The 72,089-nt window shown below is 40.1% G+C and overlaps 1 protein-coding gene, 1 long non-coding RNA gene and 1 other non-coding gene across 7 annotated transcripts; all 3 read right to left on the minus strand.

Annotated features, from left to right (window-relative positions):
• Positions 1 to 15,310: 15,310 nt before the first annotated feature.
• Positions 15,311 to 16,855, minus strand: LOC133822532 (uncharacterized). The gene is made up of 3 exons (XR_009887919.1): positions 16,718 to 16,855; positions 16,291 to 16,584; positions 15,311 to 15,559 (listed from the first exon to the last, which is right to left on the minus strand). It is a non-coding gene; the product is annotated as an uncharacterized LOC133822532 (long non-coding RNA).
• A 2,124-nt stretch (positions 16,856 to 18,979) lies between these two features.
• LOC133822531 (uncharacterized) lies at positions 18,980 to 23,357 on the minus strand. Of its 5 annotated transcripts, XR_009887916.1 has the most exons (9): positions 22,840 to 23,357; positions 22,383 to 22,601; positions 22,220 to 22,283; positions 21,282 to 21,821; positions 20,543 to 20,719; positions 20,321 to 20,463; positions 20,099 to 20,225; positions 19,218 to 19,434; positions 18,980 to 19,132 (listed from the first exon to the last, which is right to left on the minus strand). XR_009887916.1 is itself a non-coding variant. In XM_062254905.1 (7 exons), the coding sequence occupies exons 3-5, from the start codon at positions 21,803 to 21,805 to the stop codon at positions 20,326 to 20,328; spliced, it is 768 nt and encodes a 255-aa protein (XP_062110889.1). In that variant the 5' UTR covers positions 21,806 to 21,821; positions 22,383 to 22,601; positions 22,840 to 23,352; the 3' UTR covers positions 19,217 to 19,434; positions 20,099 to 20,225; positions 20,321 to 20,325. The 5 variants fall into 5 exon arrangements, 1 of the variants encoding a protein (XP_062110889.1); XR_009887915.1 differs by lacking the exon at positions 22,220 to 22,283 and having other exon boundaries at positions 22,840 to 23,356; XR_009887917.1 differs by lacking the exon at positions 22,220 to 22,283 and having other exon boundaries at positions 20,543 to 20,658; positions 22,840 to 23,355.
• Positions 23,358 to 27,025: 3,668 nt separating this feature from the next.
• Positions 27,026 to 27,132, minus strand: LOC133828163 (small nucleolar RNA R71). Its single transcript, XR_009890800.1, has one exon. It is a non-coding gene; the product is annotated as a small nucleolar RNA R71 (small nucleolar RNA).
• Positions 27,133 to 72,089: the final 44,957 nt, after the last annotated feature.

The following is a 72,089-nucleotide window of genomic DNA, read 5'->3' on the forward strand; positions in this document are numbered from 1 at the left end:
TCAAATAGGGCATAAGCCCAAGCCTACAAACATACACATTCATAACATATTCATAACATATCATAACATAACACATAAGATAACATAAACATAAACATATAGATTCTAGCCTATTTTCCTTACCAAAGTTACCGGGATATAATGGACTGAGTTGGGACTTTTGGAACACTCCTAAAACCATAATGAACAAGAGTGAGTTGAAAGAAGGAAAAAGATGAAAAGGAAATGAGAAGACTAAACCATTTGAGAGACATGCTTACCGAAACTTATGTGCTCAAGAACTTAGATTCCCTAACCAAAATAGAGATTAAGGTTGGAGATTAAGTAGAAGACTATGAGAAAAAGAAAATAACATAACACAGAAATGAACTAGAGTTTTGGTTACCTCAAAGACTTGCAAGATCAATCTAACCACAACTGAAATACTAACGAACCTCACTTCCCAAAGTGTTTGATAAGCTTATGATGTTTAAGCTTATGATTTTCCCAAACCAGGTGTATAAACTCTCACACTCACTTAACACTAGCAGCTTCTGAACTTAGAGTAAAAGGTGAAGAAATGGCTGGGTACTAGGTCCTATTTATAGAGTTTGGGAATGAAAGTATCTTGATTTTACTTGAATAAAAATAATGGATTTTTAGGTGAAAATCATTTGAATAATCGTTCAGCAGAGGCTGAAGACTCGTTCAAAAGATGCTGGACTGTTGAAGGAGTTTGAATGGCTGAAAGGAAATGAATTCAAAAGAGTTTGAATTTATGCTGGAGGAGGCGATATATCGCCTGGGCCAGTATGCCCGAGGCGACCGTGCATCGTTTCGTGTTTTCCGTATCTACGTGCTGCGACATATCACCCCCTATAGCTGCGATATATCGGCACACGCTGAATATTTAAACACGAAATTACAAATTTTTAGCTAAGTTTGAATGGAGTAAACAGCCTTGACTAAGCCCTCAACGTATTCAAAGCTGCTGGCTGACCCTATAACATTCAAACTTTACTCCTTATTAAATTTAATCCTAAAAAATACTTAATCCTTAATCACCATTCATAACATGTGCTTAAAATCCTATTAGTTGATGTCTAAACCTTATAATATAATAAATATAATCCTTAATATCAGTCACATTAATCAAACCTTAGGTTATACTTAATATTCTTAAACTATAGATTAAACTTAGAAAATCTATAAGTACTACTATGAGTGTCCAAATAATTCCCGGTCTGAACCAAAAATCCACAGTTACAAAGATAATACTAAACATAAAATAATACTACTAAATAACTAGCTAAGTAAAGTTCTTGGACTCTACAATTCTCCCCTACTAAAAAGAATTTCGTCCTTGAAATTTACTTACCAAATAACTCCGGATACCGGCCTTGCATGTCCTCCTCCAACTCCCACGTTGCCTCGCGTTCAGAACTATTACTCCATAGGACTTTGACTATAGGAAAGCTCTTGGACCGTAACTGCTTCATCCCTCTATCTAGGATGCTAACCGGTCGTTCCTCGTAACTTAAGTCTTTCTGGAGCGCTATGGTATCATACTTGAGGACGTGAAATGGGTCTGACACATACTTGCGTAGCATCGAGATATGGAACACGTTGTGACTATCGACTAGTGCTGGCGGTAGGGCTAGTCTATACGCAACTGGTCCCACTTTGTCCAATATCTTCAAAGGACCTAAGAATCGGGGACTAAGCCTGCCTTTCTTTCCCAACCGCTTGACACCTTTCATAAGAGATATTTTTAGGAAGACTTGATCTCCAACTTGGAATTTCACATTGCGTCGCTAGGCATCCGCATAGCTTTTCTGACGGCTTCGAGCAGCAAGCATACACTGTCTAATAAGCGCTACTGCTTCTTGAGCTTGTCTAACAGCTTCGGGGCCTAGAAGCTGCCTTTCTCCTACCTCGCCCCAGTGCAACGATGATCGGTACCTTCTTCCATATAACAACTCATAAGGTTACATCCCAATCGTTGACTGGTAGCTATTGTTGTAGGAGAACTCTATCAACGACAAGTACTTATTCCATGATCCTCCGAAATCAAGTACACACGCGCGTAGCATATCCTCTAAAATCTGAATCGTACGCTCGGACTGCCCATCTGTCTGAGGATGGAAAGCTGTACTAAGGCTTAACTTACTACCCATAGATTGCTGTAAGCTTCTCCAAAATCTTGACGTAAATACCGATCCTCTATCTGACACTATCGTCTTGGGGATTCCATGCAATCGTACAATCTCTTGGACGTAGATGTCTGCATATTGGTCTGCCGTGTATGAAGTCTTGACCGGCAGGAAATGAGCCGACTTGGTTAGTCTATCTATTACTATCCAAGCGGAATCATGCTGCTTATTCGTCTTTGGCAGACCCGTCACGAAGTCCATGGCTATATCGTCCCACTTCCATTCCGGTATGCTAAGCGGTTGCAATAATCCTGCAGGCCGCTGATGCTCCGCTTTCACTTGCTGGCATATGAGACACTTAGATACATACTCCGCTATCTCCTTCTTCATCCCTGGCCACCAATAGACTGCCTTGATGTCATGAGTCATCTTGGTAGACCCTGGATGAACTGAGTACGGGGTATTGTGCACTTCTTCTAGGATCTTCTTCTTAATACTTTGATCGTCTGGCACGCATACCCGATCCTTATATCTCAATAAACCTTGACTGGATATTGAGAAATCTGTAGTCTTGCCTTCTCTGACTGCATCCATGTGTGCTGCTAGCGATTCATCACGTCTCTGACAATTCTGTATGTCCTCTAGCAGATTCGATTGGATAGACAAGTTAGCCAGCTTGCCTACAATCACTTCTATTCCGGCACTGATAAGCTCCTGCTGTAGCGGCTTTTCAATTCCGGATAAGGCTGCTAAGTTCCCATAACTTTTTCGGCTAAGTGCATCGGCAACTACGTTTGCCTTCCTCGGGTGGTATAGGATTTCGCAGTCGTAATCCTTTACTAACTCCAACCACCGGCGCTGCCTCATGTTAAGCTCCTTCTGTGTAAAGAAGTATTTTAAACTCTTGTGGTCCGTATAAATCTCGCACCGTTCTCCGTAAAGATAATGGCGCCAGATTTTTAACGCAAAGACCACCGCTGCCAACTCCATATCGTGAGTTGGATAGCGTTGCTCATACTCCTTTAACTGACATGAGGCATAGGCTATCACTTTGTCGTTTTGCATCAGCACGCATCCCAATCCTAGCTTTGATGCATCACAGTAGACAACGAACTTGTCGTTGGGTGTTGGGACACTAAGTACTGGTGTTGAGCAAAGCTTATCCTTAAGCAACTGGAAGCTTTCCTCACACTTATCATTCCAGTTAAACTTTTGTTGCTTCCGGGTCAGGTTGGTGAGTGGAGTGGCTATCTTAGAAAAGCCCTCTACAAACTTTCTATAATAACCTGCTAGCCCTAAGAAGCTTCTTACTTCTGACGTGTTCTTTGGTCTAGGCCAATCCTTCACGGCCTCTACCTTCGATGGATCTACTGCAACTCCGTCTTTCGATATGATGTGCCCGAGGAACGCCACTTGCGAAAGCCAAAATTCGCATTTCTTGAACTTGGCGTAGAGTTGGTGCTCCTTTAATCGCGTCAAAATCATCCTCAAGTGTTCATCGTGCTCCACTTCATCCTTGGAGTAAATTAAAATGTCGTCGATGAACACAACGACGAATTTATCCAAGTAGTCTTTGAAGACCCTATTCATTAAATCCATAAACGCGGCTGGTGCGTTAGTAAGACCAAAAGACATAACCAAGAACTCGTAGTGTCCATAACGAGTCCTAAAGGCTGTCTTAGGAATATCTTCTCCCTTTACCTTGAGCTGATGATACCCGGACCGTAAATCGATCTTAGAAAATACAGTCGCGCCTCGGAGTTGATCAAACAAATCATCAATCCAAGGTAGCGGGTATTTGTTCTTAATTGTTACTTTATTCAGCTCACGGTAGTCTATGCACATGCGCATACTTCCGTCCTTCTTCTTCACGAATAGTACCGGAGCTCCCCATGGTGAATGGCTTAGCCTAATGAAACCCAAGTCTAGGAGTTCTTGTAGCTATGTCTTTAACTCCTTGAGTTCCGTAGGTGCCATCCGGTATGGTGCCTTAGAGATAGGCTTGGTGCTGGGTACTAATTCTATCGTGAAGTCTATTTCTCTAGTTGGCGGCAATCCTGGCAAGTCATCGGGAAATACTTCTGGAAATTCTTGTATAACCCGAACATCTCCAACTTTAAGTGATGTCTCCTTCTCCATATTCGTGATGCTGGCTAAGAACGCTTGGCATCCTTTCTCCATCATTCTCTGAGCTTTGAGAGATGACACTAACGGTGTGCGTAGTCCTGAAGCTTGTCCCGTGAAGCAAAGTTTTCTGGCCGTCAGGAGTCTCGAACACCACCTTCTTGCGTTTGCAGTCAATCGTTGCGCCATGCCGTGCTAGCCAATCCATGCCTAGTATGACGTCGAAGTCTTTGATCACCAGTTCTATCAGGTCTCCATCTAGTTCCTTGTCCTCAATCTTGATTGGTACGCCTCGTACAATTCGTGATGATAGAACTACTTTGCCCGAAGGCAACTCGGTTGCAAACCTAGTTCTAAATCTTTCACTAGGTTTGTCTAGTTTATCTATCATTCCTAACGAAATATACGAATGAGTGGCTCCCGAATCAAATAATACATGACATAATTTATTGAGGATGGAAATTGGACCTGTGACCACCTTGTTGCTAGCATCCGCCTCTCCTTGGGTTAAAGCAAAAACCCGAGCAGGAACCATCTTTTCGTCCTTCTTTCCTTCCGGCTTTTGCTGAGGACAATCTTTCTTGCGATGCCCCTCTTGACCACAATTGAAACACTCCTTGGTGTTGGCACGGCATTCTCTGGGGTGCTTCTTCTGACATTTGGCACATGGCGGGTATTCCACGTAGCCCGACTTATTTCCCCCATTATTTGGTCGTGCCCTTTTATTATTGTCAGATTGCTTGTTGTCAGGATGCCTTCTCTTCTGTCCGTTACCATTGTTGTTGGACTGATTGTTTCCGCTATTGCTAGACTGATTGTTGTTCCGACTGGCCTGAGGTTGGCTCTGCTGTCTGGGTTCAGGCTTGCTGGCTTCTTCTTTGCTCACGTTTTCCTGCAACCTTTCTACTTCAATTGCCGTCTCAAGAACGTCGGCATATGAAGTGTTTTCCGGGTTTGCTAGCTTCACCACCATCTCGATCTTTGGTCGGAGTCCTCTCACGAATTTGTTCACCCTCAGATAATCGGTTGGAACTAACTCTGCCGCGAACTTGGCTAAGCGGTCAAACTGACGAGCATATTCCGCCACTGTTAAATTCCCTTGCTTCAGATTGGTGAACTCCTCAACTCTCGTAGCAAGTACCGCTGAATTGTAGTACTTCTTGTGGAAGAGCTCCACAAATTGGGTCCATGTCATGGTGGCAGCATCGTGTGATTACTAGATCAAATCCCACCATATCCTGGCCTCTTTCTTGAGTAAAGACGAGACGCAGGATATGCGGTCCGCATTATTGAGGTTCATGTGGGCTAGGATCGGCTCCACATTCCTTAGCCATTCTTCTGCTTCAAAGGGGTCCGTAGTCCCTTCGAAGTTCGGAGCGTGCTGCTTGCGGAACCTCTCATACACTGGCTCCATGTGCTGCACAGGATATGGAGCGTAGTTCGTCATAGGCCATCCCCCATACGGACCAACTTGTTGGGGTGCTGGGGCCATTTGCTGTGGCTGCTGTTGTGGCTGTGGCGGAGGCTGAGGCTGAGATTGAGCCTGTTGGCGTTGTTGCTGCAGAAGTTCCTCGACTTGCTGTCGCAGTCTGGCAATCTCTGCAGTGTTGTCAGCTGGTTGTGCCGGCGCGTTGCGGCGAGCAGTAGTACGCACTCCCCTTCGGCGAACTGTTGGAACCGCATTGGTCGCTGGAACATCGTTAGCGGCGTTTCCGTTGGTGCGTGCGGATCTTCGGAGAGACATCGTAGCAGAGTTCTAACAGTTGAAAGAAACATGTTAGAACTTTTCCAAATAGGCTCTAAGGCAAAAACTTATTCTAAAACAAACATATCTCGGACCTATTTATTATGACTTCTTATGAAAAATTATATAAGTCTTTATTTATATTCAGAGTGGGTTTCTATACTTAGAAAAACAAGTCATCTTTATTTTCTAAGTGTGTTTCTAATTATCCTATATGACTAAATTCTCAGGCTCGAAACTTATCTTTGTTCCAAAGTTAACCATATTGAGGGAGGGTTGGGATCAGTAAAATCGTTCCCACTACTATGGCCCCCTAACTCTCAATAAGAAAACTAGGTTCATTGATTTGTATCCACCCTCACCGAACTTAGTCATTATTCATTTTATTTAGTATTTATTATGATTGCGAAAATAAAATCAAACTCACACATGATATTCAAATAGCATGTTTATTCATTTGGAAAACAATTTCACTTATTACAATCAAAAATAAATAAAACAAACACTAAAAACTTCTAATCTAAAAATCGAGATCTTCTACATCCGATCCGTCATCTAACATATCATCATCTATTGCCTCATAGTCATCATTATCATGAGCATCAAAATGCCCTCTAGGAAGGTTGGTGAGAATCCTATTCTTTTGCTCATTGGTGAACTAAAACTCAAATTTTGCGGTGAACCTAACTAAGAGGAAATAGTATCTCATTGCTAATGGTAGTTCATTCTCATCATTCATCTCTTCCCATATCTCTTCTAAGGCTGCTATTACATAATGAAAATCCTTAAACAACCTAATTACTAATACATATTGTTCCGTTGATCTTAACATTATTTGCTTAGCCTCTTGGAGGCCACCTATCTCTTGGTGAAACAAAAGCAACCTTCGAGTGATCCTTTCTAGGGCTCCTACGGTGTTTCTTGGCTCCCTTATTCTTTTTAAGGCCTTAATGGCTCGGATATCTTGGTAGGTTAAAGCTCCGTTCATTCTTAACTGAAACATAAACACTAAAGTTGTTAGCTATACACATAGGCAAAGTAACTTGTAACTTAAACACTTACTTAGCGGTCCAATTCGGAGCTTTGAGTGTGTGTATCGAGGAGAACTTCATGCGAAGGAACAGTTTCTCTGATACCAACTGTAATGACCCACTAATCTAGACTATTTGGACCATTAACGAAACTATACATAAAACTTACATTTTTACGAAAATACCATAATTTTATTGAGTAACTTGTAAAAATAAGAGTTACTTACAAATAAATAGAATACTAAGAAGGATTTGGGATCCCATTGTCTTTAAAAACAAAACATGATTTAAATGAAAAGAATTACATAAGAAAATGCGGAAAATACATATAAAACCATAAAAATTAAAATGAGACTACATCCTCGAATCAAATAACGCTCGGCCCCTTGACTCCATTCACCATCGATACACATCCTCTAAGCGTCACGAATCTTTCCGCCTCTAAAGCTTATTTCCTACACATAAACAGAAAGGAATGAGCCTAATGCCCAGCAAGGAAAAATCTAACACATAGTCATACAAATCAATTTCATAATAACGTAAAGACATATCATAACACATAATACACTTATTATAATGGCCATTATTACTTGGGGTCCCATAGACTAAACAAGCTTATGCCCATGAGATTAGTGGGGTCCTACCAGCTAAATAGGCATATGCCCACAATCTTTTTGGGGTCCTGTTAGCCAAATAGGGCATAAGCCCAAGCCTACAAACATACACATTCATAACATATTCATAACATATCATAACATAACACATAAGATAACATAAACATAAACATATAGATTCTAGCCTATTTTCCTTACCAAAGTTACCGGGATATAATGGACTGAGTTGGGACTTTTGGAACACTCCTAAAACCATAATGAACAAGAGTGAGTTGAAAGAAGGAAAGAGATGAAAAGGAAATGAGAAGACTAAACCATTTGAGAGACATGCTTACCGAAACTTATGTGCTCAGGAACTTAGATTCCCTAACCAAAATAGAGATTAAGGTTAGAGATTGAGTAGAAGACTATGAGAAAGAAAATAACATAATACAGAAATGAACTAGAGTTTTGGTTACCTCAAAGACATGCAAGATCAATCTAACCACAACCGAAATACTAACGAACCTCACTTCCCAAAGTGTTTGATAAGCTTATGATGTTTAAGCTTATGATTTTCCCAAACCAAGTGTTTAAACTCTCACACTCACTTAACACTAGCAGCTTCTGAACTTAGAGTAAAAGGTGAAGAAATGGTTGGGTACTAGGTCCTATTTATAGAGTTTGGGAATGAAAGTATCTTGATTTTACTTGAATAAAAATAATGGCTTTTTAGGTGAAAATCATTTGAATAATCGTTCAGCAGAGGCTGAAGACTCGTTCAAAAGATGTTGGACTGTTGAAGGAGTTTGAATGGCTGAAAGGAAATGAATTCAAAAGAGTTTGAATTTATGCTGGAGGAGGCGATATATCGCCTGGGCCAGTATGCCCGAGGCGACCGTGCATCGTTTCGTGTTTTCCGTATCTACGTGCTGCGACATATCACCCCCTATAGCTGCGATATATCGGCACACGCTGAATATTTAAACACACGAAATTACACATTTTTAGCTAAGTTTGAATGGAGTAAACAACCTTGACTAAGCCCTCAACGTATTCAAAGCTGCTGACTAACCCTATAACATTCAAACTTTACTCCTTATTAAATTTAATCCTCAAAAATACTTAATCCTTAATCACCATTCATAACATGTGCTTAAAATCCTATTGGTTGATGTCTAAACCTTATAATATAATAAATATAATCCTTAATATCAGTCACATTAATCAAACCTTAGGTTATACTTAATATTCTTAAACTATAGATTAAACTTAGAATATCTATAAGTACTACTATGAGTGTCCAAATAATTCCCGGTTTGAACCAAAAATCCACAGTTACAAAGATAATACTAAACATACTATAATACTACTAAATAACTAGCTAAGTAAAGTTCTTGGACTCTAAAACAACCTCTTGTGCACGCACCACCATAGCAAGTGCCTATTGGACAACCGATGGGGAAGGGATGACACCTAGGGTGATGCTTCATACTAGAATTGGAGCCAATATTCGAACGATTCAGGATGTAGCATCTGCCAAGTTTCGAATGGAATACCGATCGTACTTAAGTAAAGGAGTGGCTCAGGATGGTAGAGTCTATTTTGGACCACATGAACTTGAATGACAAGGACATGGTGTCCTATACACCAAATTTTTTGAAGAAAGATAGTCCACAAAGAATGCATGAGGTACAACTTTAGGCTTGGACATGTATAGAAGCGGAAATAAGTAACGAGAGGATGTAAGGTCAATATTTTTACAAGGGATATACTTACAATTTAGAATGAAGTTCTGTCTATAGATAAATAGATAGATATAATCCATACCTTGCAGGGTACTTATGGAGAGTTGCTCCACGAAATCTAACTTTTAGGGGGTCATATTGTTAATTAGGGGTGATATAGTAATTTCACAATGTTTAGTGGGGGAGTGATGTGTTACAAGGACATGATATGTGTGCCCAATTACAAGAAGATTAAGAACAATATCATGAAAGAGGCGCACATCACACCATATTCCCTACATCTTGGGTCAACAAAGATGTATAATGAGTTGAAGACACTATATGGTGGCAAGGAATGAATAAGAACATAGATGAATATGTTGCTAAATGGCTGACTTTTCAACAAGTTAAGGTCGAGAATCAGAGACCAGTTGGGTTGCTACAACCTATTAGTATCCAAGAATGAAAATGGGAAAACATAGCCATGGACTTTGTGGTGGGATTTCCAAGTACCACAAAGCAGCATGATCCAACTTGGGTGATTAATTATCGACTCACACAGTCGACACATTTTCTTCCAGCTAAGATGACTTATACTGCAGATTAGTATGCAGAGCTGTATGTAAAGGAAATCGTGCAACATCACGGAGTACTAAAAGTCCAGTATGTCAGATAGAGGTTCAGTGTTTACCTCAAATTTATGAAAGAGTCTACAAAGGGCCATGGGTACAAGGCTAAAATAAAGTACGACATTTCATCGTCAAATTGATGGGCAATCTAAGAGGACGATTCAAATCTTAGAAGACATGCTAAGATCATGTGCACTTAACTTTTCAGAGTCCTGGTGTCCCTATTTACCGCTAATGGAATTTTCTTACAACAATAGTTAACAGTCAACTATTGGGATGGCGCCCTATGAGATGCTTTATGGACGGAAGTGCAGGTCACCTCTTCATTGGGATGAGGTAGGTGAGAAGCAGATACTAGGTCCTAAAGTTGTTAGGGAAGCTAGTGAGGCAGTAGAATAAAAATCAGAAAAAGGATGTTGACTGCCCATAGTAGAAAAAAGAGTTATGCAGATCCGAAACGCCATGAAGTTGAGTTTGCAGTAGGTGACCTTGTGTTTCTAAAGGTATCACCTATGAAAGGTGTGATGCGTTTTGGGAATAAGGGTAAGCTAAGGCCAAGATACATAGGTCCATTTGAGATGCTGGACATAGTTGAGAAGGTTGCCTATCACTTAGCTATACCACCAGCCCTGCAGAGCTATGACGAGCAACTGGTATGAATCATAAAAAAGGGAATCAAGGAATTGAGATTCAAGAAGAATCCACTAGTTAAGGTCCTGTGGAAGAACTTTCAGCAAGTGAAGCAACCTGGGAATTGGAGGCTGACATGAGAAAACAGTATCCCAAGCTTTTTGGTGAGTCAAATTTCGAGGATGAAATTCCTTTTATGGAGGGTAGATTGTAGTATCAGGACACACATTTTTAATTTAATTATTTATTTATTTATTTTAATATAATTAATTGTTTTTTAATTTACTTATTTTATTTTGTTATTATTTTATTATTGTCTTTTTTTCTTGTTTAATTAGTTACTATCTTATTTACTACACTAGTTATTCCTTATTTATTTATTTTGGGATATTTGCTGTGAAAGTACCCAATTTATTATGTTTGTAGCACTTAAGTACCCAAGTTATTTTTTTAGTGGCGAAAGTTGCACCCGTTCATGTTTTGGTGTAGTTTAGTACAACTGTCAATCCTCACTGTTAAGTTCGATTGTAACACGTGGGAAAAAACACCCAATTAAATGGATATTTTCGATGAAAGTACCTAATTAAAGGGATATTGGTGGTGAAAGTTCCCAATTTAAGAGATATTTTCAGTGAAAGTATAAAAGTTATAAGTAAATTTCACGCCATGGTTGCAGACTTAACGACGAAACAAACAGATGCATTAAACTGCACTAAAATATGGACGAAAGATACTTTTGTCGCTCAAAATATAAATTAGGTACTTAAGTGCTACAAACACAATAATTTAGGTACTTTCACCGCAAACATCCCATTTATTTATATGTGTGTATGCTTGAAAAGCCTTAGACGAGTGGTGTGTGTGAAAGAGAAATGTTGTGAGATTTTAGTGATTTGTGTGGATTAATGCTTGAAATATTGAATTATATTGTGGAGTATTAATGAAGATTTCTTGTTCACACAACAAGCTTAATTTTCTAAAATTTAAAGGGAAATACAATCTTAAATTTTCAAAAATTCAAAGGAATGAAGATGGCAATGTGAATGGCAAGATTTGTTTCTTGATTGAGGGGAACCAAGAGTTGCCTTAGATAGCCATTTTCAATAATCAAGCATGCTTTTTACTCTTCATTGATTTTGTGATATAAATGGATGGTTGTCTCTTATTTCTAGCTTGGGATTTCAACATTCATGGGATTTGATGATGGAATATCAAATCATGTCTAGAGTGGAAGAATAAGACTAGGTTCATAGAAGAATAATAGGATTTAATGGTGATTGATTTTGGAAGATCATGTTTGGTGATAATTTTTGAAGAGCTTTGACAGAATTAGGACTAGGTTCATGCCTTTATGTTTAGAATAAGAGCAAATCAATTGTGATTGGAATCAATTAGTATTATTGTGGATTGGCTGGTGCTAATTTTTGAGCCTATATGAAGAGAGCTTAGCTCTCATTTTTTGCACAACACAGGAGAGAAAGAAAGATAGGTGGGTGTGAGAAAGAAAGAGAGGTGGACATGAGAAAGAAAGATAAAGAGAATGAAAAGGTGAGGCCGGGTGGGTTGATATCTAGCTCGAGGACTCAGGGTTTTCTTGATGAAAAGGAACAAAGGTTAAGGTAAGATCTCGATGGTTTGGTTTGAATTTAGTTTATGAGTTCCTTCTTTTATACTTGGTGGTTATTGGAGTGTGGTTTTGTGGTTTAGAGGTGTTCGAATTTTAAGGTTCAAGGAAAGGGTGGAATTTGACTTTCGATCTTCAAAAGGTACCATTATCATTTTAAAGTTTATGCTTATTTCAAGTTGTTTTAGGTTTAAGTTTAATTATAAGAGCATGGATACTATGATCATGCATTTAACACATGTTGTGTATGGCCCATAATGTTGTTCTTATAATAAGGCTCTTATTTTATGTTTTGGTTTTGAGCATTGAAGCAAGATCACTTTCTTCTTTTCAAAGACTCTACACACACGCCAAGGTAAGGAGGTTACAAATATTTTGCTTGAATGCTAATGTTTATGAAATGCATGTCGCATGCTAAATGTTTCAGTGCATCTACTTGGGAAGGAAAAAGGTGGGGAAAGGTGGCCACAATTTTGACCAAAGTGATTGTAGAGAGGACCACAAGTGCTTCCTCGCAGTATCTCTCCCATTTACATGCGTAGTTCATGAATAGGTTTTCTATATGATGATTTTATGTCTTGTTATGATATGAGACTACAGTTTGCTATATGGAATTTGCTTTTATGATTGAATGTTTTATTTGATTTTCGTGATGACATGGTCAGTTAGGGACCATTCCAATAAGGTGTATGTACTCTGTGAGGGGAACACATCAACGACGATGATCCTAAGTACACCATAGCACATTTTTTGTTTATGAAATACATTTTATGATATTTATGTTAGGGCATATTTTATTAAATTTCATGTATTTGTATTATCTTTTTTGGAAACTCGAATCCTAATTATTTATAAAGTTTACATTCTTTAGCATTTGAAATGTTTAATCAAAGAATATGTGCTAGTTATATTACGGTGTACATTGAGCATAGCACTAATGTGGGCAAAATTATTGCTAAGCAAATTGTGGGGTGTGCGAAAAATAAGAAAATATGATTTTTTTCCATACCTCATCACTCAGTTGTGTATTAAAGCTGGTGTGGTCATTGACGCTTCTGAGGAGGTGTTTGTTGAGCGCATTGACATTGATTTGCTCTCTATCACTCGAGTACAAAATCATGGCCCCAAATCTCCAAATAGCAATGTCACTATTGAACCACCGTCTTCCAACGAGGATCCATGTCGATGCTCATACACAACAGGTGCACATTCAGAGTAGGTTTGAGCATCTTGAAATGCAGCAGCGTGCTTATTAGAATTATGCTTGGAAGAGAGATTCTGCATTACTCAAGTCTCTTAAGAGAAACTTCACCAAGCCAACTGTTGAATTCCCCACTTTCCCTAAGGCAATCTTGATATCATAGAATGCTCCCATTGATGTTGTAGAACCTATCCCTTTGAATAAAAATTCCAAGGGATAGGTGTGGGTAATTTTCATATCTCAGCTCTTATTTTTTGTTGTTTCTTTTGTTATGTGGTTGTATATTTACTATAATATCTGCTTCCTTTAGTAAGGGGTATTGTGGTAATTGTATGTTCTTATGTGATATGTGTTATGAGATATGATATGCATGATTGCTATGTATGCTCTATGTTATGAACATGTCAGACGATCACACAAGTATTCCTTCAAGTATTAAGGGCCAAAAAATGTTAGTAGTTGAGTTATGGGGGTCAAATTAGAAATATAAGCTTTATGGTAGAAAGTGTAATTAAGGAAAGTCAAAACTATTAGCTTATGTAAAAGTACAAAAATGGGCTTAAGAGGTCATATTAGAAAATTAAAGACTAGGGATAGGACAGTAATAAAGTTTTATAAGATTATTACCAGAATTAAATAAAATATGGAGAATTAGGGCTAGGCTTTTCACGATTGTCAGACACTTATTTCATGATACACGATAGATTTACATAGCAAGAACATTTCTCTCATTCTTGATCTAAATATTCCGAGGCATAAGAGATTGGAGGAGGACATTGATCTTTGTTTGACGTACTAAGAGTGACCAAAAGGAAGCAAGGACTTGAGGATTATGGCTAAGATATTGCTAGGTGAAATTTTTTTAAACTGTGTGGTTTATGTCTTATATGAGATTTATGGTTTGATGATGAAAATGGTTAATTAATTGTGATAAATAGGAATGTGATTTTTATTGGATGTCTAAGGTCGATTTAATTTGGGTTATTGATGTTAGAAACATTTCATGATTGATTTGGTTGCCGGTTTTGGGTGAAATTCTGTGATATGGGCGAATAAAGGTACAACTAATTGATTTGTTGATTTGGTTATCGCAGGTTTAATTTTATTAGCAACCGGTCAACCGATTGATATGAACTGGTCGACCAATTCGTCATAGGGATGTGCATATGTTTTAAAAAATGTTGAATTTCGGTCTATGATATATGAAGATCCTAATGTAAGACCTTGGAACTATTAGAAACCTATTTTAAGGTCATTTGGGGTCCTAGAAGGTTAAGGTATCTATTTTGAGGTGTTGAGTTGTTGTTAATGGATTGTATTACACTACAAGAAAAAATTCTTTTAATAACACCGAAAATGTGTTATCAAAACATACGATAATACTTTCTGATGTGTTAAGATCGACTATGTTATCGTAGGTCAGGGTACTTTACATAACACTGATAAAGTGTTATACAGATGTGTTATTGTACTGTCAACGATAACACACTTTCTGTGTTATTTTAATATATAAGTAAGTGTTTAATTATGTTATTTATAGTAGATTATATAACACATTTCAATACTTTTAAATGTGTTATACTACACTTTAGTATAACACTTTTTTTTGTGTTATACTACACTTTAGTATAACACATTATTTGTGTTATATAATTAAGTATGCATAACAAAATTCTTTACTTATAAAAGTGTTATTGTAATAGATATTATAACACACTTTTTGTATTATTTTAATATTTAGATAAGTTTAAATTCTCATTATATATTCATTTATATAACACTAATTTATTCTATTATATTTTTATTTTTTATTTATTTAATTAAAATTAACTTTCTAATACATACTAGCATCATCAAATAAACTTGATTTTCAAATAACAAAAACTAAAAACATTCAACATTGTATTAACAATCCACAAATTAGTTTAAAATATTCAACACTGTCATTAACAACAAAATGTTATTTAAGTATTCAAGTATTCTTAAATATTCAACATATTGAAAAGTTACTATAACAAGAAACGTGGAGAGTATTGTCTACTATAACATCCTCCAACTCTCACTCTTGCTTTAGCTCGTTCTCTCCATTTCCCATTCCAACTGTTTCATATAGCTTCACAGTTTCTGCATAGGAAATAAGCAGCCACAAAAGTCTTTTTTAAAAAATACTTCAAGAAACTATGCTACAAAAAAAAAAGTTATGCAAAATAATACAACTTCACATATATTCCTAATGGAATTCCTCTAGACTATTGTAAGAGTGAACTTTAGAATTGAGTGCTCTATATGTCAAAAACTCTTACAAGATTACACTATGTATATAAATAGATCCAACAAGGGGAAAGGAGTAATTTAGCACCATTGGACTGTGCTTAAATTTATATATAGGATATGTAGAATGTGGTTTCACAAATTCTCAATCTCATGCTTCTTTGGCCTAACCACATCATATATTTGAAACAATTGTTGCTTTAGGCCTTTTCCAAAATATGAAAGGCAATATTTGAACAACTATTAGTAAGCTGGAAAAACAAGTTTACAAGCAAAAATGTGTTAAACTAAAAACAGTGACTATTCCCAGGCCAATCATAGCAAAACACTCAACATGCTATCAAAATTTAATGATCCAACTGTATCTTCAAAACCATTGATGTAACATACCTAACTTAGATCCTTAGAAAGATAAACATCAATTTGTTGTTTCATTTTAGCTAGTTGAATCTCAACATATGGCTAGCATTTTGTTTTTGGAGGGGTTTCATAATATTTAGATCCAGAAGGAAAAAAAATATACTAGTTCCAATCAGTTGATCATGTTTCAACTAGTGAAAAACTGATGTTATACTATGACTAACCTGCCCTGCTCCCTCAGCAACACAGACCACTGCTGATCCTTTTGTCTCAATGAGGTATTTCAGATGCCGCAAATCACCATGAGGACCATGTAAATGGAAAGGTACCATAAATGTATAAAACCAGTATCAGTACAGAATCTCAAAAATAACTAACCAATTAGTAAGTCGCACAAATACCTCTGGTATCAAGCATATATCGATTTTTCCACTAGCCAGGGATGCATGCATAGCAATAAATCAACTGCTACGACCCATCAACTTTACAATTCCTATACCATGGTATGCACTATGTGCCTGTAATAAGGATTCAGAAGTTAACAAAGACTGTTTTTCCCACTGAATTCTTTAACAATGATATTATAATGCATGAAACTTAAGCAATCAAAATGAAATCGAACAAATCACAAAATATAATGAAATTTTGTACCTTGATGTAGGCTGAATTAATTGCTTGTTGTGTTTCCTCAACAGCAATGTCAAACCCAAAAGTTTTGTCCATCAGCAAAATATCATTGTCTATAGTTTTGGGGACCCCAACAACAACCACCTTTACCCCTCTTCTACAGCACTGAAATGAAAATAGGAAAAGTAGGACATGAGACCTAAATAGAAATGGCAGGCAAGGTCGAGGCAAGATAAAGGGAAACAGCTTACAAATGCAGCAATCAAGTAAAAGTAGTTAAACATATCCAATAAGATGATTCTAGTGGCTTATATCTTGTTTTACCATCATCATATTCATGTGGGCTTATTATAGGAAACATCTTACAAATGCAAATTAATAATAAGCCCACATGAATATGATGATGGTGTAAATTGTTCTAGTGTTCTTTTGACCTGAGTCAGTAAAAAATGCATCTAACTCGGTGTCAATAACAAAGATTCACAAGAAACAGAAAATGAGACATGACAAGCAAATTTCTTAAGCTAAAAAGTACAGGGAATCCATGATTTTCTATTTACCTGAAAAAAAAAACACTAAAACACATGTATTTCTACTCCAAACAATATGATCCAATTTTCAACTTCTTGCTACAACTTAGTAACTCTCCATTAAATATTCAAAACTAAAACACCAAAATCAGAGCATACTTTTCCAATAATATTAACTCTCCATTAAATATTCAAAACTAAAACACCAAACTTAGAGCATACTTTTCCAATAATATTAGGCTGATGGCTTATCCCAACCCACTTGTACGTTTTTCCATCAAAGTACCTAACAGTATGCATTCCTGCCCAGATACCTGCAGCATACACACCAAAAGAAACTTGTCATAATTTGCACAGAAAGCTCATATAGCAGACAATGAAAAATTATAGCCATAATCTGCTTAATATTGTAGAAGAAATAATTGAATACTATGGCTACGGATAGACAGGTAGTCATAACATGTAAAAACTTCTAAAAAAAAGTACAAGATAATTAATGGATGATAAAATATCATAGAACTAGAATAAGATAATGTATGGTTATTCCATCAGAAGAATATTAATTTTGTATAATATGTCAATGGCAAAGAAAACTATCCAAGAAACATGCATCACCATTAGTGTAGACCAAGCACTCAAAAAATAGATCAATCAACTGTTGCCAAGGATGCTAGTTTTAAATCAGGTCCTTAATAAGTTATTTGGTTAACATGGTGAAAATAAATAAATAGGAAAATGTTCAACGTCAAGTTTCTTTGATCTCACTCCTTCACTAATTGATAATCTTAAATAGGAAGTCCATGTCAAAATAGAGGCTTTCCAATTAATATTATCCTCACAGAGAATCCTTCCTTATAAATATCACAGAGATTAAGCTACTTCTAAATATCAAAACATTTTAAACAATAAGACAAGTGACGTGGATATTGACTTACAGGTTGAACTTGAGCTTAAATCTTTAGTAGCCTAAATCTTTACAGGTTGAACTTTATCTGACCAATGATATTAGAGGGTTTCTGGAATTGACAGAAATTCAACACTACTTTATTTAATGTTGTTTGAGAAGGAGACTACATACAGACATAGAACGATTTTAGTCAAGCTAGCTTACCTGTAATAATATCACTCTTCGATGAGTAACCACAAGAACTTTTGATTTTGGGATTAAGAAATGATCTTCATAAGCATCAGTTAAGGCAAACTTTCCACGTACTTTAAAAAGATCAACCTGGCCTAAAAATGAACCTGATTCTGCCAACTGTAGAATAATCTGCATAACAAACAAATAAAATCATTGAACAAAAGGAAGGCTTTATAAGATGAATTAATAGCATATGTTTTCGCACATCAGAATGTTGAATATTTATATATATATCCAAGCATTTTTATATCTTTACTAATTAATGTCCGGACCAAACAATTTACTACTGAATGTAGATCTACAAACATTGAAATAATTTTAGATAATTGCAAATCAAATTATCAATCTTAGAGATTTCCTGATAACAAATATTTAGTCAAGGAATTTACATAAACAGTTGAAAAACAATACCTGTCCTCGAGCTTTGTACTCGTCATAAGGCCGGAGTAAATTATCACCACTAATTACGCGAGGAAGTCTCCTGCGAAGAAGTTGTTCATCAGAAGTTATAGCTGATGCTACCTTCATTCTCATTGCATTGTCTCCTTCTGTCGTTTTTGACAAAAGATCCAAAACCCCACTAACTGGTTGTGCCGCTGCACCAATTAGTCCTCTTCCAACACCTTGAACAAAATCCTCAACACCAGAAGTTTTTGCACCTTCAAGAGGCTTTGTTAATATTCCAGTGACTCCTCTGAATAGGCCTTTTGCTAGTGCACCACCTCCTTCTCTAATAACATCACCAAGATCCTCTATGCCCTTGTTTTCCTGTCATGTTAATCGACTTTAAATATTTGAACCTTCCAGATATAACCAAAACAACATATTGACCTTGTAAAAAAAGTATGCAAACCTGTCTCTGCCGACTTTGGATGAACTTCTTATCCATTGATAAGGCAGCCATACCCTTACTCATATGTCCAAGTGCACTGCTTGCCCAATATATCAACACCAGAAAGCAATTGAAGAGGTTGGCCAAGGAGATCCTTCCGTATGTTTGAAATAGCAATATTTGTCATTGAACTCTGCCTCATGCACACATTCTCATGAAACCTTTGATTTATTCTAACCTGGATAATAAATACAAAATATGTTATTAAAATGTTCTGTCAACCTGATGGACACACTCTCATAAAACATTATCATGTGGCTTTAAGACTTTGACTGCAGTTAGTTAAAGTAGCTGGATATCTCCTTGGTTTTACCTCCACCTAAGTCCTATGTTCTTGCATGTTGAAGAAGAGATGGTGTTTAGTGGGAGATTGCCTTTCTGGGTGTTTCTTTGGGTCTTTCTACTGAAGAGTTTAGTTGTCACTTCAGGCACTGTGGTTTGTTTGATTATGAAAACATACAAAGATAAGAGAGGTGTTTGTTTGTAGAAACTTCCTGGTGTTTCTGTGTCCTAATGGTAAAAATAGAATAAAACAAAAGCAATATTGAAACTCCACAGTAATGCCATGTGATTCAGGATGGCCAGAAACATAATGATGGCTTGATAAATGGATGAAGCTCACATAAGTGGTGCAGAGGGAAATATAGAAAGGAGATAATAGATATTATTGAAAAACACTCATCTACTCAAGACATAATTTTGAGTAGAAAGTTTCATAGTAAAATTACTAAGGTCTCGCCATCATAACAGATTACTGTTTCCTAGCACAGGGATGTCGTTGGGGTTACAATAAAACAACTTCGCTATCTAATAACATAACATAATAGAATTAGAATACATACTGGCATATTTTCAGTGTTTCCTAGTGCAGTCATCAATGATGCCCAAAAGCCAAGTACACCCCTTGGTTGTTGACTGGGTGACATAGCCATTGACACCTTGAACCGAACTTCTGAGATGTTAAGAACTCTGTACATTCCACAAACATAATTAGAACTCATCTTAAATACAGGGCATAAACATATAGCCGAAAAACAAATCACCAACTTGAGCATCTTACATACCATATTTAGATAACTGGATCAACAGCAACGGCAGAGGTTTGGTTATCATATAAGCGATTGAAGTTGACCTGCTGGATCATTTCATGAAGGCGCCATATAATAGGTTCATGAATGTTTATCAGGAAGGCAGCATTTTCAGGACCCTAAATGATCAATAAAAATATGATCAGTATAAAAAAGAAAAAGGAAAAAAAAACCTCCTCTAAACAATGATCTACTCACATAAAAACCAATATATGGATAGACACAAAGATCCAGTGACCCGTTTGATTGCATGGTCACAGAAAATTTCAAGATATAATCCGTCTCATCCCCCACTTTCTGTGGTCTGAAAAGAACTAGCATTGGAGTTAATGGCAGATGATTATCCACTTGTATCTCATGCATTCTTAATTTGAACTTACAACACAGAAGACAATTGAAGCGTTGGAACTTGGCAGTTGTGGATAATTAGAGAAATAAAAGCAAAAGCACCAGAGCACCAAGCCAAAGTAATTGAACCTATGTGACATTACAAAAGAAACACATGCATAAATTTATCCAGGAGAGTGGATCAAACTAAATCTGTGTTTCACATTCAAGTACACATATAGATGTGTTCTTAGGAGAAGACCCCACTAATTTACTTAAGATTGAACCACAAAATACTAACCAGCACATTTTTCCCACCACTAGTATAGTACATACCTTTCTTGTTGATCAAACTCGGTATTTTCCCTAGTTATTGGGTAATAATATGCACAAGGTAAGCTTACACATCTAACAAGAATAGATGACATCCATAAAAAAATTATAATAATAATAAATAAATAAAATAAAATAAAAACAAGAATACTGCATCAATGCATCCTAGAGATATTCAAGAAATACACATACACACACGTATAAATATGCTCATAGAGAAGCACAAAAATATGCGAACTCACCTAAACTCAACTATAAAATATCCAAAGGAACCTACCTACTAATTCCAGAGCCCAAGCCAGTTGAATATGAAAAAATAAAAGTCTGAACAGAGAGGTACAAAATTTCTTCAGGTGTGTGATCAATGATTGATACTCCAAGCTCAACTAATTCAACAATAACATGAAATTCTGAGTCTGAGGTGGACGGTGATTGTTGTTGAGGTGGGTTCTTTAAAGAAAGTTGTGATAGAGGAGATGTGCCTATTTTACTCAATATTCCAATAGGTTCACTCTCTGGCAACCAGTCACTGATCTTAACAACATTGACTTTCTCTTCTTTTATTATCGTAATGCTTAGAGCTCTAGAAGTCCCACTTGTAACATGCATGGGTTGATTGGCAGAAATTTCATCAATATCAAACTTCTGAGATTTAGACTGGTCATCACCATCGATGAGGAGTTCCAACAAACGTCTTCTACCAAGATCTTCCCAAAGAAAAGAAGCTACCGAATTAGGTAGAAGGAACTGCCATGAATCATTCATACCATCTACTTGCCAGAAATGAATGGGCAAAAACATGGAACGATTTTCAATCCTGCAATTAAAAATTTGATCATTATTGCCCAGTACAAGACCAACTTAAGTAGTAAGACAAACAAAACTTTCAGACAAATTGATACAAACATCAATTAACACAATTATACTCTATAGATACGAATTTAGCCTAAATACAAACATTCACTCTTAATCATTCTTATTCCCAAACAGTCCAAATCTGAACAATACAAGCTAGTTTCAGTTAATACTAAAATACCACCATGTTATGTTGATGGCCAAAAGCTTTAAACATAGTTCAACTAAACCAACAATAAAAACAAAATGCACAACCAAGTTTCAGTTCAATCAAATAACACGTGAATAAGAACAAGTACAAGGTTTTATTAGATCCAAACATGAGTGAAAAGTGAAAACAAAAATTGAAAATCATGATACCTCAAGACAAGTCCCCAAACTCGTAATGATAGTATGCGAATTCCCCAAAAGTCCTAGATTTCAACTATTTATAATCAAAGTTAAAAAAACAGAAGGCACATTTATTGTCAAATAAAAATAGATCTGCATATTCAATCATATTTATAAAAGAAAGAAAACTTACTTAATCCATGGTTTATTGACTTAATAAGGTGACTCATCTCAGCTTTGTATCAAAAAACTAAGCCTCTTTTCTACTTAAGTCATTTAGTGGACTGTTTTTCTTCGAGACCCTGATCCTTTTCTTCTTGAAAATGATCTCATTTCCTAACCAGATAATTTTAGCAGGCCCTTCTTCGTATTCCCCTTCATCACTCTCATTACCCTCATGTGCAGTCTCAGCCTGTCATAAATTTAACAAATCAAATATAATTTCCTTGCTAGAATTACATATTCTCTCTGCCAATCAGCAAAAACTCAAAACATTCTATAACAAGGCAAACAAAGTTCTTCTTTCCATATCAACATCTCAAACCTTTAGGTATATTATATTAATTTGGTTAGTTTTTTATTCTTTTCCAGCAACCAAACAGCCGTTAAAACCAAACTACTCCGAGAAAGTAAAGAAAAGAAGAAAGTACCTGTTGTTTCCGAGACTCTTCGTGCCTTCTTTCGTTGTTCCTCATTTTCTTCTTCTTCTTCCATCTTCTTCCATATCATCTCCATGGCCTCGATCCCTGAACGAAAGAAACACTAGACGAAGAGTCTCTTTCCGTCTCCGTCTCTGTCTCCACCTCTGCAATCTGGTTGAGAGGGAATGAGCCCTGAACGCCGCCGCTACCAGTCCTCATCCCCCATCATCAAGTCCCTTAACCACAAAACACCTTTCGGGGACCCAAAAGAGTCCAGCTTGGCTTGCTCTGCTCGTAACCGGAACTGACAAACGGGGCAGGAGTTATGGTGAGCGAGCCAGGGCAGAATGCAGTCGGGATGGTAGAGATGCTTAAAGGAAGATTTCAAGTAGGGAGAGGCGCAGAAGAATGGGTGGGCTAGGAAAAAAGAATGGGTACGAAGAAGAGAACGGTGGGCTAGGCGAAGAAGAGAACGGTGGTGGGCTAGGCGAAGAAGAGAACGTTTGTTAGGCGAAGAAGAGAACGGTGGTGGGCTAGGAAAAAATAATGGGTGTGAAGAAGGGAAAAATGAATAGGCGGGCACCAAAATAAATTAGTGCCATTTTTTTATTTTACCACATATATGTATATAATAATACCTTTTCAGTTGTATTATATTCTTGTGTTATGCTAGGGTGTATTTGGTGTAGTGTGAAGTTGTATGTGTTGGGTTTTTATGCCCTAATTAAACCCAATTTCTTTGTAATCTCATTTTATTATCAATAAAAGAATAGAAACAATTTTTGATTTGGTCAATCACTTTACTCACATGTTTTATTTTCATGATTATTTGTTTGATATAAACTTCTATTAAATCCTGAGTGTTGACCCTCGATTTGGCTCACGACACGGAGTCAAGAATACGACAGGAAATGAGATGACAATTAAGAGTTTAATCTAATGGTAAAGAAAAAACACCAACGATTTATAGTGGTTCGGCCCCAATGAATGGTAATAACCTACGTCCACTTAGTGCTATTATTAATATTGAATCCCAATGCCGTGATCAAAGAACTAGGGTTCCTGAGTTTCACAAAACCTTGGGAGAATTACAACCAGACGATGGATAATCGCACTTTATGTTCTCTCTTTCAATATTCAGGAAAAAGATTCCAAGATCGAAAGTCCCTTCCTTGAACTATTTCATGCATATTTATAGGCTCAACGGGGTTACATGGGCCAATGGGCCTTAACTAGCCTTAATATCCGTGTATGAAGATAATAAAGAGAAAATAATCAACGTAGTTATTACAAGATTATAATCTTTTAAGGAAATAAACCGAATCATACGACCAGCCTGGTCGTGTCTAATAGTAAGGCTTGACGAAGCAATGTATAGTTGGTCGATCACCGAACAACACCGCCTTATTTTGACTTTGCCACGTGTCAACCACGTGTGAGAAATCCTTGATACATCATCAGCAGCCATTTTTGGGTAAACATTTGCCCCCTAAGTTTACTTTACTGCGACCAGCATAAAGTAAACTTAGGAAACTAACCCTTCGCTTACCCCACCAAATCTGTCAGAGCCGCACATGCCTTCTCAAAAAAAGTAACCAATCATGTCCAATCAAGTCTTTTGGTTTCCCAAAAACTTGTCTGACGGCTATTACACTTCCCCATACTTTGAAGAGAGTAATTTCATGATTACTTCTTTTATGGTGTCGCCATCACTATAAATAATACCCCAAAATCACGTTTTCACTTTTTACTTTTCACTCGCCTTCTCTTCTTCAAGAACTCTGAAGAACTTCGATCATTTGAGCCAAGGAAATCCTAGAAGCTCCTATTGCTGATCTAAGGAACTTCTGTTCAGACGCTCAAAGCTTTCGTGTTCATTCCCCACCTTTCATCCAAGTAGGTTTTATGAAACTTTTAGTCGTTTGAATTGCCATGCAAAATAATTTTTTATTCGTTTCGAATCTGAGTTCTTGGCTGTTCTTGATCGAAATTGACTTGAGGTAAATGGGCATTTTGATCAATGATTGATAGGTGATAACTCTAGGATTTAGAGTTATTTTCACATCTTTAAACTTAATTTTCAAGCCAAAACAAAAGAGTAATGAGTTGTAAGTAGTGTAATTGTGTCCATTTAGTGTATATTTGTATCAAGGGACTGTGTATCTGTATTATCATATTTTTCTTAGTGATTTATGTAGTTTCGTGTTTATGTTAATCAGGAAAGGAGACTAAAACAGGTGATTGGGAACTTTGGATCATGAAGAGGAAAAATTCTGGAAAGAGCATGTTGCTGTACTCTTAATGCTGTAGCAAACCTACCGTAGCAATTGGCAGAGCCCAGGAAGAAAACGTGACAAATGCCAGTTGGACTTAATGAGACATAAGTGGCGCTGAGGTGGCGAGAATATTGTACAATTAAGTCAGCTGGATGGTGTGGCAAAGGACAGGGGGGCAAGATTGACTTTGACTTGCTAATTAGGGTAAACCAAGTACCCTTAAAGAGAGCCCAGCCGAAATATGGAAAGGCACGGATCATTTTGGAGAATTCTGAATATTTTTCACTAAGCAAAGTACAGAGAGAAGCAGAAAGAAAGAAGAAGAAAGGAGTACGAAATAGGAGAGGAAAAAGAAGACAGACGACTAAGGGGGACTAGAGCTCAACACTCAATTCTCTCTAATCTCTATTTCTCTTTAATTTTGTATTATTTTCTCATCTCAATTTCTGCTCAAACTCCATGGAAATATTCTGTACTGGTTTTATGTTTACAATTTCAGCTATGAACTAACACTCTAAAGATTTGGTGGTTATGAACCCTTATGTATGAACTAAATTTCTAAATGCATGGTGAAGTTGTTTATGTCATAGTTCAATTGAATGTGCTGTAATGTTAATTGAATGTTAATTACTGGCCATATTTAGCATTTATTAAGTTAGATCTAACTTGGAAAAGGGAAGTCTAGCTGAACCCATTCAATTGATGCAAGAGATTCATCTATTTTTAGGTGATTTTTAGTAGTGGAATAGGACTATTTTGCTGCCTTGTATAACTTCAAGATTTGGTGCTTGATGGATTGTTTATAGTCTGTTTTAATGCAGGAATGTATTGAGGGGGGTTATAAACAACAGATAGTAAGTTTTGGGAAAAACTCACTGGGTTTTACGAAATCTGTTAACTGTGACATAAATTGCTGACCCATTGCTGAGCCATTGCTGTAGCAACTGGAACGAACCGAGGGGAATTAACCACCTAAATCTATTTTTTTCATATCTGAAATCCACCCAGAATTCTTTCATTTCAATCTCTGATTTTTATTTGAATTAATTTTCTCATTTACATTTATTTTCATAATTAATTACACAACCTTTCTCTTGATTTGGTTACTGTATTATAAACTGTTTTTGGTTGATTTTACATTAATTTAGTTGAAAAGTCCCTGTGGAGACGAACTTTGATACATTATCACTGTATTACTTGTTGTCGATTGTGTATACTTGCGCATATTTTAATCATATTAATTTCTACAACAAGTTTTTGGCGCCGTTGCCGAGGACTTTAAAATTAAATTCTGTTTTATCAACTATTTGACAATTTATTTTCATTGTTTTTAATCTTGTTGGTTCGGGTTGTGCAATCTCAGGTACCTACAGTTTATGAACCAGCAAGAAGACCTTGAACTTGCTCCTATTGACCCCGAGATCGAACGAACTTTCAGAAAAAGGAGAAAGGATCAAAAGGCTAAAAGCCGAGGCACTATGGCTGAGCGTGTTGATGATGAGGGGGATGGCCAGCAAGTTACTAATCCCATTGTTTTGGCGGATGACAGAGCCAGAGCAATACGGGAATACGCTGCCCCCATGTTTAACGAGCTAAATCCAGGCATTGTGAGGCCAGAAATCCAAGCAGCTCAATTCGAGCTCAAGCCAGTGATGTTTCAAATGCTCCAAACTGTGGGGCAGTTCAGCGGGATGCCAACGGAGGATCCTCATCTCCATCTTCGTTCATTCTTGGAGGTGAGTGATTCCTTTAAGCTTCAAGGAGTGAGTGAAGAAGCATTAAGGCTGAAGCTATTTCCATTCTCATTAAGAGACCGAGCTAGATCATGGCTCAACACTTTGCCTCCCGATTCCGTTACAAATTGGAATGACTTGGCTGAGAAATTTCTGAGAAAATACTTCCCTCCCACCAGAAATGCAAAGTTTAGAAGTGAGATTATGTCATTTCAGCAGCTGGAAGATGAGTCCACTAGTGACGCGTGGGAAAGATTCAAAGAGCTTTTAAGAAAATGTCCACACCACGGTATCCCACATTGTATACAGATGGAGACCTTCTATAATGGCCTCAATGCAGCTTCTAGAATGGTATTGGACGCTTCAGCCAATGGAGCCATTCTTTCCAAGTCTTACAACGAAGCATTTGAGATTTTGGAAAGGATCGCAAGTAATAACTATCAATGGTCAAACACTAGAGCTCCTACAATTAGAAAGGTGGCGGGAGTTCTTGAGGTAGATGCACTAACGACTCTAACAGCTCAAATGGCCTCAATGACCAACATCTTGAAGAATATGAGTTTGGGAGGAAGTATTCAGCCAGCTGCTGCCATTCAAAGTGCAGAAGTGTCATGCGTGTATTGTGGGGACGGGCATACTTTTGAGAATTGCCCTTCAAATCCAGCCTCAGTTTGTTATGTGGGAAATCAGAATTTCAACCGCAACAACAACCCATATTCGAACACTTACAATCCAGCATGGAAGAATCATCCTAATCTGTCATGGGGGGGTCAAGGAGCAAGTTCAAGCACAGCACCAGCACAAGGAAGACAAGCATATCCACCAGGTTTTTCACAGCAGCCAAGACCTTCACAACATGTTCAAAACTCCCAGCCGAACTCTTTGGAGAATCTAATGAGGGAGTGTATGGCTAAGAATGATGCAGTAATACAGAGCCAAGCAGCTTCTCTTCGTAATCTTGAGATGCAGCTCGGCCAGCTAGCCAATGAAATGAAAACTAGGCCGCAAGGATCTTTGCCTAGTGATACAGAAAATCCAAGGAGAGATGGGAAAGAACACTGTAAAGCTATTCAGCTGCGGAATGGTAAAAATCTGGGAAATTCTGAGGAGATACAGGGTAGTGGAGAGCCCACTTCAATCCAAAGTGAAGGAGAAACAAGTAACAAAACTGCCCAGGAAATTGCTGAAACTGGCCCAGTTGCTACAGCAAAGGGTCAGCAAACTGCTCCAGTAAATTCTGGTCCTAAACCGCCCCTTCCATTTCCGCAGCGATTTCGCAAACAACAACAGGATGGTCAGTTCAGAAAGTTTTTGGATGTACTGAAACAGCTGCATATTAATATCCCCTTGGTCGAAGCATTGGAGCAAATGCCGAATTATGTTAAGTTTTTAAAAGATATTTTGACGAAGAAAAGGCGTTTGGGGGAGTTTGAAACTGTAGCACTTACAGAAGGATGCAGCGCAATGTTGAAAAGTAAAATACCCCCTAAATTAAAAGATCCTGGCAGTTTTACAATTCCGTGCTCAATTGGGGGTAGAGATGTGGGAAGAGCATTATGCGATTTAGGCGCTAGTATCAACCTTATGCCTATGTCAATTTTCAAGAAGCTGGGTATTGGTGAGGCACGACCCACTACTGTTACTTTACAACTTGCAGACAGATCTATGGCTCATCCCGAGGGCAAGATTGAAGATGTGTTAGTTCAAGTGGATAAATTTATATTCCCGGCGGATTTCATCATTTTAGACTATGAAGCGGATAGAGAGGTACCTATAATCTTGGGTAGGCCTTTTCTTGCTACAGGGCGTACTCTTATTGACGTGCAAAATGGTGAACTTACCATGAGGGTGAATGACCAACAAATCACCTTTAGTGTGTTTAAAGCTATGAAATTCCCGGATGAAGTGGAAGAATGCTCTAGAGTTGACGTTGTTGATACTTTGGTAGCTGAGAAGTTCAATAACAGGGTGGAAAAAGCTGCTATGGGAACCCAGATTTTTGGAGATGAGGAGGAATATAGCAGTGAAGATGAGGAGATGATTACATGGGTAGATTCTTGCCAACCAACCAAGAAATTTAGTAAGGTGTTTGAAGCTCTAAATCTGCCAGAAAAGCACTTTCAGGCCCCTAAACCATCTGTTGAAGAACCACCCCAGCTGGAGTTAAAGCCACTGCCAAGTCATTTAAAGTATGTGTACTTGGGCGACAATGATACTTTACCTGTGATAATATCTAGCTGTTTGGAGTCTGTTGCTGAAGAGGCATTGCTGAAACTGCTGAAGCAGCATAAAAGGGCGATTGGATGGACAATGGCTGATATTCAAGGGATTAGTCCAGCGCTTTGTATGCATAAAATCTTGCTGGAATCTGATTGTACTAGTTCTGTGGAGCAGCAAAGGCGTTTGAATCCAGTAATGAAAGATGTAGTTCGAAAAGAGGTCATTAAGTGGCTTGACTATGGGATTATTTATCCAATTTCTGACAGCAAGTGGGTGAGTCCTGTCCAATGTGTTCCGAAGAAAGGGGGCGTTACAGTAGTTACTAATGACAACAATGAGCTTATTCCCACTCGTACATTCACCGGATGGCGGGTTTGCATGGATTACAGAAAACTCAACAAGGCCACTAGAAAGGATCATTTCCCTTTGCCCTTCATCGACCAAATGTTGGACCGCTTGGCGGGAAAGGAGTTCTTCTGTTTTCTTGACGGGTATTCTGGGTATAATCAGATTTCTATAGCGCCGGAGGACCAAGAGAAGACCACTTTCACCTGTCCATACGGCACATTCGCTTTTAGAATAATGCCCTTCGGTTTGTGCAATGCACCGGCCACATTTCAGCGGTGCATGATGGCGATTTTTTCAGATATGGCTGAGAGTATTTTGGAGATATTCATGGACGATTTCTCTGTCTATGGGGATTCATTTGAAGGTTGCTTGGAGAATTTAGAAAAAGTCTTAAAGAGGTGTGAAGAAACTCATCTAGTGTTGAACTGGGAAAAATGCCATTTCATGGTGCAAGAAGGCATTGTGTTGGGGCATAAAGTGTCTAGCAAGGGGATAGAGGTTGACAAGGCTAAACTGGAAGTTATTGAGAAACTACCAGCCCCTACCACAGTAAAAGGCATTAGAAGTTTCCTCGGTCATGCTGGCTTTTACAGGCGTTTTATCAAGGATTTTTCGAAGGTGTCCAAACCTTTATGCAGCTTGCTGGAGCAAAATAGGCCTTTTGATTTTACTGATGAATGTCAAGAGGCATTTCTGAGATTGAAGTCAGCCCTTGTTACAGCACCAGTGATCACAGCTCCTGACTGGTCTCTACCTTTTGAACTTATGTGCGATGCTAGCGACTTCGCTATTGGGGCTGTTCTTGGGCAGCGGAAGAACAAAATTTTTCATTCTATTTACTATGCAAGCAAAACATTGGTGGATGCCCAGATTAATTACACTACAACAGAAAAAGAGCTGCTGGCCGTGATCTTTGCCTTTGAAAAATTTCGCTCCTATCTTGTGGGGACTAAAGTTATTGTGTACACGGACCACTCCGCTATCAAGTATTTGATAGCCAAAAAGGATTCTAAACCGAGGCTTATACGTTGGGTTCTCTTGCTGCAAGAATTCGATTTAGAAATCCGAGATAGGAAAGGCACTGAAAATCAAGTAGCGGACCATTTATCAAGGCTGGAATCAAGCACTTACAGCAGCAATTCAGAGGAAAAATTGCAGATTCAAGACACCTTTCCTGATGAGCAATTGCTGGCTGTGGAACAAGAGGAAGTACCATGGTATGCGGACATCGTGAACTTTTTAGTTGGGGGCGTGTATCCACCAAATTTTACCAAACAGCAGCTCAAAAAGTTCCTACATGATGTCAGATTTTACTGTTGGGATGAACCTTACTTATATAAACAGTGCCCAGATCGAATAATGCGAAGATGTGTCCCAGAAAGTGAAGTTTCCAGCATCCTAGAGAGCTGCCATTCAGCCCCTTATGGTGGTCATTTTGGTGGGCAACGAACTGCTGCCAAAATATTTCAGTCAGGATACTATTGGCCTTCTATTTTCAAGGATGCCCATAATTTTGTTCAACATTGTGATCGCTGCCAGCGAGTGGGCAATATCTCCGCTAGGAATGAAATGCCTCTTAATTGCATTTTGGAGGTGGAATTGTTTGACGTGTGGGGTATCGACTTTATGGGTCCCTTCCCGCAATCTTTTGGGAATCTCTACATTCTAGTGGCGGTGGATTATGTATCGAAATGGGTAGAGGCAATTGCTAGTCCGACAAATGATGCTAGAGTGGTTATGAAGTTCCTTCATAAACATGTGTTTACAAGGTTTGGGACACCTAGAGCCTTAATTAGCGATGAGGGAACACACTTTGTGAACAAAGTATTGGCTGCTCTCTTGGCAAAGTACAGTGTTAAACATAAAATTGCCACTGCCTATCACCCACAGACCAACGGGCAAGCTGAAATATCAAATCGAGAAATTAAAGGCATTTTGGAGAAAGTTGTAAATCCAAGCAGAAAGGATTGGTCCCAGCGCCTAGACGATGCACTTTGGGCTTACCGGACAGCTTATAAAACTCCACTAGGCATGTCCCCTTATCGCCTAGTTTATGGGAAGGCATGTCATCTTCCTGTAGAATTAGAACATAAGGCGTTTTGGGCGTTGAAGATGTTAAATTTGGATCTTGTAGTGGCTGGAGAAGCAAGAAAGTTGCAACTGAATGAATTAGATGAGATGCGGCTGTTTGCTTATGAAAACGCCAAGCTATATAAAGAGAAAACGAAGAGGTGGCATGATCAAAGAATTAAGGAGCGGGTGTTTGAAAAGAACCAGAAGGTTTTGTTGTTTAATTCCAGGTTGAAACTGTTTCCTGGCAAGCTAAAATCCTGTTGGTCGGGCCCCTTCACAGTGACTAAATTCTACCCCTTTGGAGCTGTTTTAATTCGCGAAGATCAGTCTGGGAGGGAGTTCACAGTTAACGGACAGCGGCTGAAACATTACTTTGGTGGGGAGGTTGACAGAGAAAGGACCTCCGTCCATCTGAAGGATGCTTGAAGGAGAAAGGCTATGGGTTGCCATGCATTTCTTGTGGCACATTTGGGCAACCCATGAGTGAAAGAGACAGTTGTACATAAATAATGGATGTAACTAAGTTTGGGGTGTATTACCCCTTGAAAAAAAAAATAATAATAATAGAGCATCAAGCAGCAGGTCAGCCAAGAGTTGATAAAGCTGGGAATAGGCTGAGAATAGAAGTTTGGGCAGAGGTGTTATTTTTCTGGGATGATGGACTGATATATCATTGCTTCAGCATTTCGCAGGGTCGCAGGGAAAGAGTTGCTGCTCAGTTGCTATAGCAACCAGTCAGCATCACTGGGCAGAAACTAAATGAGTCTTAAAAAAAAAAAAAATAGAAGTATCGGGGTTTCATCGAGGCTGGTTGGTCCGAAAGTGAGAAGCTGGCACGTGCTGAAATAGAAAAAAATACTTGGGCAATCATTGGGCATGTTCCTAGTATTCCAACCAATCATTTGGCCTTTAATCTTTTTGGCTCTTTGTGGACCCAGCAAGCCGAGCAGATTTACATGGGAAAGGGTCCATCTATCTCTCTTATTTTATTGGGCTTTCTGAGTAAGTCAACTGGGCCCCCATGTGTAGTCAACCCATCCACCTCACATTAGCCCACAAATGCACCTGACATAGCGTCACATTGAGGGTATACTGAATATGTATGTATAAATATTTCTATAATCATAACAATATATATATAGAGGTTACTTTTACTTTTATTTTATTATATATATATATCTATTCATATGTCACTTTTCTGCTATATTCATTATATTAATATTTTACTTTTATCATATATACATATATATAAGTCTCTTATGTTTATATATATATATCTATATTTTTATATTACGTATACCCTCGCCAACATACACTTCAGAAACCCCTAAGCCCCAGCGTTGACCGCCGCCCTCGCCAACCTCAACCTCCGAAATCCCTCAGCCGACCACTCACCCAAGCCACCCAGCTCCGCCTCCCACCACTCCGAGCCATCCCGTCCGTCCCATCTCATCACCGCCGAACCCATCTGACCCATCCCAACAGCCACCAAGCCATCCCATCACCTTCTCCACCTCACATCACCAGCCACCGCCCATACCTCCCCCACAACCCGACCACTAACACACGGCCACTTTCGGCAAACCAGACGGACTCAGCCCAGTAATCGCTCCGCCTCTCCCCCTCGCACCGACCCCAGGCGGCCTTTCCAGTGATCCCGAGAGTCCCTGCCTCCATTGTGGTCAGACGAGACCCACGCCTACGGCACCCCTGCTCCGTGAGTCACAGTTGAGCATCATTTCTCTCCAGCCCACGAATCTCGGCAACAACCCCGACCGTGCCTGCCTCTTCTCCGCCAAGCACATCTCGGCTCAGTGACACCATTTGGGGTAATAGTCCTGTGTTCAAAATATACACTTGTGGCTGTGTTTCTCTTATTGGGGGTTTTTAGTTGTCTCTATTGGTGTTCTGTTCTGTGCTGCCTCCCTTTTGCTGTCGTCCATTTGGGCACTCTCCTGTTTTCAATCATGCCAAGAACTAAGAGAGTGGCACATAAAGTGAAGAAGAAGCCCTTCCATGAAGTAAAGAAATTCTATTGTCCAACAGCCGAAGCAAAATACAACAACCAAGTGGTTAGTCGGGATCTGTACATTGAGAGAGGTTTGGTGGCTGACAGAGCTGGAATAGAAGAGTTACCTGAGTGGTTACGTACCACAATCAGTGAGAGGCGTTGGGAGAATTTTGTGGTGCCGCCCGAGCCCGCCGTAACTGAGCTTGTCCGAGAGTTCTATGCGAACTTTCTGTCTCAAGAGTGGCCCACTACAGTCATTGTGCGAGAAGTTGAGGTGCCTTTCAATGCTGAAGCAATTAATTATTTGTTTGAACTAGAATCAGTTCAGTGCTCTTTTACCCCATGCCGAGGGGAGGTGACAGGGGACGCACTAATAGAAGTTATGGAAACAATCGCTCAGCATGATTCTACCTGGGATGTGGATGAGCACGACAACTTACGTTTTCGGAGGACGGAATTGGAGCATGATCTTAAATGTCTGTACTCATTTGTTCAGACCACTCTCTGCCCTACTTCGCATGATTCTACGGTGAGCAAGGCTCGCGCCTTCATGCTCTATTGCCTGCAAAAGGGATTCCAAGTAGATGTCGGGACAGTGTTAGCTCAAGAGATCTTCGAGTGTTCCCAACGCGGAAAAGGGAAATTGTTTCTGCCTGCTACCATCACCGCTCTTTGCCGTGAAGCTGGAGTCCCTGTTTTGCCCGAGGAAGGTTTGTTACATCCCAGAGCAGCTGTCAGTTTTGGCCCATCCCGAGCCGCCAAGAACCCCCGCGCCTCTGCCTCTTCCTCAGCACCTGCTGCCCCGGTCGACGATGCCCTTTTGGAGCGGTTCACTCAGTTTGAAGTGATGCAACAACAAATGCATCACAGGCAGGAAGAGCTTTGTGACCGTATGCACGCTTTTTGGCAATATGAGCAGCAGCGTGATGGCATCATGGAGCGCACCTTCAAGAAGTTGACTCCGAGAGCAATTCCCCAATTCCCTCCGTTCCCGCAGCAGATTCTTGATCCATGGACTACACATTCAGCACTTGCACCTAATCCGGATGCTCCTAACGAGGACTCCGAGTGAAGGGGGTTTCCTTATCCTATTCACTATTTTAATTCCTGTTCTGCACTTGTGTTCTTATGTTAGTTTTTTTTTTTTATATATGTTTTAGACTATATTTTTCGTATTCTGTGTCTGTATTGTCTTGTACTGTTTTGTTTGTGTTAGTGTGTGTTGAGAGATTTAAAATTTATTCCTGTGGCCTAGTGTTCCGCTCGATGATGATATTTTTCCATTCGCTCCATTTATGTGACTGCCTGGCTTTATATGTTGTCTCTGACTGTTTCATTGCTGGATATTATGAATGTGTCTTTTTAGTCTCTTTTCAATACAGTATAATTTTGTTTTCCCACCAGACTTTGCATTTTTTTTTACTGATTGCTAAGTATATGCTGTAGAGTCTAGAATTGATTAGTGCATTTCCTTGAGGCGAAATCCTAGCTCGACTTGTCCCTAAGATATGATTTAGGCCATCCTTGGACGCTTGTGCCTTTCTAGCCTTCCTAATAAACATATTGTTCCCTTAGTCACCCAATTTTGAGCCAATGAGCCTATTCTTTTTTTTTAACCTGATCATGCATCCCATCATCCCCTTTATTACATTTTCCATATGTTTCCCAACTTAATTGCTATCACTTGTCAAAACAAATTGTTTCTCATATTAAGTTATGGGTGAGTGTGGAGAGTGTAGCTTGTGGCGAGCTAATTCTTGATCATTATTTTAGCCACATTGGGGACAATGTTGGGTTGTAAGTTTGGGGTGGGGAATTAGCTCACAAGGCATATCATTATATAATATCAAGCATATTCTCTTGCTATTTATCATATAGTTTTCTCTTTTTGTTGTGAATTTGTGTAGTTCTAAAAAAAAAAAAAATAAATAAATATAAATATATATATATATATAATGGTAGTAAATGAAATATCAAAAAAAAAAAAAAAAAAAACAAAAAAAAAAAAAAACAAAAAACAAAACAGAAAAGCAAAAGAAAAAAAAAAAGGAGATCAGAAGAAAACATAGCAAGAGAATTACAGTACAATAACATGTCCTTGTGAGTAAAAATAATTATAGGGAAGTGAATCAAGAGTGATAAATCATGAGGGAGAGGCTAGATTTTTGACAAGTGAGGTGGTTAGGTTTAAGCTAGTAAAAAAAAATATCATTTATCATACCCTAGCCTAAGCCTTACATTACAAGCTTAGTAAAGTCCTATTGATCAAGGGGATAAGTTGAGACTACATTAGTGGAGAGGAGTGCACTAATTCAACTTATGGAGCTATTATGAATGAAAAATCAAAGGGTAATTGTAGAGAAATTCAAAGTTCGGTGGGATGCAATTTTATACATTATTGATTAGAGGACTCTAGAGAGATGTTAGTAATATCCAGTGAGAAAAATTTGAAAGGGCAGCATATACGGTTAAGGCAGAAACATTTCTTTATTCCACTTAATTCCATTTTTCTGAGAGCATCAATGTTCACTAGGCCATTTTGAATTCTTTTGAATCTCTCATCGGTTGTGTGTGTGTTGTGTGTGTTTACTGTTGTGTTTACTGTGGTGTCATCATTACTCGAGGACGAGCAATAGGCTAAGTTTGGGGTGTTGATAACTCTAGGATTTAGAGTTATTTTCACATCTTTAAACTTAATTTTCAAGCCAAAACAAAAGAGTAATGAGTTGTAAGTAGTGTAATTGTGTCCATTTAGTGTATATTTGTATCAAGGGACTGTGTATCTGTATTATCATATTTTTCTTAGTGATTTATGTAGTTTCGTGTTTATGTTAATCAGGAAAGGAGACTAAAACAGGTGATTGGGAACTTTGGATCATGAAGAGGAAAAATTCTGGAAAGAGCATGTTGCTGTACTCTTAATGCTGTAGCAAACCTACCGTAGCAATTGGCAGAGCCCAGGAAGAAAACGTGACAAATGCCAGTTGGACTTAATGAGACATAAGTGGCGCTGAGGTGGCGAGAATATTGTACAATTAAGTCAGCTGGATGGTGTGGCAAAGGACAGGGGGGCAAGATTGACTTTGACTTGCTAATTAGGGTAAACCAAGTACCCTTAAAGAGAGCCCAGCCGAAATATGGAAAGGCACGGATCATTTTGGAGAATTCTGAATATTTTTCACTAAGCAAAGTACAGAGAGAAGCAGAAAGAAAGAAGAAGAAGGGAGTACGAAATAGGAGAGGAAAAAGAAGACAGACGCCTAAGGGGGACTAGAGCTCAACACTCAATTCTCTCTAATCTCTATTTCTCTTTAATTTTGTATTATTTTCTCATCTCAATTTCTGCTCAAACTCCATGGAAATATTCTGTACTGGTTTTATGTTTACAATTTCAGCTATGAACTAACACTCTAAAGATTTGGTGGTTATGAACCCTTATGTATGAACTAAATTTCTAAATGCATGGTGAAGTTGTTTATGTCATAGTTCAATTGAATGTGCTGTAATGTTAATTGAATGTTAATTACTGGCCATATTTAGCATTTATTAAGTTAGATCTAACTTGGAAAAGGGAAGTCTAGCTGAACCCATTCAATTGATGCAAGAGATTCATCTATTTTTAGGTGATTTTTAGTAGTGGAATAGGACTATTTTGCTGCCTTGTATAACTTCAAGATTTGGTGCTTGATGGATTGTTTATAGTCTGTTTTAATGCAGGAATGTATTGAGGGGGGTTATAAACAACAGATAGTAAGTTTTGGGAAAAACTCACTGGGTTTTACGAAATCTGTTAACTGTGACATAAATTGCTGACCCATTGCTGAGCCATTGCTGTAGCAACTGGAACGAACCGAGGGGAATTAACCACCTAAATCTATTTTTTTCATATCTGAAATCCACCCAGAATTCTTTCATTTCAATCTCTGATTTTTATTTGAATTAATTTGCTCATTTACATTTATTTTCATAATTAATTACACAACCTTTCTCTTGATTTGGTTACTGTATTATAAACTGTTTTTGGTTGATTTTACATTAATTTAGTTGAAAAGTCCCTGTGGAGACGAACTTTGATACATTATCACTGTATTACTTGTTGTCGATTGTGTATACTTGCGCATATTTTAATCATATTAATTTCTACAACAATAGGGTAGTGAAATAATGTTTTATAGGAGTTAGGAGTCAGTTTGGTAGTCGAGATTGTAGATTTAGGGCGTAAAATGGACGTATAAATTCGATTTTTAAACTAGTTGAAAAATTGGGTTTTTCCCGCCCTTTCGGAGTCAAATAAACTTTTTCAGAAAAACTTTTTACTTCCGCTTTTTAATCCATTTCTCAAACTATTCGAATAAAATTTAGTGTTTTTGTTAGAATGTTGCTGGTCATATAAAAGCTTAACTTTTATACTCGAGCAACGTTATTCTAACTCTCAATACAAGTTTTAGGCTTTACTTTCTCATCTCCCCCTTTCTCTGTTCAGAGCTTTTCATGCAAGATCCATGGGGGGTGAGAGGCATATCGACGACGAATTTCTAGCCCAATTTTTAGTGGACAAGGAGCAACCGTCGCTGTTGATTCCAGAAATTCCTTTTTCTCGAGTTACCCCGAACATTTCATCGTCCCCGCGTCAAAATATGGGTCGAGTTAAGTCTAAAGCCCAGAAAAAGAAACCTTTCAATCCTTCAAATCAGCTTGCTTCTCAGGTTGAAAATCCCTCGACCAACTGTCGAGAAAGAAATATCCCTGACCCTAGCATCCAAACTCATGCTCAACTTTGAAATGCTATTCAACCAGATGTTGAATGGTACGTCGCCCCTCCTAACCGAGGAATGGTTAAGATGATTGCGAATTATATTAAAAAATACGGACTTCCCAAGGTGACCCTAGTCCAACCTACCAGAGACCAACGTGCTAATTTTCCTGGAGGCGCCTTCAGCGCCTGGTCGAGGTACCATATCAAGGTAGGGGCGATCCTGCCCTCCATCCTTTCTTCTAAGGAGTGGCCAACTATTTTGGGGTCGCTCCTTTTCAAATAACCCCTAATTGATATAGAATGCTTTCGACACTCTATATCCTTTACAACTATAAGAAATGGCCTGTCCCCACGCCACATGAGGTCAACTACTTGTTCGACCTAAAATCCACCCCAACCAAGAAAACACAGGGTTCTTCCATTTCTACCAACAATGTTCGACACACACTTTCCTGAGTGATACTACTTTCATATCCAATCTGGGGAAGTACCATCTGGAGTTTTTTCTGACTACTAAAATGGTCGCGAACAACCTGGCCTTCACTAAAGGAGGTAATTTCTTAGCCCTCCTGGTCGTTTATTTCCCTTTAATTCTTCCTGCATCCCCCTTAGAGATTTAGTGTATTTCAGGTCCATGGTTGCGAACGGCTCCCACTCCAGACATGGAAATCCGATCAGCACTCTTGGCTACCCCGGCTGAAGTAGAGAAGAGTGTTAAGCATCTGGTCACAGAGGCTAATCTAAGGCTGGTCGGGCTTTTCGCACCTCACCAGGATGTGAGGGAGTCAACAGTGGGAAGTGCCACCGGCGAGGAGATTCCCAAGCAGCACCCAAACGTGTCACAACCTCAAAGGAGGAGGACCACTGGAGTGACAATCAGGAAACCCTCCAACACCCGCGAGCTGTTGCTCCCCCCGCCCAACTGGGAAAGGGAAAAAAGAAAGCCACCGAACCTTGCGAACCTCTCGACGAATCTTTGGATGAGAACGGTATTGATCTCTCGTTCTTAGATAGTTTGCCAATTCTCTATCACTTGTTTGACGGGGACGGAAATTTTAAGTACGCTCCTAATTTAGATTCAGACTTCTTTATGCTAGAGAGTGAGTGTAACACTAGTAGAGTATACAATGTAGCGACCAGTAATGATAGCGCAGGTATTTTACTTACAATTTTCTTTGTTTCTTTTCCTGACATAACACACTCAGTTGTTTGTACTATCTCACTGTTCGTTCAGACATGGAATACGAAAACATATTTGATATGTACAGTGCTCCTAAGGCTCCTGAAGCTCCTGCGAGCAAGAAGAAAGTGAGCAGGCGGCATCACGGGGAAAGTAGTAAAGCGCCTCCGGCCAAGAAAACTTGTACTGCTGACCCTTTGGCAGACGATCCTTCAGTAAATGCAATAGCACCTCCGTCTCCCTTCGAGCAGCAAACTCTACCTGCTCCAGTTGGGTCGACACCTTCCCCACTGGCTCCAGCTGACCAGACTTAACAAGCTGCCCCTGCTTCCATAGGGGGCGACATATCGAGCAGTGCCCTAAGATCGGCCAAAGACAAGATAGCAAAAATTCTGAGGCACAAGCATTGCCGAGAAGCGATGGCTGGGACAAAGACAATGGACGTCGACCAGATCTTAACCCGCACAATAAATGAGCTCGCAAGTGTAAGTTGTCTTTTTCTGTATAGACTTAATCCTCTTATATATTATAGTCAATTTAAATTTCATGCTGATTGCAGGCAATGCTGGCCATTACTGTTGGCTGGCTTTGCTTGGGAGTTATCACCGAGCAGTCCAAGATGTCAGAGCAACGACACACTATGGAGCTCAAGGCTGTCGAAGCAAAACATGCTGAGCAGCTTGAGGCAGTTCAGAAGACAAACGCAACATTGCTCGAGGAGAAAAACAAGTTGGCTACAGAGTTATAGGAGAAGCAGACTTCTCTGGACAAGGCCATCGAGTCAAGAGACCAATATAAGGAGTCTAATTGCATCAATTACCACGAGACAAAAAAGCTCTAGGAAGACCTGATTGCGAGCAGACAAGAGGCTGTAATGCTGGAAGGCTGGGTCAAGGAACTTGAGAAAGCCAATGCCAGTAATCTGGAGAGACACAAGAATGCAACGATTAAGTGTTTCTATGACTTCTAGAAACACAACCAGGAGGCCAACTTCAGCTATTTTCTCGAGCACACGAGGCATGCTGAGATAGCCCACTGCGTTGCTCACCTGGCGGAAGAAGAGAGAGCAAAGATACCTGCCTCACCTGAAATCTCCTTGGCCACTGGCGTGGAAGGGGCGGACAATGAAGCTACAACTTTCGTCAACCAGGAAACCCGTCAAGATCCTCCTGCCTCGTAGTCTGCTATTTTTCTTTTATTCTTTTATCTTTTAAATACACAACCTACGTGTCGTGGTGAAAAGATAATATAATTTTGATTGCTGCGTGGGCAACTATTTTTTCCTTTTATCAAACAATTACATCCGAGCAGTTACTGCTCGCGGTGTAAAGGAATTTCTCTTGATATTATAATATTTGCATTTTAGCAAAACATGTATTCGCATGACCGAACCTAGCATAGTACTTTGGTTTGATTTAACAAAATACAAAATTTTGAAAAATTCTCTAAGTACCCTAACATGCTTTCACTTATTTTGCTCATGTGTTTGCATACCTTTCAATATGCCTTGCTTACTAGATGCCTTATATGCCCTCCAAGTGATTGGGGAGCTTTAAGTCCTTAGTCACTTGCCTTGACTAAAACCTGTTCGAACATTACTGCTCGGAGCATAGGATTTCAAATGATAATACAACAAAACAACACACGTAATGAGCAAATACTTGAAGTAAATACAATAATTGTCAAGAATGACTGGCTGCGCACAGTCCGTTATATTTCTCGTAATAAATGGAAAAAACATGTCTGTACGATTGATCAATAAGATCTTACACTTATAAGCGATAAGTCACATGAAATGAATAACCCTTTTTCATAACTTGTAAAAAATAAAATTAACACAAGCCAATTCTTTAAGAAGAATTATTCATTGATAGTACTTACATAGGTGTTCTCCATTCCAATAGCGAGGAATGAGATCTCCATTTAAGCGAGCAAGTTTGTAGGTGCCTGGGTTAAGGACTTCTTCAATCTGGTATGGCCCTTCCCAATTAGGTCTGAGTACTCCAGCAGCCTGGTTGCGAGTGTTTAGGAAAATTCTTCAATGTACTAGATCTCTGACATTGAATTTCCTTTCATGCACTTTAGAATTGAAATACCGGGCGACTTTTTGCTAGTAAGCAGCTACTCGGAGTTGGGCTTGCTCATGCTTCTCATTGATTAAGTCCAGGGATCCCATCAATAGTTGACTATTAGAGCCTTGATCGTACGTTATTATATGATGAGAAGGTGGATCTAACTCAACAGGAGACATATCTTTGTACCCATAAGCCAAGGAAAATGGGGCATGACCTGTTTCTGTTCGGTGGGAAGTTCTATACGACAAGAGGACTTCAGACAACTGTTCTGGCCATGCCCCCTTAGCTTCTTCCAGTCTTTTCTTCAAAGTATCCTTTAGCGTTTTTTTGACTACTTTGACTTGTCCATTCGCTTGGGGATGAGAAACTGAAGAAAAGCTCTTGATAATTTGTGAATAAATCACTATCAAATTGCGTGACATTATCTGAGACGATTTTCCTTGGCAATCTATAGCGACATATGATGTTTTGTACCACAGCATACTTGACGCCGCCCTTTCTTGTGGGCAAAGATCCGATTAAATCTATACCTCACACTACAAACGGCCACATACTTTGCATCTCTTTCAGCTCATTAGGGACTGCTCGTGGGATTTTGAAGAACCTCTGGCACTTGTCGTACCTCCGTACAAATTCCATCAAGTCTTCATTCATCGTTGGCCAGAAATACCTTTGCCTCAGGATCTTTATAAATAGGCATTTCCCCTCAGCGTGGTCCCCACAAAGGCCTTCGTGTACCTCTTTCATCAATTCCTTGGCCTTCTCTTTTGAAATACATCTGAGGAGTGGCATTGAGTATCCCCTTTGGTACAAGATTCCATCGACCAGGATATACCTAGCAGCCTGACGTAGAAGGGTCCTGGTTTTGTTTCTATCCGTTGGTAACACACCTTGCGTCAGATACTCAATGTATGGTACCATCCATGTATCTGCCACTTGGATCGCCAGAGTAGTCTCCTCTGCTTGGATGCTTGGCACAGATTGCTGTTCGACTGACACTATGTTCAAAGTATTAGCATCCTTCGCACTTGCTAACTTGGCCAAAGCATCAGCGTTTGAATTCTGGTCGCGAGGTACTTGCTGAAGGATGTACTTGTCAAACTGTGCTAATAGATCCCTTGTTTTGTTTAAGTAAGCAACCATCTTTAAACCTCGGGCCTAATATTCTCCCATGACTTGATTTACTACCAGCTAAGAGTCACTGTAGATGTCAAGTACCTTTATATTCATGTCCCTGGCTAATCGTAACCCAGCGAGCAACGCTTCATACTCAGCCTCATTGTTTGAAGCAGTGAAGTCAAACCTGATTGTGCAGTGAAATCGATGCACCTCAGGCTTAATCAGAATTACACCTGCCCCTGCATGATGCTCATTAGAGGAGCCATCTGTAAATAATTTCCATGAGGGACCTTGGTTTTAAGACTCAGGCTCTTCGGGCTGCTCGTTATCTGGGAGTTCAGTGAACTCTGCAATGAAGTCAGCCAGGGCTTGCCTTTTAATCGTTGCTCGCAGCAAATAAGAGATATCGAACTGCCCAAGTTCGACCGCCCATTTCAAAAATCTACCTTCAGCCTCTGGTTTTTGCAGAACTTGCCGTAGAGGTTGGTCGGTCAAAATCGTGATTTGGTGAGCTTGAAAGTAAGGCCGTAGCTTCCTAGAGGCCAAAATTAAACAATAGGCTAACTTTTCAATAGGTGGGTACTGCAGCTCCGCCCTAACTAGCCTTTTCCTGACATAATAAACAGCCTTCTGTACACCTTCTTCTTCTCCTACTAAGACAACACTAGTAGCGTATTCTGTGATTGCCAAGTAGACAAACAAAGTTTCCTTATTGACTGGCTTCGATAGAATGGGCGGTTTTTCCATGTTAGTCTTCAATGCTTGGAAAGCCTGCTCGCACTCATCCGTCCATTTGAATTTTTTGTTGCCTCTAAGTAGATTAAAAAATGGGACGCATTTGTCCATCGATTTGGAAATAAATCTACTCAGAGCAGCAATTCTTCCAGTCAAACTTTGAACATCCTTGATCTTTGCTGGCGATTTCATATCGACCAGGGCTTTGATCTTCTCGGGATTCGCTTCGATTCCTCTCAAGTCTACTATAAATTCCCAGAACTTTCCTGATCCTGCCCTGAAGGAGCATTTGAGGGGATTCAGCTTCATCTGATATTTGTTCAAGACATTGAAGCATTCTTGCAAATCCTCTATAAGCCCTTCTGCCTTCTTCGACTTAACCAGCATGTCATCGACATAGACCTCCATGTTTGTGCCGATCAGTTCCCTAAACATGTGGTTGACCAATCGCACTAGCGTTTTTCAAATCGAAGGGCATTACTTTGTAACATTAAAGCCCGGTGTCAGTCCGAAAGCTAGTGTGATCCTCATCAAGAGGATGCATACTAATTTGATTATACCCGGAGTATGCATCCATTAAAGAGAGAATCTCATGCCCTGCGGTGGCATCAACCAGTTGTTTGATCCTAGGGAGTGAGAGACAATCCTTAGGGCAGACTTTTATTGAGGTTTTTGAAATCCACGCATGTTCGGTATTTGCCATTTGGCTTGGTAACTAACACGGGATTAGAGGCCCACGATGGATAAAACGCTACCCTGATGAATCCATTCTCCTTGAGCTTCTCAACTTCTTCTTTTAAGGCCTTTGATCTGTCTATGTCGAGTAGCCTCCTTTTTTGTTGTACCGGTGGAATTTTTTTGTCTATATTAAGGACATGGAAAATGACTGCAGGGTCTATTCCAACCATGTATTTATGTGAACAGGCAAAGACCTCCTGGTTTTTCTTCAAAAATTCCACTAGCGCTTGTTTTGTTGTTGTCTCTAAGTTTTTACCGACTTTCACAACCCTGGTCGGATTTTGTTCATCGAGTTGGACCTCTTCAAGGTCCTCGATGGGTCCTATCTCTTCCTAAGAATCCCCAAAGCGAGGATCTAAGTCTCTATCCTCCCTTTGGGAAATGCCTTATTTGGTGACATTATCACCTAATTGGGCCTGCTCATCAACTGCCATTTGCAACTCTTTTCCGAGAACCTCCCTCGATACACCTTTGTTTGCCTTAGTTATCGAGGTATTGTAGCACTCCCTTACTTCCCACTAATTTCCCAACACGCATCCTACCCCTGCGTCTGTTGTGAATTTCATGGAAAGGTGCCATATTGAAGTGACGGCTCGCAGGTCGATCAGAATTGGCCTTCCAATTACATCATTATATGCCGAAGGATAATCAACTACTATAAAAGTAGTGAGTAATGTCCTATTAGCTGGTGTAGTACTTGGAAGCCTGATCGACCCAGTCGGGGCGAGCCCTTTGTCGGAAAAAACTATAGATGGTTTGGTTGAATGGCTCCAGGTCCTTGACGAATAACTTCATTCTCTCTAGTGAAGACTTGTATAGGATGTTTACAGAACTTCCTGTGTCAACCAACAACCTTTTCACCATCATGTTGGCAATTTGCACGTCCACGACCAGCAGATCGGAGTGTGGGAATCGTACGTGCTGGGTATCATCTTCAGAGAAGGTTATCAATTCCTCCTCTGTTCGAGCCTTCTTTGATGCTCGATCCTCCATACTCATCATCTTGATGTCCTGGTCGTGGTGTAAGGTTTGAGCGTATAGTTCCCTTTCCTTCCCACTATACCCTGCAAGGTGTGGACTGCCGCAGATGGTGAGTAAAGTGTCTGCCACAGAAGCTGGCTGCAAAGGGGGCGAGCATTGGCGTGCAGGCACCAGCTCATTTCCACCTTGAGTCTCTCGCTGAGATCCTCCTGCGGCTCGCATATACCTTCCTAGATGTCCCTGCCTAATTAGGAACTCAATTTCGTCTTTCAACTTGTTGCATTCGTTAGTGTCATGCTTGTAGTCGTTGGGAAAAATACAGAATTTCGTCGTATCTCTCTTAGAGATATCTTCCTTATGGGTGTGGGTTATTTGTAAGGCACGTTTGAGTTGGTTGCCTAGTTGACTTCCGCTCGAATTTTGACAAGTGCCGTGTAGTTGGTGAATCTAAGCTCGTATTGATTGCCTTTGGGGAGCTTATTCTCAGGAGCTGAGGGCTCATTGTTTGCCCGTTTTCCACAATTCCTCCCATTACCATTGCCATTCCCGTTGCCTTTCCTGTTGCCATTGGGTTTCTCCGATCCGTTGGCGGCCTTGGCAGGTTCTTCCTTCGGCCCCTTGTCTTTCGTTGGCAATTTCCCCTCATTTGCAATTGCGTCCTCGAGCTTGATATATCGATCAACCCGATCCAAAATCTCTTGGGTACTTCTTAACCCATTCTTTCTTAGGCTACTCCAGAGGGGTGAATGGCGCCTAACCCCAGCAGTTAGGGCCATATTCTTGCCTTCAGCACCTACTGTCTTGTCCCCAGTTGTTGCTCGCATGAAACGCTGGACATACTCCTTTAAGGGCTCTCCCTCCTTCTGGCGTATCTCAACCAGCTGGTTGGCCTCTTTGGGGTGTATGCGACTCGCGTAAAATTGTCCATAAAATTCCTTCACGAACATCTCCCAAGATACTATACTAGCAGGAGGGAACTTAAAGAACAATTCCTGGGCGGTGTCAGATGGTGTCATGGGGAAGATCCTGTAGCGGGCATCTTCTGGCACTTTCTGTATATCCATTTGTATCTCAAACTTGTTAACGTGAGATACTGGGTCTCCATACCCATCAAAGTTTGGCATCGTCAGCATCATAAATTTACTGGGGGTTTCAACCGTAGAAATCCTCTATATAAATGGAGTGCCCCTCCTTCTATCATACTCTATGTGGAACATTTGTCCCCTGACCAACTATTGTACTGCCTAGTTCAGGGCATCAATCTGAGTCTGAACTGCTTCTGGGATTGCAGGGGCAACCGGTGACGGGGGAGCGTACTCATCGTGCCTCTCACGATGTTCGTTGAGTACGTCCTTTAAGTCATCCTCCCTGCGTCTTTGCTCGCTAAATCCTAGCTGATCAAAGACGTTTTGCTGCCTGGATTGCCCCCCAACGTTATGGCTAGCTGGGCTATTTTCTCTAGGTGGGGGGCTTCTGCCTCCACCTCTTTCCTCCTTCCTCCGACTAGTATTCCCTCTGCCAGAGTCAGCTTCATTATAATCATAGCCATCTCTAAACTGGGGCCAACTACGGTGTGACCGACTGTTCACGTTATTTCCTCCTCGAGCTGGAATTTCCCAAGCATCAGGGGGAGGCCTACGCTGGTCGTTGGGTCCTCGTGCAATGTTATGACATGGGGGGGCCCTGACCGTAGAGCCTGACTCGATGTTCCTTTTGTTGGTAGAAGGGCATTGTCCCCTGCTCGGTGGATTTGGCTTTTCGTCCCCTGGGCGTCTAGGGCTGTGGGGTGGCTACTCGACCCTATTCTGCCTCTGGTACTGGGGATTGCCTCGACCAGCCTGAGATGGAGGCTACTGCTTAGGATCCCTAGGTGGGACATCATCCTGAGCCACAGGTGGCTGCTTCGGCCTTTGAGGGCTTGCTGGCTGGAGCGGAGGACTTAGATTGGGAGCCCGCTATGGTGGCGCACTTGGTGGCTGATCTTGCTGAGAGGATGGTACAGCCTGACTCCGAGCCAATTGGATGGCTGCTTCGAGAGTGGCCATGGCATCCCTCTGCCGACGGTCCATGTCCGCTTGCCGTTCACTCAGCTCCTGGCACTGACGTTCAATTTCTCTCTGCTGCAGCGCCATTGTCTCTGCAACATTCTCCTGATTGGCCCTCAGATTAGCCAACTCGTCCTGCAACACCCTTAGTGGTTCCCTCAGCATTTTTGAATCTAACTCCTCCTCTTCAAACTCTAAATGTGGTTCATTCTCAGCCACATTTGGGGGAGGAGGTTGGGATGATGCTGCGCCAGTGGTCTGTCCAGCTCTCTTAGATGTCTTCGCCATTAGATTTTCTTACAGTTTGTTGATCAATCTCTCAATGAAAGCACCAGAATGTTGACCCTCGATTTGGCTAACGACACGTAGCCAAAAATACGACAGGTAATGAGATGAAAATTAAGAGTTTAATCTAATGGTAAAGAAAAAACTCCCATGATTTATAGTGGTTCAGCCCCAATGAATGGTGATGACCTACGTCCACATAGTGTTATTATTAATATTGAATCCCAATGTCATGATCAAAGAACTAGGGTTCCTGAGTTTCACAAAACCTTGGGAGAATTACAACCAGACGATGGATAATCACACTTTATGTTCTCTCTTTCAATATTCAGGAAAAAGATTCCAAGATCGAAAGTCCCTTCCTTGAGCTATTTCATGGATATTTATAGGCTTAAGGGGGTTACATGGGCCAATGGGCCTTAATTATCCTTAATATTCGTGTATCGAGATAATATAGAGGAAATAATCAACGTAGTTATTACAAGATTATAATCTTTTAAAGAAATAAACTGAATCATACGACTAGCCTGGTCGTGTCTAATAGTCAGGCTTGATGAAGCAATGTATAGCTGGTCAATCACTGAACAACACCGCCTTATTTTAACTTTGCCACGTGTGAGAAATCCTTTCCACATCATCATCAACCGGTTTTGGGTAAACACTGAGCATATAACTAATCATATTTATAGTGATGTAATCATAGTGAAACATAAAGATGAATATATGTTCAAAAATAAGTTAGTCCTAAGATTAGTGAGTGCACAGGATTTACACTGACTTGCCAATCTACGATATAATGTACTTATTGTAGTGTTATGTTCTTTTCAGAACATTAAGAAAGTAGATAAGATCGAATGTATTTGTTACATCGACTGGACCGATATAGATAGTAGATAAGATAAGTAAACATAACGTTATTATCTATTCTAGTCTTAACATATAGTTGACCATAGGTTAATTCAATCTCAATTCTAAGTTGTTAGTATTCTATCTTATTGTATTCGTTACCAGCTTACCCTACGGACTAGCCCATACTTACATCATGGGAACTCAGTAATATTATTGTGTGGGAGGGTTATTCATACAAATGAACATCTATAGCTTCTGATGAAGAAGTAAAATGATAGTTTCCTTTTAGTTTGGTTAGAGGTGCTAAATGATAGAGATCTCATTTCAGTAATTCATATTAGTTTACTGAAATATCAGTTACAAGGAACTAAGTGTTTTAAGGATAAAATATAATGAGGGGTAAAACGGTATTTTAGTCCCGTCTCATTGTAGACCATATATAGAGGATTGAGTGATAATTATGGTTGTAACAATGGATAACTAATAACGTATCTATATTTCTTATAGAGCGTTCTATGAATGCAAGAGTGTAATTGCGAGTCTTTAGTAGAGTCATGAGGAATTAATAAGTTAGTAAATTTATGATAAATTATTGGAGCTTGATTTCATAGGCCCATGGTCCCCACAGTACCTTGGATAAAATCATCTAGATAGTCTCAATTAATCGATCTAATTATCAATTAGAATTATCAAAGTTGACTAGGTCAATTTTTCATAATTTCAGAGAGTTATGCAATTTAGAGAAAAAAAAGATTTTAGGGTAGATTTATTAATTAAGACAAATTGGTGTCTAAATTAATAAATAAGTTTAAATCAAGGTTCAAATTATAAATAATTAATTTGATAAAGGATTTAAATAATTATTTAATTAATTAATCAATTGAAAATAATACGGGCCTTGAATTTATGTCCAATGGGCTTATAATTCAATTGAAAATTTCACGGGCCTATAGCCCATGAGAATTTTGACCTAAGGACTGTAACTGCCTATTATTTTTATTGATTTTTTAATTAAATAAGTGATTTAATTGAGCCTTTAAAATGAATGCTAAGTGAGAGTTCAAGAGAGATGATCAGAAGATCTAGTTTTGATGCTTTAGAGTTTTAGACTCTCTCTACAATTGAAGTCCTATTTCTAAGCCTCTATTTTATCTTCTCTTCTTCTCTCTGTATCTATCTCATGTGTTGAGAATTTTGCACTCTAGTCTAGGTGATTCTAAGGATACTGTGGAAGACTGTGAAGAAATTTGAAGATCGGTTTAGTTTCTTGGTGATACCCTGGGACAGAAAGGATACAAGGGTAAAAGAAACTAAAGGAATGACTTATTCATTCCACTGCATATAATTTAAGTGTTCTCATCATTATCTCTGTTTAAATTCAATTATAGAAACATGTTCTAGGCTTCCTTATATTAATTTGTTTAATATATTATTTACAAGAAAATAAATAAGATTTTGTATAAGTATCCCCAACAATTGGCCTCGGAGCCTTTGGTAATTTTTATTTTCATGCATGAACATGGTAAAATGGAATTTTTTGATGTGTTGATTAATTGAATGGATTTCTTGTGTTTTATGAAGCATATCGAATTTTATGTGATTATTAGCAAATTTGGGTTATTTTGTTCTGTTTTCTATGCCAGTAATTTTTATGTTCATGCATGAAAATAAAAATTACCAAAGGCTCAGCCACCCCGCGCGCACACACCCCTCGGCGCAGCCCCACCCCCAGGCAAGCGTCCCTTGGTAGCTATCCTCTTGGTGCGCACATTCCTCGACAGCCAGCACACTTGCGCGCGAGCGTCTCCCCTGTACACCACGATGACAAGTATTGTTCATCAAGATTTTTTTAATTAATTTTTTTTTTAATTTTTTAATTTTTTTTTAAATTAAAGATAATAAAATATGAAATTGTTTTTTTTTTGTAACAAACATAAAAATATAAGATTTATTATAGCATTTAAAAATATTTTTTAAAATAGGATATTGTTGGCTAGTTTTTTAACTAACTGACACGAAGTCAAATAATTAATTAGAGAGCTTTCAATTAGACAATCAATGAACAATAAATAATAAAAAACACTAGGATTTATAGAGGCTCGACCCCAAAGATTCGTAATGACCAACGTCCTCTTAGATGTGTATTAACCTTGATTGTTTACAGAAGACCACAAGGGATACTAGTGGATTTATATGTGTAAAAGAAAATACAATATGACAGAATCGCTGCTGAGTATCAAGCCATGCTACTCGGTATTTTTCTAATGCTGGTCAGTAGGCTATTTTGCTGTAGAGTCCAAGAACTTTACTTAGCTAGTTAGATAGTAGTAGTAGTAGTAGTAGTAGTAGTAGTAGTAGTAGTAGTAGTAGTAGTAGTAGTAGTAGTAGTAGTAGTAGTAGTAGTAGTAGTAGTAGTAGTAGTAGTAGGAGGAGGAGTAGCAGCAGCAGCAGCAGCAGTAGCAGTAGCAGTAGCAGTAGCAGTAGCAGTAGCAGTAGCAGTAGTTGTAGTAGTAGTTGTAGCAGTAGTAGTATGTTTATTATTTTGGATTTTGGTTCAAGCCGGGACTTAGTTGGACACTCGTAGCAACACCTATAGATTTTATAAGTTTAACCTATAGTATAAGAATATTAATTATAACATAAGGTTTGATTAATATAGTTGATTATAAAGATGATATTTATTATACTATAAGGTTTAGCTAGAACCAATAAGGTCATGACACTTGTCATGTGCACGTTTATTGAGAAATTAAGTATTTTTGAGGAATAGTTTTATAAGAATAATATTTGAAAACCCCAGAATCTGCTAGCAGCTTTGAAATCGTTATAGGACTCAGTCAAAGCTGTTTACTCAATTCAAATTAGGTTGAAAAAGTGCAATTACGTGTATAATATTTCAGTGTATGTCGATATATCTCAGCTCTATGGGGCGAAATATCGCCACTCGGGGTATACGAAAAACACGTAACTTCACACGAACGTTTCGACGAGCCTCGGGAATATAAGCCCAGGTGATATATCGCCTACCGTGGGCGATATATCGGCTCCAGGCCAATATTTTTGAATGATTTTGAAGCCGAGCTCAATTCAACCCATACATCTTCGTAAGCCTTAGAATCTTTTTGACCAAGTCTTAAGCCTCTGCTGAACGATTATTCAAATGTTTTTCATTTAAATAGTCATTATTTTATTCAAGCTAAAAGAAAGATCTTTTCATTCTTGAACTCTATAAATAGGACCTAGCAACCAGCCATTTCTTTCATTCTTCAAGCTGAGTTCAGAGCCTCCAAGCAGCTAAGTTTACTTCAGAGCGTTAAACACTTGGGTTGGGGTTATAAGCTTTGTCATCTTAAGCTTATTAAACACTTGGGAAGTATGGTTAATAGTGTGTTTTTCTATAAAGGTGTTGTTCAGTTCTGGTGCATTCAAAGGTATTCCTATTCCTAGTTCATTTCTACATGTTTCATTCGTTCTTATAGCTTTTCTCTACTCAAATCCTAACTCAATGTTTTCCATTCTTGGTTAGGCATCTAAGTTCTTTGAACTTGAGGTTTCTTGTCGGTAAGTGTCTTCTCGATGGTTTAGTTCATTTTGATCTCTTTTCTTTTTGAAATACTCACCTTCTCATTATTGGTTTTAGGAATGTTCCAAAATCCCGTCCTTGTTCTCATATCCCGGTATTGGTAAGAAAAATAAGATAGTCATTATATGCTTATATGATTATGCTATAATATGTTATGTTATGATATGTTTTTATATGTTATGATATATATATTTGGGGGTTTATAGTTGCTTAAATAGCAAACCCCAACACTTTTATGTTCTTGGGGCTTATAGTTGCTTAGCTAGCAAACCTCATTGTATTTTCAGGCTTATAGTTGCTTAGTTAGCAAAACCCAATGATTACCATGTACATGGGTTAGAATTGTGATGTATGTTTATTGTATATGTTATATGTTATATGCTATATGTTTATGTTTATGTTTCATGCTTTTAGTAGATTTTCCTTGCTGGGCATTAGGCTCATTCCTTTATTTTATATGTGCAGGAAAATAATAATGGTGGCAGGAAGATTCTTGGTAGCTTGGGATTGTGTATTGAGGGATAATGGATTCGGTGGACTGCGTGAACGATTAAAGAATGAAGTTGTTTTTAGTCATTTTCCACACCTGATTTTGTAATGAATTTAATTAAGATTTAAGTTATGTATTATTTTCAAACAATGGGATCCCATATCTTACCCTGAATTTTATGTATTTTAACTTTTTTTTAATAAAGTTATGAATGTTTCATATGTATGTTTTCTTAAGAATAGTGGCTATGTATAAGTAGTTTTAATGGTCCAAGGTCCAGAATTAGTTGGGTCATTACCATTGGTATCAAAGCAACGATTCATTTGCATGAAGTTCTCCTCGATACACACACTCAAAGCTAAGAATCTAACCGCCAAGTAAGTGTTTATGATTATAGTTATTATGTTTATATGTATAGCTAACGATTTTAGCCTTTAGATTTCAGTTAAGAATGAATGGAGCATTAACTTATGAGGATATCCGAGCCATTAAGGCCTTAAAAAGAATTAGAGAACCAAGAAACACCATAGGAGTGCTAGAAAGAATCACTCGAAGACTACTTTTGTTCCATGGGGAGATAGGTCACCTCCAAGAATCTAAGCAGATTATGATGAGATCAACGGAGCAATACGTTTTAGTAATTAGAATTTTTAGAGATTACTCTACTGTAATTGCAGCCTTAGAATAAATTTGGGAGACGATAGATGATGAAGATGAATTACCGGTAGCTATGAGATATTACTTTCTCATACTTAGGTTCACTCCAAAAATGGAATTTCAATTTACAAATGAGCAAAAACATATAATTTTTACGAATCTTCCTCGAGGGCATTTTGAGGCATAAGACAATGATGACTATGAAGAAATAGATGACGATATGTTAGACGAAGGATCGGAAGTAGAAGATCCAGATTTTTAGAATAGATTAGTTTCCTTGTTTATTTTAATTTATTATTTGTTTTCTTTTGTGAATGTAAATAGTGAAATTTTTTTTTCGAAATTAATATCAATGTTATTTTGTTAACATGTATGAGTTTGATTTTTCTTTTTGCAATCATAATAAATAATAAAATAAATAATGACTAAGTTCTGTGAGGGTGGATAAAAATTAATGAACCGAGTTTCTACATTGAGAGTTAGGGGGCCATAGTAGTGAGAACGATTTTACTGATCCCAGCTTTCCATCAATATGGTTAACTTTGGAACAAAAATGAGTTTCGAGCCTGAGAATTAAGTCATATAGGATAATTAAAAACAGACTTAGAAAATAATAAAGATGGCTTATTTTTCTATGTAAAGAAATCCATTCTAATAATAAAGAACACTTATATAATTTTCATAAGTCATAATTAATAGGTCCGAGTTTTTTTTGTTTAGATTAAGTTTTTGCCTTAGAGCCTATTAGGGTAAAGTTCTAACATGTTTTTCTAAACTGTTAGAACTCTATTGAAGATGTCACTCCGAAGGTCTGCTCGCACCAATGGAAATGCCTCCAACGCTACTCCGGTGAACAATGAAGCCCCTCTATTTCGCAGAAGGGGAGTGCGTGCTGCTGCCAGCCACAATGTGCCGCCGCCGCCACCGGTTGACAACACTACAAAAATTTCCAGACTGCGACAACAAGTTGAGGAACTATTGTAGCAACAACGATGACAGGCTCAGGCTCAGCCTCCGCCTCCACTACAACCCCAATAAATGGCCCCATCACCCCAACAAGTTGGTCCATATGGGGGATGGCCAGTGGCGAACTATGCGCCATATCCAGTTCAGCACATGGAGCCAGTTTATGAGTGGTTTCGTAAGCAACACGCTCCAAACTTTGAAGGGACAACAGACCCCTTCGAGGCGAAAGAATGGCTCAGAAATGTGGAGCCAATCCTAACGCACATGAATCTCGGCAACGCGGACCGCATATCCTGAGTTTCATCTCTGCTCAAGAAAGATGCCAGAATATGGTGGGGCTTAGTCCAGCAGATGCACGATGTTGCCACCATGACTTGGACTAGATTTGTGGAGCTGTTCCACAAAAATTATTACAATTCGACTGTCATCGCTTCAAGAGTCGAGGAGTGCGCTGGCCTGAAGCAAGGGAGTTTATCAGTGGCAGAATATGCTCGGTAGTTCGACCGATTAGCTAAGTTCTCACCAGAAATGGTTCCAATTGACTATCTGAGGGTGTCTAAGTTCGTTAGAGGACTTCGACCGAAGATCAAACTAGGGGTTAAGCTAGCGTTCCCAGGAAATACTACCTATGTCGATGTTCTAGAAACGACAATAGAAGTAGAAAGGCTGCAAGCTAATGTTAGTAAAGAAAAAGCCAGTAAGTGTAATGCCCCAAATTTCCTAATAAGGTTTAGGACCTTGGTTAGGAGGCCGGGAGGGCCATAATTGATTTATTATGGTATTTATTGGTTATATGCATGTTTACGTGAATTATATTATTATATGATGGTGAATGCATGCATATGGGAGGATTTATTATTGTGAGGGTATTTTGGTAATTTGGCCACTGTGGGCGTAATTGTGTATTTTGGGTGCATGGTTGTGATTAATTAATATAGCCACATTATAAGGTGGATTGGTTCGAGCTATTCGGCATGAGACGATCATGAGATGTAAGTGTTCGGTCTAGTCATAACGGGTTTAAGTTCGGGGCTCGGGGTGAGTCTTGGGGTGTTTTTATTGATTAGAGCATTACCAGGGATTTTAGGGTAACAGGATATGAAATATTGGAGTTTGAGATTGTTGAGATTAGCGGGAATTGGGAAGCGTTAATTATGATTAACGGGATAAGCGGAAAGTACCAATTTTACCCTTAGAATAGTTTGAGAAGCTTTAGATGACACAAGGGTAATTTGGTCATTTTAGGGTGGATATATGTGACTTAAGTGGATGTTGGCTGTAGAAGGTGGTAGACTAAAATAGGACAAAAACAGAGACATATCTTCTCCCTTCCCGTACATAATTTCCTCCCTTATCTCCTTTGGTGTTCTTGAGCTCTAAGAGAGGTTTCAAGCTAGGGAATTCAAAGGCTGGGTTGGAGGACTTGGTTCAGCTAGTGAGGGAGGTTCAAAACTGGTTTCAAGGTGAATTCTAGTCTCATGTTTCAGGTTATGCTCTGTTTTCCCCTTTTGTTTTTCAGTTTTGAATTCTTGTTGGAAGTTTGGATTTAAAGGGGTTTTGATTGATGGTTAGATTGGGTTTTGATGAGGGGAGGTTATGGGTGATGTATGGAGGTTTAAATGAGTGTTTGGGAGAGGTTTTGAGTTGGTTTGAAGGACTGGTTTGAGAGGCAACTTGGTATCAGAGTGAGCCAAGGTTTATGGTTCCTGAAGACAGGCTAGGCATGTACACTCATCACTGAAGATAGCTTCACTCAAGGAATGGAAAATATTTCTATAGCTTTGTGCATAGCTATTTGAATAAAATGTGAATGCTTTACCTGCACATTGTATTAGGGAGCATGAGATTCTGATAGAGCCTGGCTCTTGACTATATGATTATATGCTCCGTGAATATATATGTATATATGACTGTGATTATATGATTGCCTGCTCCATGAATATATATATAATTGTGTTATTGCATGCTGGGATTAGAAGAATGGCTTGAGTATTGGAAGAGCAGGGATTATGAGTAATGTATGAATGCCATGGGCATGTTTGTAGCACTGCAAGTGGATTATGGTTGTGGTGTGGTAAGGTTTATCCCGTGGGGGAAAGCCCTTGATATGCTAATTGTGACTAATAGGTCAAGTTATTGACTGCAGATTGAATCAACAGGTTTATATTCAAGGCAGATTATGAGGCCTGGTGATAGTTATACAGGGGCTGGGAGTTACAGCCAGGGTATCAGTTCTTCGTCTGCATCTTTGAATGTTCAGCAGACGCTTACAGACTTGCAATTAAGATTGCAGAGGCAGGAGGAAGAGATCAGGTACTTGAAGCAACAACGGAGTCTGTTGGGGAGTACCTCTTCCTTTGCTATGCCAGGGGTGGCATCAGTTTTAGCTCAGCCTAGGGTTGAGAATAGATGGGAATTTCTCTATGGAAGATTCCTGAAGTTTTATCCTCCAATCTTTGGGGGAGGCCTAGATCCACCCAGAGCTGAGCAATGGATGGGCATGATCAGCTCCATTCTTGATAGTATGGGACTGGTGGGTCACGATAGAGTGATCTGTGCTACATGTGTACTGCGGGATGATGCCCGGACATGGTGGGAGGTAGTATCCCAGACACGAGACACAGCTGTGATGGACTGGAAAGAATTCAGGCAGCTGTTCAATGAGAAGTATTATTGTGTTGTGGCTAAGACTGCCAAGGTGAATGAGTTTCTGAATCTTGTTCAGGGTAATGCATCAGTGACAGAGTATGTTACTAAATTTGATGAGTTGGCCAATTTTGCTTTAGACATGGTACCCACAGATGTGGCTTGGATGGAAAGATTTGTCCAGGGGTTGAAACTTGGAATAGCTCAGGGCATTAGAGTTGCCCCAGTGTATAAAGTCTCTGCCTATGCTCAGGTGGTAGAGAAGGCTCTTGCTGTTGAGAGTATAGTAGTTGGGCAGCAGAGTGCTGGAGAGCATGGAGCCCAGATAGTGGTACCTCCACTTATTGGAACAAGTAACAAGGAAAGCGGGAAGACTCGTCCAATGTGCACGCGGTGCAAGAGACGTCATTTGGGAAAATGCCGAGCAAAGGCGTGTTTCGCATGTGGTATGGTTGGGCATATTGTGAAGAGGTGCCCCGTGGTAAAGGATGAGCAAAGGGGGATAGGCAGCTCGATTCCAACTCGAGTGTTTATTCCAGGGCAAACAGAGTCTGAGACTGAGACTAGTTCCTCGAGGATAACAGGTTAGTTTTCTCGTTCTGAGTTGTGAATTATGTTGTTTGGCTATGGCGCCATGTTATTATTTTGTTGGTATGTATATAGAGAAGGGTACATGGATGGTATATGTGGATCACATGGTTATGTTGTGATGGGAAAAGTAATACGGTATTGGCAACCTAAGAGATAAGTTGATTTATGGCAAGGACTCATCGAGGATTCTGATAAAGCTGGTTATGACAGGCTTTGGTTTGATCCAGGGTTTGGATTGGTTAAGTAATTAAAGAACAGTCTTGAATGGCAAGGAAAGCGTAGTAATTCTTGAGCTTGTGAGCGGAAAATCTTCTGACAATTGGCACTGTGCATGGATTTGATATGTTTATGATACCGGATGTGAGAGTTGGAGTTTGTGCAGGGAGGTGCATGGAACTCTTGGCCAGTGTGGTGGATACCACTTAGATGGTGTTAGTGAGATCAGGAAAGACTGGATTAGTCTGTGGGTTTTTAAATGTGTTTCCAGGTGGTCTGCCAGGCCTTCTTTTTATTAAAAGAAGATTAGAATGGTGATTAGTTTAGTACCAGAGATGGAATCAAGTGTAAACACTGTTTCGAGTGGCTTAGTGGGGTTATAAGAATTAAAGAGTTAGTTTCTGAGTAAGATGGAATCCTTTAAGGTGGATCTTGGATCTGGTTAAGACCAGTTGGAGATCAGAGTGAGAAAATTATGTAAAGGATTGAGCTAGTATCAGATTAGAGCACTGCGAGTGCTGAGTATATCTTGAGAATTGGGTTGATACTAAGTGTTTGTGAACCAGATGAATAGTGTATTCAAGGGTAGCCTTGAATGGGATTTATGATCGTCTTGGACGATGGTATAGTGGTGTTTTCTCTGCGGAGAATTGCCAAGAGTGAAGAGTGCCTTGGGGAAAGGAGTGTCCATGGATAGTAAAGATATTTCAGGTGCCTTGGGGAGAAAGTGCTGGGTCTTTATAGACCAGGATCGGTTAGTGGGTTGTTATGACATCCTAGTGATAGAGAAAAGTGATTGCCTATGCAACATGTTGATTAAAGAATCTGACCAGGACTGGGTAGAGTTTCTGGCGGGCCAAGTGGCCAGTTTATTGTTTGAAATTATTATCTCAAGAAAGATAAAAGGAAAGATGGTAAAGTGAGCCACAGATGGGGAAGATTGAATGGAAAGCTTTAGCTGGATTAGCTAAAGGTTGTATAGTGACAGACATGAATTTATGGTGATATAGAGGTCGGACTTGGGATCCGATAGACATCGAGATTACCTAAGGGATTCTGGATGAATCTCATGTTATTCTTTTATTCGTTTCATTCAGGCATTGTGAAAGGGTAACATGACATGGGATTTTTATAGTGATGGCCTGAGATGAAGAGACATATATCGAGGCATGTGTAAAGCTCTTAACCTGTTAACAGATCGAGAAAAAATATCAGGAAACAGCAAGGCCATTACAGACTTTGGGTATTTCATAGTGGGAATAAGTGAGCATCGCGATGGGTTTCGCGGTGGGATTCCCAAGTTGATGGATCGGTATGAAATGGGTATTAAGTCATTGTGGACTGGTGGTCCAAGTGAGTTTATTATATCAGTAAGAATAGGTGAATAGTACAGCTGATCAATATTTGAGTCTCCTTGTGAGAAGGATATAGAGCCTTCGTGAACTCAAGGTCTATCTTATTAGATAAAGACTTTATTGTGACTTCCAGGTCTTGGAAGGGTTGGGAAGGCGATGAGTGTATAAATGGAACCCAGTATAGTTTATTACTCTCAGACTGGTGGTAAACCAGAGAGAGAGGGTTATCCAATTATTATTGGAGGAACATCTTATAAGATGAGTGAGGAAATATATATATATATATATATGTCTGGATCCTGAGGTGGTTCGGGGGATTTATGAGATTGCTGGAGCATGAATTTTGGTTGCTCATGTCTCAGAATAGACAGAACAGTATTACTGAACTAGGAAGTAGGAATGTGGAATTCCAAGTAGGAGAATGTATTTTCTCTAAGGTATCACTATGGGGAAAGGAGTGAGGAAACCCCAGTTCAAATTAAGCCGTAGTATGCTTCAGCAGTTGGATTCTGAATGGGTCTGAACAGGGTGACTCTGAATCAGTTTTACTTTTGGCACTGGCAATTGCATACAGTGAGTTATGTGCTTCCATGCAGTTGGCATGGGCCAAAGGAACTTATGAGTTGAGTTATGAGGATCTGAAGGTTAGGTTAAGTATTCCGGTAAGGAATAGCTAGTTCAGATTGTGACATAAGTAATGAGGTTCTATTGAGCAGAATGTACCTTGGGTTAAAGTAAGGCTATTGAAATGGTGGGGTCAAGGAAATGACCTAAGGAATTTATGTCCAGTGAGTGGAACTCCGGTTCCGAGATGTTGAGTAAATTTCGAGGACGAAATTTCTGTAAGGAGGGGATAGTTGTAATGCCCCAAATTTCCTAATAAGGTTTAGGACCTTGGTTAGGAGGCCGGGAGGGCCATAATTGATTTATTATGGTATTTATTGGTTATATGCATGTTTACGTGAATTATATTATTATATGATGGTGAATGCATGCATATGGGAGGATTTATTATTGTGAGGGTATTTTGGTAATTTGGCCACTGTGGGCGTAATTGTGTATTTTGGGTGCATGGTTGTGATTAATTAATATAGCCACATTATAAGGTGGATTGGTTCGAGCTATTCGGCATGAGACGATCATGAGATGTAAGTGTTCGGTCTAGTCATAACGGGTTTAAGTTCGGGGCTCGGGGTGAGTCTTGGGGTGTTTTTATTGATTAGAGCATTACCAGGGATTTTAGGGTAACAGGATATGAAATATTGGAGTTTGAGATTGTTGAGATTAGCGGGAATTGGGAAGCGTTAATTATGATTAACGGGATAAGCGGAAAGTACCAATTTTACCCTTAGAATAGTTTGAGAAGCTTTAGATGACACAAGGGTAATTTGGTCATTTTAGGGTGGATATATGTGACTTAAGTGGCTGTTGGCTGTAGAAGGTGGTAGACTAAAATAGGACAAAAACAGAGACATATCTTCTCCCTTCCCGTACACAATTTCCTCCCTTATCTCCTTTGGTGTTCTTGAGCTCTAGGAGAGGTTTCAAGCTAGGGAATTCAAAGGCTGGGTTGGAGGACTTGGTTCAGCTAGTGAGGGAGGTTCAAAACTGGTTTCAAGGTGAATTCTAGTCTCTTGTTTCAGGTTATGCTTTGTTTTCCCCTTTGGTTTTTCAGTTTTGAATTCTTGTTGGAAGTTTGGATTTAAAGGGGTTTTGATTGATGGTTAGATTGGGTTTTGATGAGGGGAGGTTATGGGTGATGTATGGAGGTTTAAATGAGTGTTTGGGAGAGGTTTTGAGTTGGTTTGAAGGACTGGTTTGAGAGGAAAAATGCAGGGGGAAAAATGAGTTCGCGTGTGGCCGTTTTTGCTGGTCTGGGCTGGGCGCCGTGGCGCGGCTGTGGTGCGCCGCGGCCCTTGGCGTCTGGCAGGTGGGCAGCCCTTTCTGTTTGAGGGTGCGCCGCGGCGCAGCAGGGGAGGGCCGCGGCCCTTAAGGCCATTTTGACTAAAAACATGTTTTTAGCTTGGGGATTCAAGCCATAGGCCTCGGGGTTGAACCTAGTACCCGGTTAAGCGGGGATTGATGTTCCGGAGGCTAGATATTGATTTGGCAACTTATGTTGATCATTTTTATTGATGATACCTTATATTTGGTTATGACTAGGTGACCGCTAAAGGACTAAAAGTTGATCGTTCTCAAGGGTCGTCCTTTTATTCGTTCTAGCTCGACTTTAAGGTAAGAAAATTGCACCCTGTGTATATGTGACATGAATGGCTATTATTGATGCATGTTGGTTGGTTAACGAGTATGACATGCATTGCTATTATTGATGGTTGTTGGTTGATTAATAAGTATGACATGCATAGCTATTATTAATGCATGTTGGATTGCTGGATATTGCATATGATGCATGAGAAACATGTGATTAGGACATGCTTTGTATACTGAGTATGATATCGTCCAGAGCTTAAGCCTCTGTGTTTACGCATGGTCCTAATTGTACTAATACCTATTTAGTAAGCATGTTGAATACCTTATTTATGGATATGGAACATGTGATATATGATTGGCGGCATGACTTACTTGTGTATGACACTGACTAGTCAGGGACCGACTCTAAAGTCGAGAATCACGCATTGAATGGCTCTATGGCATTAATGCTAGACCGACCCTAAGGTCGATGAATCACACATTGAATGGCTCTATGGCATTAATGCTAGACTGACCCTAAGGTCGATGAATCATGCATTGAATGGCTCTATGGCATTAATGCTGGACCGACTCTAAAGTCGAGAATCGTGCAATGAGTGGCTCTAAGGCACTAATGCCAGACCGACCCTAAGGTCGATGATCACGCATTGAATAGCTCCATGGCATTAGTGCGGGACCGACCCTAAGGTCGAAGAACTTATAAGCGCTTGCCTGGTCTATGACCAGATGTTTATAGCCAAGGTATATGACCCCGGTGACCGTTTGTCACATAGCACGACTCTAGAGTCGGGGGGGGGGGGGGGGGAGGTTATGTTGGTGACCATTCACCATGCACCTATCCTGATCAAATTTATGAAAGAATCACTTATCAGTTAAGCCCTGGTGACCCTATCGTCACATGGCTAGAGGGGAGCTATGCTCATTATTGTGACTTTTGGCTATTGTCACCTATTTGCCTGGACTGATAGTCTTGAACGGTTATTATGATCGTTGTTGATATTATATCATGCTTTATTGTGTTTTCTTGCTGGGCTTTGGCTCACGGGTGCTACGTGGTGCAGGTAAAGGCAAGAGGAAGCTGGACCATCCTTGAGTTGAAGAACTTAGGTCATGATGTGTACATATGTAGCTGCTCGTCCACCATGGCCGAGGTTTAAAGTGGAACTAGGGTTGAACCCTGTTTTGCCGCTTAGAACGGCCTGTTGTAAATATTTTCTGTAATAGACTCTGAAACTATATTTTTGGGATCCCAACGTATATATTAAACGCTCTAGTGAAACGTTACATCTTAACCAAAAATTTTAATCCCTAAACTGCTAATCATACTTAGTTCACGATTTTGGCCAAATGACTCGATTAGCGAGTTTAGCATCGTTTACAAGGCACACCGTAACGGTCCCTGGAGTTGGGGCGTTATAGTAAGCCTAAGCCTACACAGCAGAGTCAACCTCAGACTAGTCGGAAAAACAACCACCATAACAACAACAATCAGTCCAGCAACAACAAAAAATGGTTAGAAAAGAAGGCATCCTGACAATAGGCACTCCGATAGCGATAAAAGGGCACGGACGAATAATGGAGGCAATAGGTCGGGTTGTGTAGAATACCCCCAATGTACTAAGTGCCAGAAGAAACATCCTGGTGAATGCCGGGCAAACACCAAGGGATATTACAACTGTGGTCAGAAAGGACACCGGAAGAAAGAATGTCCCCAGCTCAAGCCAGAGGGGAAAAAGGAAGATAAGATGGTTCCTGCCAGGGTATTTGCCTTAACCCAAGGAGAGGCTAATGCTAGCAATAAGGTGGTCACAGGTCAGGTTTCTATCCTCAATAATATATGTTCTGTATTATTTGATTTGGGAGCCACTCATTCGTATTTCTCGTTAGGAATGATAGAAAAACTAGACAAACCATGTGAAAGATTTAGAACTAGGTTTGTAACCGAGTTGCCTTTGGGCAAAATAATTCTATCATCAAGGATAGTACGAGGCGTACCGATCAAGATTGAGGACGTAGAACTAGAAGGAGACCTGATAGAACTGGAGATCAAAGACTTTGACGTGATACTAGGCATGGACTGGCTAGCACGGCATGGCACAACCATCGACTACAAACACAAGAAAGTGTCGTTCGAGACTCCTGACAGCCTGAGACTATGCTTCATGGGACAAGTTTCAGGATTACCCACACTGCTAATTCATCTCTCAAAGCTCAAATGATGATAAAAAAAGGATGTCAAGCATTCTTAGCCAGAATCACAGTTGTAGTAAAGGAAACACCGCTTAAGGTTGGAGACGTCCACATTGTAAGATAATTCCTAGAAGTATTTCACGATGACTTACCAGGATTGCCGCTGACTCGGGAAATTGACTTCACGATCGAATTAGTATCGGGCACTGAGCCTATCTCCAAGGCACCATACCAGATGGCACCTACAGAACTCATGGAGTTAAAGATGTAGCTACAAGAACTCTAGACTTGGGTTTCATTAGACCGAGCCATTCGCCATGGGGAGCACCGGTTCTATTTGTGAAGAAAAAGGACGGAAGCATGTGAATGTGCATAGATTACCGCGAGCTGAATAAGGTGATGATTAAAAATAAGAACTCGCTACCCTGAATTGATGACTTGTTTGACCAACTTCGAGGTGCGACTGTATTTTCAAAGATTGATTTACGGTCAGGGAACCATCAGCTCAAGGTGTGGGGAGAGGATATTCCTAAAACAACTTTTAGAACTCGTTATGGGCATTACGAGTTCTTAGTTATGTCTTTTGGTCTTACTAACACTCCAGCCGCGTTTATGGATTTAATGAATAGGGTCTTTAAGGATTACTTGGATAAATTCGTCGTGGTATTCATCGACGACATCTTGGAGTACTAAAAGGACGAAGTCGAGCACGAGGAGCATTTAAGAATGACTTTGTTGTGACTAAAGGGGCATCAACTCTATGCCAAGTTAAAGAAATGCGAGTTTTGGCTTTCGCAAGTGGCGTTCCTCGGGCACATTATATCCAAGGACGGAGTTGCAGTAGACCCATCCAAGGTAGAAGCTGTGAAGGATTGGCCAAGACCAAAGAACACATCCAAAGTAAGGAGCTTTCTGGGATTAGAAATTTATTAGTGGAGGTTCGTAGAGGGATTTTCTAAGATAGCCACTCCGCTCACCAACCTGACCCGGAAAACGCAAAGATTCAACCGGACGAATAAGTGTGAAGAAAGCTTCCAGTTGCTTAAGGACAAGTTGTAATGCCCTACTTCCTTAGAGCCGTTACTAAGTGAGTTTAAAATCGAGCTTTCAACTCGCTAATCGAGGTTTAAAGTCAAACCGTGTAATTAAGCCATAAATAAAGGGAAAACATTAGAAATAGTAGTTTTCATAGCAAATCATAAAAGTTTTACACTTGGGATCCCAAAATACAATTCAGAAAATATTTACAACATAAAACTGTACTGACTCGACTAAACGACAAAATCTAAGTTCATTTACAAGCATCACCCAAAATCTCTTGGCTGTGGCAGCCAGGCTGGCCAAACATGTACACGCCGCCTCATGCTTGCTGTACTCATGGTTGGTTGATCTTCTCCTTACCCTTACCTGCACCATAGAGCATCCGTGAGCCGAATCCCAGCAAGAAAACCCATAAACAGATAACATATGCAACACATATATCAAGCATATAAGCAGGCCACCAATGGCTAAACACATACCGCCTAGCCATCCCACGCATTTACTAAGCCCTGGGTTCGCGGACCACGCCGTGAGGATATCCCAGGTATCCTTTTAGGGACTCGCCCTGGTAGCTTGCACCCCACGTACTCAACACTGCTCCCGGCCCCTGGCCGTTCTCAGCCTTGCACTCAACGTGCTCAATGCCGTTCCCGGCCCTTCACCGTTCTCGGTCTACACCGTTCCCGGCTCTTGCCGTTCACACATAAAATAACACACATAGTATAGCAAGCAAGTACAAAATTCCAACATAAACAGTTAGAGGGCTATGCCCTGCAGTTCTAGCATATTGGGCTCGACCCTGCATAGCAATTCCATTCAAACACATTGGGCTTAGCCCTGCACACAAGCTCTATGGGAACAAGGGTTTTCTTACCTGAGTTCCGAGCTTCCTGAGCACCGACGCCCCAAGCACAGTCCTCTAACGTGAGCCTCGCCGAAACCCTAGTCACAACACATTAACAATGTCCATCCATCAAATTCAATCCGATAAATAACTTTGAGCCATAATCCTAACCTCCGGGTCCTTGAATTCTATCAATCTGGGTGATAAAATCCATCCCGAGCCTTACCCCTTGAGTTCCCAATCATAAAATGCCATTAAAACCCAAACTGACACTAAGGGCCGCGACCCCACCCACAAGAGTCGCGGCTAGCCTCGAAACAGAGGCTAGCACCTCACTGACCCCCACACGGGCCGCGGCGCGCCCACCAGGCGCTGCGGCGCTCATGGACCTCTCGACCTCCCATGGCCGCGCGCGCACACGGGCCGCGGCGCTCGACACCGAACCCAGATTTTTCACCATTTTCCTAAACCTTTCTCCAAGCCAATTCATCCTAAAACTTGACTAATATTCCTAAATATCCAGCACAGTTAATCCAACTCAGAAACAACAACAAGACCCCATTAAAATATGCATCAAAACTCAGCTAGAACCCCCAAAGACAAATCAAGCTTAGCTAACATGCAATCTCCCATAACCAGCAGAAATTTAAAAACTAAACCTTAGTAATTAAAGCTTACCTTGCAGAGCTTAATCCCTGAGTTAGATCCTCAATCCCCAAGCTTCAAGTCCCTAGAGTGTCCCAGCTGAAATCCTCCTAATTCCCAGCAAAATCCCTTGAATTTCCCTCAAGCTTTAGCCTTAGAGAGTGAAAGAGAGAGAGACAAGTGCTATTCTTCAGTTCAAGAAAATATGTGTCAGTTCCCTAAGTTTCTAAACAATTCTCGTTTTTGTTTTATTTAACTTAAGTCTAAAGGATTACCTCAAGGCTCGGGGTACCGAAACGTCCCCGAGGGCAAAAATGGTAAATTTCCCAAATATTCCCGCCTAGACATTCTATCCTCAAATATATCTCCAAATATTTATTCCCATGTCTCGATAATCCCATAACTTACCTAATACCCAAATTACCCCTCGACTCGCCCCGAGTCCAAATCTCAACCCCGTTGTGACTCTCTGGCTAACCGCTCCCCAGGACTGTCTCGGATCGTGTTGTACAAACATATCACACATATACAGCATTTATCTAATTTATCACACTTACGCTGCTAATACCAGACGGGGCCCACATGCACATTTAATTCAATTAAACATGCATCATAATCATATATACACATAAGTTCACATATTAGCATATCAACTCACTTATTGCCCTCCAGGCACACTAATCAAGGCCTTAAGCCTGGCATCACGCCTAACAACGCTGTCCTTCCATATCTGATCCTCAGCCCTCTCTGCAGTAAGGGCCTTATCCACCGCTTGGCCATAAGTAGTAGTCGCTGGATCCAAGGTAATATTCACATCGCGGGCAATCATGACATTCAACCCCTGCACGAACCTATCCCTCCTGGCCGCATCTGTCGACACTAGATCTGGCGCAAACTTCGCCAATCTATCAATCTTTATTGCATACTCTGTTACTGTCGATCGATTCTGAGTTAGGTTGATAAACTCATCAACCTTCGCAGCTCGTACTGCCACACTGTAGTATTTCTCGTTAAAGACACTCTTAAACTCCTCCCATGTCATGACCGCAACATTCCTCCGCTGGCTCACCACATCCCACTAGATGCGCGTATCAGCCCTAAGCATATAGCTCACACAAGCAACCCTTTCACTTCCCTCGACCCTCATAAAGTCTAAGATCAAGGAAATCATGTTCATCCACTGCTCTGCCAGTAGTGGGTCCGAACCACCCTCAAAGGTAGGAGGTTGTTGCTTCCTGAACCTTTCATACAAAGGTTCCCACCTATTCTCCAAAGCAGACTGAACAGGCACTGGCGCTGTAGCCTACTGCATTGGCAGCCCAGTAACCTGAGGCGGGGCCTGCTGCCTCATCTGTCGCAGCTCTTCCTCTGTTCTCTGCAGTCTGGCCTCCATTTCGGCCAATATCTGCTACCAGTTCTGTGGGGCAGGTGGAGGGTCCTGACCCTGATTGTCATCCTCGGCCCTACTGCCGCGGAGTCTAGCTGATTGACGAGGCATCTCAACAAATATGCCTGCAACCAACGACGCTGCTCATTAAGCATGACAACAACATCCAAAACCACCTCCCAGGCACATCAGTAATCCACACATAATAACTCATATAACATATAACACACAACGGGCCATGCCCTAGCATCATGCATATGTTAATTCATTCATCATGCTATAAACAAATTAAGCAGGCAAACAGGGCATTCAAACAGATTTTCAGATATATCAGCCAATCTTACCAACCAACCCTGAGTTAAGCCTGTCACTGACTGCGTGTGTACATGTTCGGTCAATCTCCAGAACCAATAACCTTGGCTCACTCTGATACCAAGTTGTAACGCCCTACTTCCTTAGAGTCGTTATTAGGTGAGTTTAAAATCGTGCTTTCAACTCGCTAATCGAGGTTTAAAGTCAAACCATGTAATTAAGCCATAAACAAAGGGAAAACATTAGAAATAATAGTTTTCATAGCAAATCATAAAATTTTTACACTTGGGATCCCAAAATACAATTCAAAAAATATTTACAACATAAAACTGTACTGAGTCGACTAAACGACAAAATTTAAGTTCATTTACAAGCATCACCCAAAATCCCCTGGCTGTGGCAGCCAGGCTGGCCAAACATGTACACGCCGCCTCACGCTTGCTGTACTCATGGTTGGTTGATCTTCTCCTGACCCTTACCTGCACAACAGAGCTTCCGTGAGCCGAAACCCAGCAAGAAAACCCATAAACAGATAACATATGCAACACATATATCAAGCATATAAGCAGGCCACCAATGGCTAAACACATACGACCTAGTCGTCCCAGGCGTTTACCAAGCCCTGGGTTCGCGGACCACGCCGTGAGGATATCCCAGGTATCCTTTTAGGGACTCGCCCTGGTAGCTTGCACCCCACGTACTCAACACTGCTCCCGGCCCCTGGCCGTTCTCAGCCTTGCACTCAACGTGCTCAATGCCGTTCCCGGCCCTTCACCGTTCTCGGTCTACATCGTTCCCGGCTCTTGCCCTTCACACATAAAATAACACACATAGTATAGCAAGCAAGTACAGAATTCCAGCATAAACAGTTAGAGCGCTACACCCTGCAGTTCTAGCATATTGGGCTTGGCCCTGCATAGCAATTCCATTCAAACACATTGGGCTCAGCCCTGCACACAAGCTCTATGGGAACAAGGGTTTTCTTACCTGAGTTCCGAGCTTCCTGAGCACCGACGCCCCAAGCACAGTCCTCTAACGCGAGCCTCGCCGAAACCCTAGTCACAACACATTAACAATGTCCATCCATCAAATTCTAATCCAATAAATAACTTCGAGCCATAATCCTAACCTCCGGGTCCTTGAATTCTATCTATCCGGGTGACAAAATACCATTAAAATCCAAATTGACACTAAGGGTCGCGGCCCCACCCACAAGAGCCGCGGCTAGCCTCGAAACAGAGGCTAGCACCTCATTGACCCCCACACGGGCCGCGGCGTGCCCACCAGGCGCCGCAGCGCGCATGAACCTCTCGGCCTCCCACAAGAGCCGCGGCGCACCCCTCCTAGGGCCGCGGCGCTCGACACCGAACCCAGATTTTTCACCATTTTCCTAAACCTTTCTCCAAGCCAAATCAAGCTTAGCTAACATGCAATCTCCCATAACCAGCAGAAATTTAAAAACCCAAACCTTAGTAATTAAAGCTTACCTTGCAGAGCTTAATCCCTGAGTTAGATCCTCAATCCCCAAGCTTCAAGTCCCTAGAGTGTCCCAGCTGAAATCCTCCTAATTCCCAGCAAAATCCCTTGAATTTCCCTCAAGCTTTAGCCTTAGAGAGTGAAAGAGAGAGAGACAAGAGCTATTCTTCAGTTCAAGAAAATATGTGTCAGTTCCCTAAGTTTCTAAACAATTCTCCTTTTTGTTTTATTTAACTTAAGTCTAAAGGGTTACCTCAAGGCTCGGGGTACCGAAACGTCCCCAAGGGCAAAAATGGTAAATTTCCCAAATATTCCCGCCTAGACATTCTATCCTCAAATATATCTCCAAATATTTATTCCCATGTCTCGATAATCCCATAACTTACCTAATACCCAAATTACCCCTCGACTCACCCCGAGTCCAAATCTCAACTCCGTTGTGACTCTCTGGCTAACCGCTCCCCAGGACTGTCTCGGATCGTGCTGTACAGACATATCACACATAAACAACATTTATCTCATTTATCACACTTACGCCTCTAATACCAGACGGGGCCCACATGCACATTTAACTCAATTAAACATGCATCATAATCATATATACACATAAGTTCACATATTAGCATATCAAACCACTTATTGCCCTCCAGGCACACTAATCAAGGCCCTAAGCCTGATTAGCAACTTCGGGTCGTTACATAAGTCATGCTCAGCACCAATACTCTGTGTACCGACACCCAATGATAAGTTTGTAGTCTACTGCAATGCATCGAAGCAAGGGTTAAGTTGTGTACTGATGTAGAATGACAAGGTGATAGCCTACGCCTTAAGGCAGTTGAAGGAGTACGAGCAACGCTATCCTACTCACAATATGGAGTTGGCAGCAGTGATCTTTGCATTGAAAATCTGGCGCCATTATCTTTACGGAGAACGATGCGAGATTTATACGGACCACAAAAGTTTAAAGTACTTCTTTACTTAGAAGGAGCTCAACATGAGGCAACACAGGTGGTTGGAGCTAGTGAAGGATTACAACTGCGAAATCTTATACCACCCAGGAAAGGCAAACGTAGTTGCCGATGCGCTAAGTAGGAAGAGTTAGGGAAATATAGCAGCACTAGCCAAAATAGAAAAGCCGCTATAGCAGCAGCTGATCAGTGTCGAAATAGAAGTAGTCATCGCTAAGCTGGCTAATTTGTCGATCCAATTAAATTTGTTAGAAGATATACGGATTGGGAAAGGGCATGACGACACACTAGTGGCACATATGGATGCAATTATAGAGGGCAAGGCCACAGATTTCTCAATATCAGGTCAATGGTTATTGAGATATAAGGATTGGGTATGCGTCCCAAATGATCAAAGGATTAAGATGACGATTTTAGAAGAAGAGCACAGTACCCCATACTCAGTTCACCCAGAGTCGACCAAGATGAATCACGATCTTAAAGCAATTTATTGGTGGCCAGGAATGAAGAAGAATATAGCAGAATTTGTGTCTAAGTGTTTAATATGCTAGCAAGTGAAAGCAGAGCATCAGCGGCCTGCAGGCTTATTGCAACCACTTAGCATACCAGAATGGAAGTGGGAGGATATAGCCATGGATTTCGTGACAGGTTTGCCACGAACGAATAAGCAGCATGATTCGGCTTGGGTAGTAATAGATAGACTAACCAAGTCAGCCCATTTCCTGCCTGTTAAGACTTCATACACAGTGGATCAATACCCAGACATCTATGTCCAAGAGATAGTAAGGTTGCATGGAATTCCCAAGACAATAGTGTACGATAGAGGATCGATGTTTACATTGAGATTCTGGGGAAGCTTACAGCAAGCAATGGAATTCCCATCTTAGTACAGCTTTTCATCCTCAGACAGACGGTCAGTCTGAGCGCACAATACAAATTTTAAAAGATATGTTGCGCGCTTGTGTACTTGATTTCGGAGGATCATGGAATAAGTACTTACCGCTAATAGAGTTCTCCTACAACAATTGCTACCAGTCAACGATCAGGATGGCACCTTATGAGTTACTGTATGGAAGAAGGTGTCGATCGTTGTTACATTGGGACGAAGTAGGAAAAGGCAGCTTCTTGATCCCGAAGTTGTTAGAAAAGCTCAAGAAGCAGTAGCGCTGATTGGAAAGCGTATGCTCGCTGCTCAAAGCCATTAGAAAAGCTATGCAGGTGCCAAACGACGTGATGTGGAATTCAAGGTGGGAGATCATGTCTTCTTGAAGATATCTCCTATGAAAGGTGTGAAGCAGTTTGGGAAGAAAGGCAAGCTTAGTCCCCGTTTTATAGGTCTTTTTTAGATATTGGACAAAGTGGGAGCAGTTGCATATAGATTAGCCCTATTTCCAGCTTTAGCAGATAGCCACAATGTGTTCCACATCTCAAAGATATGAAAGTATGTGTCAGACCCATCTCACATCCTCAAGTATGATACAATAGCACTCCAGAAAGACTTGAGTTAAGAGGAACGACCGGTTAGCATCTTAGATAACGGGATGAAGCACTTACAGTCCAAGAGTATTCTGATAGTCAAAGTCCTATGGAGTAATAACTCTGAGCGGGAGGAAATGTGGGAATTGGAGGAAGATATGTGAGGCCGGTATCTGGAATTGTTTGGTAAGTAAATTTCGAGGACGAAATTCTTTTTAGTAGGGGAGAATTGTAGAGTCCAAGAACTTTACTTAGCTAGTTCGATAGTAGTAGTAGTAGTAGTAGTAATAGCTAGTAGTAGTTATAGTATGTTTATTACTGTAGATTTTGGATCAAATTGGGACTTAGTTAGACACTCGCAGCAACACCTGTAGAGTTGATAAGTTTAACCTATAGTTTAAGAATATTAATTATAACATAAGGTTTGATTAATATAGCTGATTATAAAGATGATATTTATTATACTATAAGGTTTAGATAGAACCAATAAGGTCATGACACTTGTCATGTGCATGTTTATTGAGAAATTAAGTATTTTTGAGGAATAGTTTTATAAGAATAATTTTTGAAAACCCACGAATCTGCCAGCAGCTTTGAAATTGTTATAGGACTCAGTCAAAGCTGTTTACTCAATTCAAGTTAGGCTGAAAAAGTGCAATTACATGTATAATATTTCAGCGTATGCCGATATATCGCAGCTCTAAGGGGCGATATATCGCCACTCAGGGAATACAAATAACACATAACTTCACATGAGCGTTTTGACGAGCCTCGAGAATAT

The sequence above is a fragment of the Humulus lupulus genome, chromosome 3 (genome assembly GCF_963169125.1).
Source record: "Humulus lupulus chromosome 3, drHumLupu1.1, whole genome shotgun sequence".
NCBI classification, from domain to species: Eukaryota; Viridiplantae; Streptophyta; class Magnoliopsida; order Rosales; family Cannabaceae; genus Humulus; species Humulus lupulus.

Bases quoted from the DNA above. Each gene is read 5' to 3' on its own strand.
- LOC133822531 (XM_062254905.1), bottom strand. From the start codon at position 21,805: ATGTTTTTGCCCATTCATTTCTGGCAAGTAGATGGTATGAATGATTCA. The intron at 20,649-21,281 runs GTAGGTTCCTTT...AGTTCTTTTCAG, and splicing joins TTGGGCTCTGGAATTAGTAG to ACCACAGAAAGTGGGGGATG. The intron at 20,464-20,542 runs GTGAGTAGATCA...TTGATCATTTAG, and splicing joins ATCCATATATTGGTTTTTAT to GGTCCTGAAAATGCTGCCTT.